Source organism: Odocoileus virginianus, chromosome 10 (genome assembly GCF_023699985.2).
Source record: "Odocoileus virginianus isolate 20LAN1187 ecotype Illinois chromosome 10, Ovbor_1.2, whole genome shotgun sequence".
Classification (NCBI taxonomy): Eukaryota; Metazoa; Chordata; class Mammalia; order Artiodactyla; family Cervidae; genus Odocoileus; species Odocoileus virginianus.
Window position 1 is genome coordinate 4444309 of NC_069683.1, and position 64066 is coordinate 4508374.

The 64066-nt window shown below is 36.9% G+C and overlaps 5 protein-coding genes and 3 pseudogenes across 5 annotated transcripts; 6 read left to right on the forward strand and 2 right to left on the reverse strand.

Moving 5' to 3' along the window:
- Positions 1-3006, forward strand: part of LOC139037229 (olfactory receptor 10AG1-like) — a 6578-nt pseudogene extending 3572 nt beyond the window's left edge.
- A 4228-nt stretch (positions 3007-7234) lies between these two features.
- Positions 7235-8179, forward strand: LOC139036982 (olfactory receptor 5F1-like). Its single transcript, XM_070472831.1, has one exon. The coding sequence runs from the start codon at positions 7235-7237 to the stop codon at positions 8177-8179; it is 945 nt and encodes a 314-aa protein (XP_070328932.1).
- A 2287-nt stretch (positions 8180-10466) lies between these two features.
- Positions 10467-11216, forward strand: LOC110129687 (olfactory receptor 5F1-like). Its single transcript, XM_020881169.2, has one exon. It carries the CDS (start codon positions 10467-10469, stop codon positions 11214-11216), a length of 750 nt encoding a protein of 249 aa, XP_020736828.2.
- Positions 11217-18950: 7734 nt separating this feature from the next.
- LOC110129689 (olfactory receptor 10AG1-like) lies at positions 18951-19916 on the forward strand. The gene has a single exon (XM_020881170.2). It carries the CDS (start codon positions 18951-18953, stop codon positions 19914-19916), a length of 966 nt encoding a protein of 321 aa, XP_020736829.2.
- Positions 19917-26491: 6575 nt separating this feature from the next.
- Positions 26492-27490, reverse strand: LOC110129690 (olfactory receptor 5T1-like). The gene has a single exon (XM_020881171.2). It carries the CDS (start codon positions 27488-27490, stop codon positions 26492-26494), a length of 999 nt encoding a protein of 332 aa, XP_020736830.2.
- A 10620-nt stretch (positions 27491-38110) lies between these two features.
- On the reverse strand, positions 38111-39234 carry LOC110122692 (olfactory receptor 5T1-like; annotated as a pseudogene).
- Positions 39235-49613: 10379 nt separating this feature from the next.
- On the forward strand, positions 49614-51053 carry LOC110122690 (olfactory receptor 10AG1-like; annotated as a pseudogene).
- Positions 51054-58020: 6967 nt separating this feature from the next.
- On the forward strand, positions 58021-58989 carry LOC110122691 (olfactory receptor 10AG1-like). Its single transcript, XM_020870231.2, has one exon. The coding sequence runs from the start codon at positions 58039-58041 to the stop codon at positions 58987-58989; it is 951 nt and encodes a 316-aa protein (XP_020725890.2). The 5' UTR covers positions 58021-58038.
- The last annotated feature ends 5077 nt before the right edge of the window (positions 58990-64066 follow it).

Consider the following 64066-nt stretch of genomic DNA (forward strand, 5'->3'; position numbering starts at 1 on the left):
TTTGCATATTCATAATATCTATGTAGTTTCATAAGTATACATGCATATTCATATATATATGTATATATATACATATATATCTGGAGGTAGAAACATATGCAAAAGCTGACTTTGCATTTGTCTGTTGTCAGATCTGTGACTGTTATGATCAAATTTCTTTACCCATTTTTTCCCTTTTTCTTATTTAATTACTGCTAAGGACCTCAAAATTATCTAATTACCTTTCAAGGTCTAACATGTAAAATATAAGTAGAGTTGTTAAGGTTGTTAAGGGCCATAATGAGGTTGAGGACACATTACATCAAATCCTTATTTATTTCATATTCTAAACTTCATGTGAACATATGACTTGCTATGATGTTTTATTTGTACTATAAACTTCTGTGGTATATCACACGGAATTTGCATGATGATGAGAAGAACATATTATTTTTCTGATGGAAGTTTAAGCCTCTCTTTCAGAGTGGTCTGGAGAATGGTGGTGGAGGGGGAGGGTGTTGCTGAGCTGGGCCCGGCGGTGGAGCCTTACTGATCACACTGACCTTTCGTTATCTGAGATCAGCTCACAAGAGAAACAGCAAAGAAAACATGAAAACAAACACATACAAAAATTGAAAATTAAGAAGCTCAAGGCAGAAAAATACAAATCAAAAGCTAATAGAAACCAAGCTGATCAGGAAAGAGAAGCATTTTTTCAGAAGAAAGTGCCCTCCGTTACCTAGAGCAATTCTTATCCTGAAAATAGGCTACACAACATATTTTTTGTTTTTGTTGTTGTCTGTTTTACTGTTACTCATAAACTCATAATCTTTAATGTGAGTCAAAAGAAAGAGTCTAAGATTATTTTTTATTTTTACATTGTGGTATTTTCGGATGCTGGATTTGATGTATTAACAAAAGTACAAAAAAAAAAATGGGTAGCTATCATGTGAATTGATTTGAAATCATCGAATTATTTTGTCCGGTTTTGCTGCTGGACACAGTGCATCTGAGTGACTTTAAACATTTATTTAGTTATTTATTTTACTGTACAACACTTTATTGGTTTTCCATACATTGACTTGAATCCTCCACGGGTGTTCCTGTGTTCCCCATTCTGAACTCCCCTCCCACCTCCCTCCCCATCCCTTCCCTCTGGGTCATCCCAGTGCACCAGCCCAGAGCATCCTGTCTCATGCATCAAACCTGGACTGGTGATTCGTTTCACATATGATAATTTACATGTTTCAATGCCATGCTCCCGTATCATTCCACCCTCACCCTCTCCAACAGAGTCCAAATGACTATTTAATACATCTGCGTTTCTTTTGTTATCTTGCATACAGGGTTATCATTACCATCTTTTTAAATTCCATATATATGCATGAGTATACCATATTAGTGTTTTTCTTTCTGGCTTACTTCACACTGTATAATGGGCTCCAGTTTCATTCACCTCATTAGAACTGATTCAAATGTATTCTTTTTAATGGCTGAGTAATATTCCATGGTGTATATGTACCACAGCTTTCTTATCCATTCATCTGCTGATGGGCATCTAGGTTGCTTCCATGTCCTGGCTATTGTAAACAGTGCTGCGATGAACATTGGGGTACGCGTGTCTCTTTCAATTCTGGTTTCCTCAGTGTGTATGCCCAGGAGTGGGATTGCTGGGTCATATGGCAGTTCTATTTCCAGTTTTTTAAGGAGTCTCCACACTGCTCTCCATAGTGACTGTACTAGTTTGCATTCCCACCAACAGTGTAAGAGGATTTCCTTTTCTCCACACCCTCTCCAGCATTTATTGCTTGTAGGCTTTTGGATAGCAGCCATTCTGACTGGCATGAAATGGTACCTCACTGTGGTTTTGATTTGCATTTCTCTGATAATGAGTGATGTTGAGCATCTTTTCATGTATTTGTTAGCCATCTATATGTCTTCTTTGGAGAAATGTCTGCTTAGTTCTTTGGCCCACTTTTTGATTGGGTCTTTTATTCACAGATGGAATCCAGAGGGACAAAATCCACCAGAGTGGAAACAGACTACATTGGTGGAGTTCATCTTGCTTGGCTTCTCTGATATTTCTGACCTTCAAGGATTTCTTTCTGGGATGCTTTTAATCATGTATAGGATTATTCTGATGGGAAATAGTCTCATTATCATAATAACCAAGATGGATCCTTCCCTCCAGACTCCCATGTATTTTTTCCTAGGGAATTTTTCTTCCTTAGAAATATGCTATGTATCAGTCACTGTCCCTGGGTTATTGACAGATCTCAGTAGACAAATTAGAAATATATCCTCTCTAGCCTGTGCTTCTCAGATGTATTTCCTTCTGGTGTTTGGGGTCACTGAGTGCCTTCTTCTGACCTCCATGGCTTGTGACAGGTATGTCGCCATTTGCAACCCACAGCTGTACTCTCTCCTCATGAACAGTAGGCTGTGTGTCCAACTGGCCGCTGGCTGTTGGGTCAGTGGAATTACTACATGCATAGGATTTACTTGCCAGATCTCTCTACCCTTCTGTGGCTCTAACCAGCTGAATCACTTCTTCTGTGATGTACATCCAGTGCTTAACCTTGCCTGTGGGGACAATTATATGATTGAGATATTGGTTTATGTGGTCGCTGTTCTAGTTGTCACTATTCCTTTATGTTGATTCTTGGATCTTATGTGAGAATAATTGAGACCATCTTGAAGCTGCCTTCAGCCACTGGGCAAGCCAAGGCCTTCTCCACCTGCTCTTCCCATCTCATGGTTGTGACTTTATTCTTTGGATAAAGTCTCATTACATATTTAAGACCAAAGTCCAGTCATTTGATAGGAAAGGACAAATTTCTCTCTCTTTTTTACACTATTGCCACACCAATGTTTAACCCTATGGTATATTGTCTGAGAAACAAAGATGTTACGGTGGCTTTGAGAAAATTCCTACTAAAATTGGACTGTGATTTAAAAATATTAATTCATAAAATTGGTTTCTTATTCATTACAGTCTCCACTCAATTTCTGTTGTTTTCCTATTAGCTGTGACTTCATATTATAGGTAAATGATCTGTTATTTTTATATCACATAAACTCTGATGTTATTTTAAATAGAAAAATAATCTCAGACTCTATTCAGGGTATTGAAATGTTTGATATAACACATAGCATTCATTAATGGATCTTGTGAACTGTTGTTGCTTCTTAATTTTGCAGAACATTGCCTATGTTTTCTCTTTCCAATGAGATTATTCAACTTTCTTTCTCTAGTCCCCATGTGTAGCCTGAAAACTAATAGGCATCAAATTAGCTTTATCAGATGAAAAGACTAAAAGCATGGTGTAGCAGGCCTGGTATTGATGGTTCCACTAGAAGATGAGTGTTTGGGAAACAATTATACTTGAGGCATCATATTCAAGACACGAAATGTTAACTCATTAGCAGTTGTACCTCTGCCGACTGTAGAGAACAGTGGGAAGAAGCAGAGATCATTTGTTGCATTTAATTCGAGAAAGGCTTTCCAAGTTTCCATATATGCTGGTAGGGCATCTTCAGACACTGGTTTCTGGACAGTTTTCATGTCAGAACATACTACCTGCATGAGAAGAATATAGTTTTTAGGAGAACCATTATTCTGATTGATAAAGGGTGGCAAAGAGAGATTTTCCAGCCATGGCTGACTCGCCGACTTCCTGGATACAAGATCACTCCTGCAGAGATTTCCTTCAACATAACATGCAAAGAAAGCCTTCCCAAATTTGATTCTCTGGTTTTGAATACTTATTCCGGCTCAAAACTCTTATTTTTAACTGGGTGATTTGCTCTGAATATGCCTTTTAACATTCTGTCTATTATTATTATTTGCTTTGAGATATCCTTACTTTCCTCAAGGAGATGGTGACTGAAACCATGATTTTAAAAGATGCTTGCTCCTTGGAAAGAAAGCTATGGAAAACCTAGACAAAGTATTAGAAAGCAAAGACATCACTCTGCTGATAAAGGTCCATATAGTCAAAGTTATGGTTTTTCCAGTAGTCATGTATGGATGGGAGAGTTGGACCATAAAGAAGGCTAGGTGCTGAAGAACTGATGCCCTCTAATTGTGTTCAAGAAGACTCTTGGCAGTCTTTTGGCATGCAAAGAGAGCAAACCAGTCAATTCTAAAGGAAGTGAATGCTGAATATTCACTGAAAGAACTGATGATGAAGCTGAAGCCACAATACTTTGGCCACCTGATGGGAAGAGACAACTCATTGGAAAAGACCCTGATGCTGGGAGTGATCGAGTTTAGGAGGAGAAGGGGGCAAGAGGGGATGAGATGGTTGGATGGCATCATGGACTCATTGGACTTGAGTTTAAACAAACTCTGGGAGATAGTAAAGGATGGGGGAAACCCAGCATGCTGCAGTTCATGGGTCACAGAGTCAGACACAGCTGAGTGACTGGACAACAGCATAGGATATTAAATACAGCTCCTTGTGTGTATATATACACATGCATGTGAGGGCACACACTCACACACATACTCTGACCTTGCTGGTCATCTATTTTGTAAATAATAGTTTGTATCTGCTAATCCTAACTCCAAATTTGTTCCCCCTACACTTTTTTTCCTTTGGTAACTATAAATTTGTTTTCTATGTTTGTGAGTCTCTCTGTTTTGTAAATAAGTTCATTAGTATCATTTTTTTAGATTCCATGTATAAATGATATCATACCATATTTGGATATTTGCCTTTCTCTTTCTGACTTGCTTCATTTAATATGATAATCTCTAGGTCAATCCATGTTGCTGTGAATGGTATTATTTTATTCTTTTTTGTGGCTAATATTCCATTGTATATATGTACAATATTTTTATCCATTCATCTGTCAACAGACATTAAGATTGCTTTCATGCCTTAGCAATTGTAAATAGTACTACTATGAACATAAGGGAGTATATATATTTTCAAATTATAGTTTTATTAGATAGATACCCAGGATTGTGATCACTGGATCATATGGTAATTCTATTTTTGATTTTCAAGGGACTTCAATAAGTTTCCCACAGTGGCTGCACCAGTCTGCATTCCTACCAGCATTGCACTAAGAGCCCCTTTTCTCCATCAGCTCTCGAGCATCTATGATTTGTAGATCTTTTTTGTTTGTTTTTTAATGGTGGCTATTTTGACTGGTGTGAGGTGACACCTTATTGTAGTTTTGATTTACATTTCACTAATAACTCCTGTTGTTGAGCATCTTTTCACGTGCCTGTTGGCCATCTGTATGTTTTCTTTGTAAAAATGTATTCAGGTCCTGTCAATTTTTTCTTGGATTTTTTGCTGTTTTGCTGTGTTGTTGTTATTGGGTTATATGGGCTCTTTGTATACTTTGGGAATTAAGCCCTTGTCATTTGCATGGTTTGCAAAAGTTTTTACCCAGTCCTAAGTTGTCTTTGCATTTTGCTCATGGTTTTGTATGGTGGCAAAAGCTTATATGTTTCACTAGATCCTATTTATTTATTTCAATTTTTATTTCTACTACCTTGGAGATTGAGCTAAGAATATGTTGCCATGATTTATTTATTTCTCTATGCAAACAGACTCTCTTCATATGGACACACAGTGTGATCCATTTCTCTTTGTGATTTGTGTTTTTGGTGTGGAATATTTGTAGTTTAAATTCTTTGTAAGATCAGAATCACAGACAATTTCAACAAACAAATGCAATTACAGAATCTTTAAAGTATGTTTTTTTTAATATATTGTCTTATTTAATCAGAGTAGAGTATTTAAAAGGGTTTTTAAAAAGGGTTGAAGTGAGTGTCATTTTCTTATTTATTTCACTCAGTTACTGAGTTGGAACAAAGGTTAAACTCACTGAAACAAGGGGAGGGGTGAACACACACATGAACACACATAAACAGAAAAGAAAAAATAATAACTTGGTAGTGGGCTCTGCACCCTTTTGGAATATGCTAAAGCTACAAGGATGCAATTAAACAGCCAATTAAAATTAATATTTTTTAAACATTGGGGAAACATTAAGGTAACAAAGAGATCAATAATCACATGAGGATGCAGGATCCACATCCTGTTTGACTGCATCTAACTGCATGTGATCTTATTTTAACTACCTCTGAGATTAGAGTTTATGCCTTTAGAGGACTGATGCCACAATCAAAACCTGTAATCCCATCCTCATGGTTACCCAACCCTCTTCAAGGAAGACAAAATAGAAGGCAGCAATGTGTATATGCTGAGTGTCTCAGATTTTTACGAAGAGGTAATTCCAAATTTCTCTGCTTTTCATTTCATTTAGAAAATGAAAATCTTCATTTCACTTTTGTGCCTCAACTGAGTTATTTGGCTTTCTAATAAAAAAAGAAAACAATAAAGTAGACAAGTTAGCAATGGGAAGGATGCTGTTAAGTACTTGACGCTGCCATTGACTGATGGGTCAGGTACAGTGTGTGCTAATATTAATGCATGGCATTAATTGGGTAGGTGCTTGGTAATGAAATAGTTGTTTGGTTTAATTTAAAACATGACAAAATCATGTTTATGAATATGGTAAATGTCAAAATGGTGATTATTTGAAATGGACTTTTTTTACTGCATGGGGAATAGGGAAGTGATTTTCAAGTGTTGATGCACAGATTTTTAAAAATTTATTTATTTTAATTGGAGGTTAATTACTTTACATAGATTTTAGAGTTGCAGAATATACAAAGTGGTCCTGAGGAGAAAAAAATTGCATTGATTTAAACTCACATACCTGTTCAGACAATGGGAGAGACTTCAGCTAGAATAGTTTGGTGCTTTGCATTTTGGACGTAGGCTAGAAGAGAAAGTATAGAATACATATATTGCATTTGCAGAAATTGAAGTGAAATAGGTGTACTTAGCCCAATAATTTGAGAATCCTTCAACCCAGGTGTATTTTAACATGGAGAATTGTTTAGTAAATTCCAATGCTTGTTCTTGGAGAAGGAAATGGCAACCCACTCCAGTATTTTTGCTTGTGAAAATCCCATGAACAGAGGAGCCTGGTGGGCTACAGTCCATGGGGTCACAAAGACTGGGACATGACTGAGCAACTAAGAACAATGCTTATTGATTTTTTCACTAATTTTCTTCTTGCTTCACTTTTTCTATACATTATGCTCTGTTATCCTAGATTTTTTTTCATGTGTGACTAATTTTATTAGGCCTACTACTTCCTGTGACCTTTTGAGAGGAAAATATTTAGAGTGAATTCAAGTTTAAGCATAAAATGTCTGTAATAAATGGCCAGAAAAAATTATACTTTGCTCACTGAGTTCATCCTGTTGGGTTTGGCAGACTCATTGGAGTTACAGATTACCCTATTTTGCCTTTTTTCTGTGATTTATACACTTACAGTTGTGGGGAATGTTGGAATGATTCTCTTAATCAGAGCTGATTCCCGACTTCACATACCCATGTATTTCTTCCTGGCTAACCTGTCCTTTGTAGATGTTTGTTATTCATCCACCATCACTCCAAAGATGCTGGTAGATTTATTATCAGAGAAGAAGTCCATCTCCTTTGCTGGCTGCTTTCTGCAGATGTATTTCTTTATAGCCTTGGCCACAACTGAATGCATCCTTTTTGGGTTAATGGCCTATGACCGCTATGTGGCCATATGCAACCCTCTCCTTTACGCCTTGATCATGTCCAGGACGGTCTGCCTGAAAATGGCCGCAGGGGCTTTTACAGCCGGTCTGGTGAACTCCATGGTTCACACAGGTTGTATAAGCAGCTTTCCTTTCTGCAGTTCCAACATCATTCATCACTTCTTCTGTGACAGCCCCCCACTTTTTAAGCTCTCATGTTCTGACACACACCTGTATGAAAGTATCGTGTCTACTTTTGCTGGTGTGAGTATCGTTGGAAGTCTGCTGGTGATTCTCACCTCCTACTGCTGCATTCTCTTCTCCATCTTCCGCGTGCACGCAGGGGCGGGGAGGCGCAAAGCGTTCTCCACGTGTGCGTCTCACCTGACAGCCGTCATCCTCTTCTATTCCACCTCCATCTACACTTATCTCAGACCTACTTCCAGCTACTCCCTGACTCAGGACAAAGTGGCTTCCGTGTTCTACACTGTGGTGATCCCCATGTTGAATCCTCTGATCTACAGCCTCCGGAACAGTGAAGTGAAGAAGGCTTTATGGAATGTGATTACTAGGAAAAGGATTCCTTCATTTCTGTGATTGATTAATTTTCTGAACTAAATAGAGTATATAGTTTAACTTTCAGAAACTGGATCAAGCTTATCTTCATTAAAATTTAATCTGTATAATCATGTTCTGGTAATGTTCATGGACACGAGTCCTGTTAGATATAACTCATCAAACTTATGTAAGATCATGAAACTTTTTTTCTAATCAATGTATGTTTTCCTATAGGTCTCTAAAATGTGATTTATTCATAAAGCTGTCTTGGTTATAGAAATAAATGGTCAAGTATATGGAGATAACTTTTGCAATGTCACATGAATCTAGTTGTGTATTATATTTGTAATTGTCTGCTTTTTTACTGTATTTTTTCCAAATTTATGATTTGTAAAGGATTGTATATATTGCATGTGCAAAAATGCTTTCTTTTTTTTTCCATTTATTTTTATTAGTTGGAGGCTAATTACTTTACATCATTACAGTAGTTTTTGTCATACATTGAAATGAATTAGCCATGAATTTACATGTATTCCCCATCCCAGTCCCCCCTCCCACCTCCCTCTCCACCCGATCCCTCTGGGTCTTCCCAGTGCACCAGGCCCAAGCACTTGTCTTATGCACCCAACCTGGGCTGGTGATCTGTTTCACCCTAGATAATATACATGTTTCAATGCTGTTCTCTTGAAACATCCCACCCTCGCCTTCTCCCAGAGTCCACAAGTCTGTTCTATACATCTGAGTCTCTTTTTCTGTTTTGCATATAGGGTTATTGTTACCATCTTTCTAAAGTCCATATATATGTGTTAGTATACTGTAATGATCTTTATCTTTCTGGCTTATTTCGCTCTGTATAATGGGCTCCAGTTTCATCCATCTCATTAGAACTGATTCAAATGAATTCTTTTTAATGGCTGAGTAATATTCCATGGTGTATATGTACCACAGCTTCCTCATCCATTCGTCTGCTGATGGGCATCTGGGTTGCTTCCATGTCCTGGCTATTATAAACAGTGCTGCGATGAACATTGGGGTGCACGTGTCTCTTTCAGATCTGGTTTCCTCGGTGTGTATGCCCAGAAGTGGGATTGCTGGGCCATATGGCAGTTCTATTTCCAGCTTTTTAAGAAATCTCCACACTGTTTTCCATAGTGGCTGTACTAATTTGCATTCCCACCAACAGTGTAAGAGGGTTCCCTTTTCTCCACACCCTCTCCAGCATTTATTGCTTGTAGACTTTTGGATAGCAGCCATCCTGACTGGTGTATAATGGTACCTCATTGTGGTTTTGATTTGCATTTCTCTGATAATGAGTGATGTTGAGCATCTTTTCATGTGTTTGTTAGCCATCTGTATGTCTTCCTTGGAGAAATGTCTGTTGAGTTCTTTGGCCCATTTTTGGATTGGGTCATTTATTTTCCTGGAGTTGAGCTGCAGGAGTTGCTTGTATATTTTTGAGATTAATCCTTTGTCTGTTGCTTCGTTTGCTATTATTTTCTCCCAATCTGAGGGCTGTCTTTTCACCTTGCTTATACTTTCCTTTGTTGTGCAAAAGCTTTTAAGTTTCATTAGGTCCCATTTTTTTATTTTTGCTTTTATTTCTAAAATTCTGGGATGTGGGTCATAGAGGATCCTGCTGTGATTTATGTCGGAGAGTGTTTTGCCTATGTTCTCCTCTAGGAGGTTTATAGTTTCTGGTCTTACATTTAGATCTTTAATCCATTTTGAGTTTATTTTTGTGTATGGTGTTAGAAAGTGTTCTAGTTTCATTCTTTTACAGGTGGTTGACCAGTTTTCCCAGCACCACTTGTTAAAGAGGTTGTCTTTTTTCCATTGTATATCCTTGCCTCCTTTGTCAAAGATAAGGTGTCCATAGGTTCGTGGATTTATCTCTGGGCTTTCTATTCTGTTCCATTGATCTATATTTCTGTCTTTGTGCCAGTACCATACTGTCTTGATGACTGTGACTTTGTAGTATAGTCTGAAGTCAGGCAGATTGATTCCTCCAGTTCCATTCTTCTTTCTCAGGATTACTTTGGCTATTCGAGGTTTTTTGTATTTCCATACAAATTGTGAAATTATTTGTTCTAGTTTTGTGAAAAATACCGTTGGTAGTTTGATAGGGATTGCATTGAATCTATAGATTGCTTTGGGTAGTATAGCCATTTTGACAATATTGATTCTTCCAATCCATGAACACAGTATATTTCTCCATCTGTTGGTGTCCTCTTTGATTTCTTTCATCAGTGATTTATAGTTTTCTATGTATAGGTCTTTTGTTTCTTTAGGTAGATATACTCCTAAGTATTTTATTCTTTTTGTTGCAATGGTGAATGGTATTGTTTTTTTATCAGAGAAGAAAACCATCTCCTTTGCTGGCTGCTTCCTGCAGATGTACTTCTTTATGGCCTTGGCCACAATTGAATGCATCCTTTTTGGGTTAATGGCCTGTAACCGCTATGTGGCCATATGCAACCCTCTCCTCTACTCCTTGATCATGTCCAGGACGGTCTGCCTGAAAATGGCCGCAGGGGCTTTTACAGCCGGTCTGTTGAACTCCATGGTTCACACAGGTTATGTGAGCAGCTTGCCATTCTGCTGTTCCAGCACCATCCATCACTTCTTCTGTGACACTCCTCCAATTTTTAAGCTCTCCTGTTCTGACACACGCCTGCATGAAAGCATCTTGTCCACATTCGCTGGTGTGAATATGGTTGGGACTCTGCTGGTGACCCTCACCTCCTACTGCTACATTCTCTTCTCCATCTTCCGCGTGCACGCAGGGGCGGGGAGGCGCAAAGCGTTCTCCACGTGTGCGTCTCACCTGACAGCCGTCATCCTCTTCTATTCCACCTCCGCCTACACTTATCTCAGACCTTCCTCAAGCTACTCCCTCACTCAGGACAAAGTGGCTTCCGTGTTCTACACTGTGGTGATCCCCATGTTGAATCCTCTGATCTACAGCCTCCGGAACAGTGAAGTGAAGAAGGCTTTATGGAATGTGATTACTAGGAAAAGGGTCCCTTCATTTATGGGATTGTTTCGTGAATTTTCTGCATTAAATAGAGTACATTGAAATTTGAAAAGCTTGATGTAAGTTAGTTTCTCATTAGAGTATTTTCTAATTAATTAAGTCCATTCATATTCACATACATGTATCCAATTAGATATAAGCAAAGTTTTTGAAGCTATATATAAAACTATGGAAGTGTCATCTAATCATTTAATATTTCCTTTGGGTTCTCAGAAATAGGGATAACTTGTAAAGAAATTTGGGTTATGGAAATAAGCAATTCAGTGATTAGAGTCAGAAGTGACAATATCACATGAAACTAGCCATGTAGAGTATTTGCAGTGTGTCAATTTATTTTTTCCTGATGCATATTTTTTCACAGTTTATAATTTGTAATGAGTGTTATATACAACATGTATCAAACTTTTTAAACTTTAAAATAGATTCCAGTTTTATTTATGGAATTATTTCCTGCAGAGTTGCTTAAGTCTAAATTCAGGAATATCCTTTTAATAGCAACATTAAACATGCCAACTATCATTTCCTTTATCCCTGGAAAAATACACATATCTGTTAAAGAAAAAAAATATGAATTGGTGTAAAAGAGTGCTGTTTACAAAACTGCTGTCTGATTTGAATGCACAAATTTATGGTAGTTTTTCTTCTATTTCTGTTTTCTTCTCACAAGTTCCCTAGCCTTCTCTCACTTACTCTGTTCCAGATGCTATTACTGCAGAAACACAAAGACACATGCACACATACTCAGCTAATCACATTTCAAAGGAAAATAAACAGTATAATGTCAAGAAGGTAAAATGCAAATGGCTAAGTGTAGAAGAATAAAAACTCCAATATAAAATAGCTGATTTTATGTGAAAATATGTAAACTGTATTGGTTAATGTGCACATAACTTTACTGCAAATACGTAGTAGTAATGGTAATGTTAGTTGCTTAGTTGCATTCAATTCTTTGATACCCCACACTCTGTAGCCCACCAGACTCCTTTTTCCGAGGGATTCTTCAGGCAAGAATACTGGAATAGGTTGCAAATATATAACTTATTGCATTTAGATAGCTCTATTGCCAATCTGTAGCCTTATAGAAATAATTTTAAAACAAATAGCTTTATTGAAACTATATGGGATGTATGTTAAATGGAAAGTGCGACACCAGAAAACAGAAATGTGGTCATTTTTTGCTAAACTGAGATATAATTTACTGCCTTGGTTTGGAAATTGATGTGTACTTATATTAGTGTTCTCTTTAAACTTTGTGATACTAGCCCTTCTGTAGACACATTGCTATGTCAAATACTCTAAATTTGTGAATTGGGCTCAAAGTGTTAAATCTCCTGAAATTGTATTATCATGTTTCCCTTTGTTATAAAACAAATAAGATGAAAAAATATAATTTATTAGTCATGGTTGCTTTGTGTGTGTCAGTCATTAACTCATGGGTAAAGGAAAACAAAGATGAAAAATGCATACATACTTTTTATACATCTGTTTGATTGTCCTCTATCTCCCTGGTGTCTGACTTTAAATTTTCTCCAGTCAATACTGAGGAAGATATGGAAAAGAATTCCCAGTCTAAAAAAAAATACAACTATAGACAAAGAGAGATAAATACTTTCTCTTGGTTCTTATTTGAACGGCTGCAATAAATAGATTGGTTGAACCATCTTTGTATAGCAGGCACTGTGGACTCAATCACCTGTGGCCAGGTGGGTGCATTCGCATGTTAGTGCAATGGCCATGTGGAATGTGGGAGATGAGTGTGAGGAATGTTCTTAGATAATTTATGCAGAGGGAGAGCAGGAAAAAGGAGTGCATCTGCGCTAACTGGGCTAAGCTCTGATAGAGATAGGAAACGCCTGCATCTCTGAGATCCGAGTGCTCTCGAGCAGAAATTTGCGCAGAGTCGGATGCGGCCGAGTGATAAACACATAGGCATCCTACTTCAGGGGAAGCCTCGCTGCAGACAGTCCCTCCGGGGCAGATGGCTTTGACGTCCCCACCGGTGGCTTCCTTGGCTTCTGGCGTCATGTGCGGGTTTGCAGCCAAAATAGGGAGCAGCGGAATTCTAGGAGATGTCCTCTTGTCACCGAGCCCAAGTTCGCCCTGCTCTCCACATGACAGGCCAATGAATGAATCTGAGAGACAGGTGTTGAGGCAAGGAAAATGACTTTGTTCAGAAAGCAGCTGACCCTGAATAGTCCCTGGAAGGACTGATGCTGAAGCTGAAGCTCCAATACTCAGCCTGATGTGAAGAGTCAACTCATTATAAAAGACCTTGATGCTGGGAAAGATTGAGGGCAGGAAGAGGAGGGGTGACAGAGGATGAGATGGTTGGATGGCATCACTCAGCTGTCATGAGTCTGAGTAAACTCAGGGCAACAGTGAAGGACAGGGACGCCTGATGTGCTGCAGCCCATGGGGTCGCAAAGAGTCAGACATGACTGTGTCTGAACAATAATTGTCACATATGGTTGATTGTTTTCTTGAGGCCAGTTGTTTCCATGATATTTTCTTCAGCCATTTATTTTGGTCCCCTGGTCCTGGTCAAAATGCTCCTCCTTTGATAATTCTCGCTTTGCTGACTTTATGGCCTTGGGTTTCTGTGGTCAAGTCAGGAGGAAGGAGCAGGAAAGTTGCAGGAACGGGAACCCCTTCCAGAGCTCAAAAGGGTACTCTCATCTAACACTCAGAAATGAATTGTCCAAGGAGACGCACTTGCTGACAAAGTAAGAGACTTTATTGGGAAGGAATGCCCAGGCAGAGGCCAGAATGGTGAGGGAACCCAGGAGGACTGCTCTGCCTCATGACTCACGATATAGGGTTTTATGCTGATGGAATTGATTGCCAGGTTGTCCTTGGCTGGTCATTCTGACTCGGGATCCTTCCTGGTGGTGCACGCATTGTTCAGCCAAGGTGGATGTCAACGAGAATGCTTCTGGAACGTGGTAGAACACATGGAGTCTCCATTTGACTTTCCCCAGATTGTGGAAAATCTGACTTTTCCCAGATTGTTGATGGTGTCTTGTTAGTTCCTTACCAGGACTTCCTGTGGTAAAGTAATTCATGCGAATATGTACTAAGATTTCTAGCCAGGGTGGGGAGTTTCAGTCAGTGTGTTTCCCCCAACAGAAGCAATGAGAATGCCATGCACATGAATCAGCAACAAAAATGCATATTAACAAAGAATACAGATTTTAGTTCTCAGCAATGACAGGAATGTAGCCCACCAGGCTCCTCAGTACATGGAATTTCCCAGGCAAGAGTACTGGAGTGGGTTGCCATTTCCTCCTCCAGGGGATCTTCCAGACCCAAGGATCAAACCCGGTTCCCCGCATTGTAGTCAGATGTTTTACCATCTGAATCACCAGGGAAGCGAGGTATAACAAAAATGTATATATGTTAGATATTAAAGAGGTCATCATGCAAGTATGTTCAGCATGGGTGTGTGTGTAGGGGGCCTGAATTGTTTCAGTAGCATCGGATTCTTTGCCACCCTATGGATTATAGCTGGCCAGGCTCCTACATCAGAGATTTCCCAGGCAAGAAAGCTGGAGTGGGTTTCCATGCCCTCCTCCAGGGGATCTTCCCAACCCAGGGATTGAACCCTGTGTCTCCTATGTCTCCTGCATTGGCAGGTGGAATCTTTAGCACCAGCGCCACTTAGAGTATGTTCTGAAGTGAAGTCGCTCAGTGGCGTCCGACTCTGTGACCCCGTGGACTGTACCCTACAAGGCTCCTCTGTCCATGGGATTTTCCAGGCACGAGTACTGGAGTGGGTTGACATTTCCTTCTCCAGGGGATCTTCCCGACCCAGGGATCAACCCCCGGTCTCCCGCATTGCAGGCAGACGCTTTACCGTCTGAGCTACCAGAGAGTATGTTCTGAGTATAAAGCAAATCTGTCAAAATCAGAAGCAAAGACAGCTCTAAAGAACACTTTTGAAACAGGAAAGCATTTTTTAAGCAGCAGTAAGATGGGAAAAATATATCAGACATTTGCGTGTACCATATGTAGTTTATCTCATTTCCCTGCTTCATCCATAAAGTTCCATAAACAGATACAGCTTTTGTTGGTAATAAGAATATTTTCAAGCTTCAGCAAGGAGGTTTTTGTAAGAATTCCTCCCAGCGGTGAGTGTTGTGTGTGTGTACTCGGGGCGAGGGGGGCGGGATAGAAGACGCATCTTCCTTTTCTGGCTACAGGGAGCTCATGTCGGAGCCTAGTCATGACCATCAGTTTCTCACTGTGTGCACACTGGGCGTTTAGGGATCCTTTTCCAGGAATAACGTGGTTTGAGTCCCAGGGTTCCTGGTCCAAATTCTGTGTATAACACAGTCGTGAGGTTCCTGCTGGCACATGCTGCGTGGTAAGTGCCTGCCCTAAAACCTGTGGGGATGGTAGGGGCACATGATTTAGAGTCAGAAAACACAGTCTTTATTGTTTTGCTGCCGCTGCTAAGTCGCCTTAGTCGCGACCCCAATAGACAGCAGCCCACCAGGCTCCCCCGTCCCTGGGATTCTCCAGGCAAGAACACTGGAGTGGGTTGCCATTTCCTTCTCCCATGCACGAAAGTGAAAAGTGAAAGTGAAGTCGCTCAGTCGTGTCGACTCTTACATTCCTTTAGAGTCGAATCCTACATTTTTGGCAGAGAAAGTGGGATCCAGCCGGTAGACGCCTGTGTTAGGGACTATTTGAAATTACCCAACTTCCCCTAAGAGAAGTATGGTAAAATAACTGCAAGGGAGTAAAACCTCCAGACTAAGGAAAAATGCTGAGACTCAAAATTCGAAGAAATAGTCTCCTAATACAGTGTAGATGAGCAGAAACTCAGGCGTGGAAAATAACTCTGTTACAGGGACAATAGCAAAGCTTAGTCTGTAAATATTAGATTCATGCTTAAAGTGCTTCTCTCCACAAAATACATGCATGTGGGTTGAACAAGAGAAGTGTAAACTACTAAATGTTCAAAAAGAAAGAGGAGTTTTTAATTTAGAAAATGTTATAAGCAATGGTTGTTCTTGGGACTTCCCTGGCAGTCCAGTGGTTAAGACTTCACCTTCAAGTGCAGGGGACGCGGGTTCAATTCCTGGTCAAAAAACCAAAAAACATGAAACAGAAGCAATATTGAAACACATTTAATAAAGACTTTAAAAATGATCCATATTAAAAAAAAAAAACTTCAAATGATATAGTTGTTCTTAATCTTTGTTTATAGATGTCATTAATGAGCTGTATGTGTCTATTCAGGGATTCCCAGGGTGTCTGAGAGATAATCATACTTTGAATAAAATAATCTTAGTTTCACTTAAAGGTGAGAATAAGTAGAGAATGTTCAGATGATAATGATGTTTGGTTTTCGAAAAAAGACTATCCAGAGGAATTATAGAGAATAAAATAACACAGGTAAGAAACCAGTTGATAAAGAATTTGAACATTTTCCTACAGATACTGTTGGACCATTCAAAGTGTTTCTTCTTCTAGGACATCTTTGTCCACTGACTGCATTTAGAAAATGGAGAAGGCATGAAATTATATTCTGTGGGAGACCTGAAGGAAAGTTTGGTCTGCCATGGAAGAATTGTTTGCAAAAACACAGCAACTTAATTGCCAACATGAGCATTTAACTAGCAATTTGCATTTAACTAGCAATTTAGATGTATAGAGGGAAAAGAAATATTCCCTTGAGGAAGAAGTGAGGATTTCCTCTATAAAAAGCCTTGCTTTATAAAAGCAAGTTAAGTTCTTGTTTAAAAATCTTATAGATCTTAAACAATGTAATAGATTGAAATATATTTAAAAATTCATCAACAGGAGTAAAGTAACCAGACAAATTTGAAAAAGGTAAATATAAACTATTCTGTATTAATATTCTATTTTAATTCAACATAGTTTCTAAATTTCAGGATCAAGATTTAATAAACAATATCAAACAAATATGGACTTTCCCTTGTGGCTCAGATAGTAAAGAATCTGTCTGCAATGCAGGAGTCCCAGATTTGATCCCTGGATTGGGAAGATCCCCTGGAAAAGGGAATGACTACCCATTCCAGCGTTCTTCCCTGGAAAATTTCAGAGTAGGTAGGCTACTCTCCAAGGTGTCACAAAGAGTCTGACATGACTGAACGACTAACACACATGTCAAACATCTGAAATCATGAGTATAGATGGGTTGAACACCTGTTTATTCTTTAAGGTAGCCTTATTTAAGCTAAATTTCTTACTTCCTGCATTAAAAAGTTAAATGATGTGCTTGAAGCATTTGAAATATATGTTTCTAATGTGTCTATTGTTAACATAATAATAACATATTATTCATTTCTAGAAATAATCTATTAAGAAAAATGTAATCAAAGAATGCTATATTGCATTCAAATTAATCAAACATATTTTGCTAAATTGTCAATAAAGTAAATGTTGCCATTACAACTAAAATAATTTTAATGAGAAAGAATCACCTTTTATTAGTGAATTTCCTTCTATAGAGCTTCCTGAGTGGCACTAGTGGTAAACAATCTGCCTGCCAGTGCAGGAGACATAAGAGACATGGGTTCGATCCCTGGGTCAGGAAGATCCTTTGCATGAGGGCATGGCAACCCCCTCCAGTATTCTTGCCTGGAGAATCCCATGAACAGAGGAGCCTGGCAGGCTACAAGGTCGCAAAGAGTTGAACACATCTGAACATATGAGCACTTCCCTCTATAGGGAAATATATGAAGCATTTATGCTTTTTTTTTTTCACATCCAAATTATAATTTCCTGAAAAATAATATTTAACTTAACCTATTTGGTTGATTTTTATTATTGTTTATGTTAATCAAATCAGACCACAAACAGGGAAGGAATTGGACATAATATCTGACTACATTTGTGAAACTTTTATATATATTGATATTTCTTTTCCCTAGGAACATTTAATTTTGGCAAAAAAGTATTTAAATGTCCCAAATTACTGCTGCTCTTGCTAAGTTACTTCTGTCATGTCCAACTCTGTGCGACCCCATACAAGGCAGCCCACCAGGCTCCTCCGTCCCTGAGATTCTCCAGACAAGAACAGTGGAGTGGGTTGCTATTTCCTTCTCCAGCAAAATTACTAGGATTAAAAATGGTTAAATGTCAAAAAGTTGTGTTTCTAAGCAATGAGATGTATTTTAATACAGTAATTTGGAATTCTAATCCTTGGAACGTTATGAACTTGAATATAAAAGCTTTGTCTCTTACATTCTTAAGAGTTTTAACTTTCTCACTCTTTAGAAAATAACCATTTCTAATAATGATTTCTACTTTTAAGTTAATTCAGAAGCATTTATGAAACAGTAAATTAGGGCAGAGCCTTATGCCATATCTTTATAGAATGAGTTATTAGACATAATGTTAAGGGTAAAAAGGATACATAAATAGCCAATAGAATATTGTGTTAGATGTTTTAGACCAGACATAGATGAGATTGATTGGGGAATAAAAATCATGGAAGTCAGACAATTAATAGTTAGTTGACGGTTTGACTATAAATAGTAGTTTATCTGCTTTCTCCATTCTCCATTTAGCCATAATTTAAATTAAAATGATGAGACATATGGATTTTATTAGAATGTAGATGTAACATTATAAATCATTTAAGATTTTTTTTCTGCAGATGAGTTTATAGCTCCTGACTTCAAATCAAATCTCCCCAAATCACAGAACACAAGTGTGTAAGAAAGTACCTGAGAAAGTAAGTGTGTAAGAAAGTACCTGATTAAGACTAAAGCCCATGTCCTAGTCCAATTGTGCAAAAAGAAAATGCAGTCAAGAAATGTAAATTTAGAGAGAGAAGATCATTTGAAAATTACAGAAACAAATCTCACTATCATGATGGAATTTGTCCTCTTGGGTTTCACTGATATTCCCCAATTTCAATGGTTTCTTTTTGGAATATTCTTAGTCATCTATGTGACTATCCTGTTGGGGAATGGCGTCATAATTCTAATAACCAGAGTAGATGCCACTCTTCAGACGCCCATGTATTTTTTCCTCGGCAATTTTTCCTTCCTAGAAATCTGTTATGTATCGGTCACTCTTCCCAGGATGCTCATGGACCTTTGGACCCAGAGAGGAACCATTTCTTTTTTCACTTGTGCTACACAAATGTGCTTCTTCTTCATCCTTGGAGCCACCGAGTGCTTCCTCCTGGCCGTGATGGCCTATGACCGCTGTGTGGCCATCTGCGACCCTCTGCACTATCCCCTGGTCATGCACCCCAAGGTCTGCGTCGGGCTGGTGCTTGCCTCCTGGCTCAGCGGCACTCCGGTCCAAATAGGCCAAACATGCCAGATTTTCTCTCTGCCTTTCTGTGGCTCCAACACAATCAATCATTTCTTCTGTGACATTCCGGCATTGTTAAAACTGGCTTGTGGAGACATCTTTGTGAATGAGATGGTGGTCTATATATTCGGTATATTGTTTGTCACTGTTCCCTTTTTGCTGATACTTGGATTCTATATCAGAATTATCTCCACCATCCTGAAGTTGCCAGCAAACACAGGGCGGACCAAAGCTTTCTCCACTTGCTCTTCCCACATCACCGTTGTACTTTTATTCTATGGATCAGCCACTGTCACCTACTTAAAGCCTAAATCAAATGAGCATGAAGGACTAGACAAGCTGATATCTCTCTTCTACACCATTTTGACTCCAATGTTCAATCCTATCATATATAGTCTGCGGAACAAAGACGTCAGAAAGGCAATGAGAAAATTTCTTCCCTAATTATCAGGATTACGAGACATTTGAAATAATACAGAAATTATGCTGCATTTATGTATGTAATTTGCTCACAGACTTAATTGAAATTTGCTGTTCAGTATTGTCCTAAATGTTTAAATGCAGCTCATGCTGTAACTTCCTTTTAGTATAGAGTTATGTCCTCAAGTTTATGGCAATTGTGTTCATTTACTTAGCAATGGTTTACTCTTCAAGATCAGTTTTCTCCTTACTGTAAACTAGTAAGTAGAGATGTCTAAGTAAACAAGAAGGTGTGATATTCAGGATGTGCTATAATTGAAATTATGCCATTTTCCCTTTTTTTTATGCCTTTCTATACTCTACTTTTATATACTCTATTAAATAAATAAAACACCCTCAGATGCTACAGAATCATTACTAAGTGATTTCCTCATAGGAAAGAAAAAAGCCTAAACATGTAAGGCTATAAGTATGAGAAGTACTTATAAAAACAATAATGTGGAGTGTAATGTTTATTGCAGCACTATTTTTCTAAGCAGTAAAAAAAGGAAAACAATGCTCATATTGAGAAAGTTTTAATAAATATTGTGCATAAATATAATAGAAAAATATGGAGTCGTTAATAAAACACATTACATCTATATGGTAAGGGCCCCCAGTAAATCATTTATTCTTATATCCATGTTTTTTTGTCATTCCTTCCTAGACTGACCCTTTGTTTAGCTATATGATTACCTTTGGCAAGGAAATTTTAGTAAATATGAATAGCACTTTGGCATTAGAATTTGTCCTCTCTAACAATGGAAATCTTTTCATCACTGTGTTAAAAAGCTCACTCTAGACTCCTGGACAATTAAAGAGCACATACAAAGAAGCTACAGCTATGTATAAATGATATAAAGATGGAATCAATCTCAACAGACTTGCAATCTGCTACTTTAAGGGTTTTTGAATCAATTACACAACATTCTTTACATGTTCCTTAAAGTGTATATTTTTCATGGATGTTAAAAATTTCTCAATCTCTTTCTATACTAAAATGTGCATTTTAATTGTTGTTTTGGAATACTCATATATGGTAAATTTTTCTAAGTACTTTGATGTCTGAAAATTTCCTTCACAAAGTTAATATCTTTGGTCTAAAATAAAATATTAAAAAGCAGAGACATTACTTTGCCAACAAAGGTCCGTCTAGTCAAGGCTATGGTTTTTCCAGTGGTGATGTATGGATGTGAGAGTTGGATGTGAAGAAAGCTGAGCACCAAAAATTAAATGCTTTTGAACTGTGGTGTTGGAGAAGACTCTTGAGAGTCCCTTGGACTGCAAGGAGATCCAACCAGTCCACCCTAAAGGAGATCAGTCCTGGGTGTTCATTGGAAGGACTGATGCTGAAGCTGAAACTCCAATACTTCGGCCACCTGATGTGAAGAGTTGACTCATTGGAAAAGACCCTGATGCTGGGAGGGATTGGGGGCAGGAGAAGAAGGGGATGACAGAGGATGAGACGGCTGGATGGCATCACCAACTCGATGGACATGAGTTTGAGTAAACTCCGGGAGTTGGTGATGGACAGGGAGGCCTGGGGTTCTGTGATTCATGGGGTCGCAAAGAGTTGGACACGTCTGAGCAACTGAACTGAACTGAAAATAAAAGTCTCTCTGCTGAGTATTGTAAATCAAAATTTGAATGACCTTCAGTATTACTACAAAGGAGTAAGACACACACACTGTTAGATACTGGGAGTGAGGATAAAAATTTATGACCTTATTTTTTTAAGTCTACAGTTGTCAACACAATGGTACATGCATCTTTATTTTTTTAAGGAAAAAAATTACCAAAAAATACCAAAAATGTAAAACTAAACAAATAAACAAAACGCAAACAGACAAGTCAGATTATGAACATATGTGACACAATGACATTAAATTTAAATAGTATTTTGTGAGTTGTGGAAAATGGTGAAAGGAGGGAGCATGAGAAAATATCTACATATGATAGACATGTTCCTTATCTTGGTTGAAACAGTGGTTTCACTGGTGTACACATGTGCAGCATATATCTAATTATAAGCTTTCAACATTCACTGTTTATTGCATTTCATGCACTAGGGCTTCCCAGGCAGCTCAGCTGGTAAAAATCCACCTGCAGTACAGAAGACGCCAGGTCGATTTCTGGATGGGGAAGATCCACTGGAAAAGGGACAGGCTGCCCACTTCAGTATTCTTGGGCTTCCCTTGTGGCTCAGCTGGTGAAGAATCCACCTGAAATTGGGAGACCCGAAATTGATCCCTGGGTTAGGAAGATCCCCTGGAGAAGGGAACACCTACCCACCCCAGTGTTCTGGCCTGGAGAATTCCATGGACTGTATGGTCTATAGGGTCCTAAAGAGTTGGACACGACTGAGCGGCTTTCACTTTACACATTAGCAAAATGTTAAAAGGAAATTTTAAAAAGATTTGAATTAAAAGTAGAAACTTTCAGTAAAAGAAAACAAAGCAGAATTGTTACTATCAGTCTTGATCTATCAGCAATGTCAAAAATATTTAGCCTGTAGTAACATAAACTGTTGGTAATTTCATATCAGAAATATACAAAAAAATTATGGTAAATACAGGAATAAGCATCACATATTACATTTCTATTTTATTTTTAATACATATGTGTCTTTAAAACAAACATTTTAATATTATAATTATATAACACTATTTCATAAAAGATATCATAGGTCTTACAGTAATTTGGTAGGAAATGATCAAGTATTCGGTTTCTACTAATGCCCAGTAGCAAGTCAAGAGCTCAGTATTAAAAAGAAGAGCACTTTGAAGAGAATGAAAGAGTCTTACTCAAAACTCCTAAAGGTTTGAGCTGTAATTCCCTTTGGGGACCTGTCAAAGTCTTCCAGAAGCATCCCTATCTGCCATGGACACTTCAGACACCATTGGATCTACTGAAACATATGGACCAAGTGATAGAGAGGCTTAGATAATAGCTTGGACCTGTTGCAGAGCCTTCTGTTGTCCTAGGCTTCACTCAAAACTAGCAGCTTTTGGGTCACCTGGGAAATGGGCCATAGGAACACACTTAAGAAAGCAATATGTTGCCTCCCAAATCTGAAAAGGCCCAGGATATCTGACCCTACTTTCTTTGCTCTGGGAGACAACAGATGCAGCAATGACTATTCATCTGAGAAGAGCCATCTCAGCGTGCTCCACTTGGCCCTCTAGAAACTTCACTGAGTCAGAAGACCCTTGAAACTTAGACATGTTTATTTCTTACCCAGTGATAGGAAAGTCCTTCACCAACAAGCCAGAGCATTTGCTGCTTCTCGTTCCCTTGGTCCAGTCAGCATCATTCCATCAGTATCAGGACCAGTGTTATGTTCTTTGGAAGAGAAAAATGATGAAGAGTTCTACAAGCTAAACTATGACAGAGAGATGGAGAGCTTCAGTTCAATTCAGTCACTCAGTCGTGTCTGACTCTTTGTGGCCCAATGGACTGCAGCACACCAGGCCTCCCTGTCTGTCACCAACTCCTGGAGTTTACTCAAACTCATGCCCACTGAGTCGGTCATGCAAGCCAACCATCTCATCTTCTGCTATCCCCTTCTCCTCCTGCCTTTAATCTTTTCCAACATCAGGGTCTTTATAAATAAGTCAGTTCTTCACATCAGGTGGCCAAAGTATTGGAGTTTCAGCTTCAGTATCAGCCCTTCCAATGAATATTCAGGGCTGATTTCCTTTAGGATGGACTGGTTGGAACTCCTTGCTGTCCAATGGACTCTCAAAAGTCTTCTCCAACACCACAGTTCAAATGCATCAATTCTTCGACGCTCAGCTTTCTTTACAGTCCAACTCTCATATCCATACATGACTACTGGAAAAACCATATCTTTGACTAGATGGACCTTTGTTGGCAAAGTTATGTCTTTGCTTTTTAGCATGCTGTCTAGGTTTGTCATGGTTTTCTTCCAAGGAGCAAGTGTCTTAATTTCATGGCTGCAGTCACCATCTGTAGTGATTTTGGAGCCCAAAAAATAAAGTGTTCAGTAGTTACAGAAAATTATTATTATTTCCTTTTCCCCAGTGCATTTACCTTCACAAAATATTTGAGTCCCTTCGGGGAGGGTAGGATAAATATTAAAAAATAAAAATTCTGGCTATTGTAGCAAGTCCTTCTTTAGAGGACCCAGACTCCCCTTCATTGAATGGTTCTTGGGGCTGTAAAGTGGCTCAATTCTGAGAATTAATGAGGAGCCATGACTATCTATTTTAATAATTTTAGTTAGATGTTTGTTCCCTTGAATTAAATCTTTTCTGCTTACAGAGATCAAGTAAGAATTTAATAAGCATCTATTTTACTTCTAAGGAAACTATGATTACCTAGCTAATGCCATAGGTCTATATGAATCATACTATTCTGATGCTGCTGTCCATTGCAGTAACTAGGACCACTGTACCTTTGGTGGTTGATTTTTGCCAGTTGGCACCTGCCACCCTGGGATCCAATAAATATCACTGTATTTTTTCAATTTAGTGGCTGTAGTTCCCTTTGTAAGATTTGGTCTTAGAGAAGACCACATATGGAGATCTTCAAGAGCTAGAGCTCCCTTCACAAATGTTTCTCATTTTGTTGGTGAAAAGGATGCCTTTTGCACAGTCCCAGTGTGAATTAATAGATCTTAAGTGACAAATCCACTTAAATATTCCAACCCCACCTTAAGGCTGTGAGTCTCTTTCCCTACATCAAACAAAGCAGATTGATCATTACTATATATCTCACTGTTGGCCACCTTTTTCTCCATGTTTTAGCCAACTCACCTATCAAACCTGTTACAGTCCTTTTTAACTCCTGAAACTGTGGCCTAAAATAAGAATCTCTGCTAAGTTGGTCTATACCAATGTTTGGCCTAATCTAATATTATGTTCCTTCCACCATTACTCCTCACTCTTAATATCCATACATGCTCCCCATATGACTACCTCTAAAAATCAGAGACTCCGTTAGTACTGACAGAGTATGGTATACCTACACATGGGTCACAGTTCGTGGGTCCCTCCACGTGGGTCTCACCTTTTGGGGCCTTCTGGGACCCATGCATACAGGTCTAGAAGCAAAGAGAGGCAGTTAGGGTGGGTCCTGATGAGCATCTGCAGCGAAGCGGACAATGGCAGCCTCAGAAGAGGCCACAACCCTTCCCTCAGGCAATGCCGGGTTATCTGCATTGTCTGCATGGTCATCTCCAGTGGGAGGATCAGAGCGGTAACACCACTGCTCTTGGCCATATAGATTTACTGTTTTAATTTTTAGGTGCCTTTTAAAAATTTTTCCCCAGTCAATTCCCTCTCTTTTAACAGTAGGTACTGTACAAGGTCAGCTGATATCAGTTGTGTTTTTAGCAAACTCATCTCTGTAGGCATAGGAGATAAGGTCAGGCACAGAAAATCTGAAATCATTTATACAGCACTTAGGTTGGGAATTTGAATCCTTTATTAGTAGAAGGTAGGGGTGTCAAGGGGAAACTGAGCCAAAGCTGAGTCAGAACCAGGAACGGAGAGAAACCCATATAGATGCTCTGCTGCTTAGTGGGGTAAGGGCAAATATTTAGCAGGTACTTGTATCTTATTCTGGAGTTGTGCTTGTTGTTTTTTTCTTTTTTCTTTTGATTCTTTAGTTCATGAACATTATTGATAAATGCTAACACCAAGACTAAAAGAGAACAGTCCTGGGTGTTCATTAGAAGGACTGATGTTGAAGCTGAAACTTCAATACTTTGGCCACCTGCTGTGAAGAGCTGACTCATTTGAAAAGACCCTGATGCTGGGAAAGATTGAGGGCAGGAGGAGAAGGGGACGACAGAGGATGAGATGGTTGGATGGCATCACTGACTCGATGGACATGGGTTTGAGTGCACTCTGGGAGTTGGTGATGGACAGGGAGGCCTGGCGTGCTGCGGTTCATGGGGTCACAAAGAGTTGGACATGTCTGAGTGACTGAACTGAACTGAACACCAAGACTCTGTATTTTGTGAGAAAATAATGGTTTATACATGCTTGCATGTGTATATGTGTGGGTATAAGTAAATTCATTATTTGCCTGTTGAAGTCCTAAACTCCTTACCTCTGTCTGTTACTGAATTTAGAAATAGGGTCTTGAGGGGCAATTATAGGGTGGGGCCTTAATTCAAGATGATTGTGGATGTTGATGAGAGAGGCCTCAGAAGAAAACAACCTTGGATACACCTTGATTTCAAACACAAAGCATCCAGGACAGTGAGAAAATACATTTGTGCTGTTCAGTCACACAATGTTATACAGTTTGTTATTGCAGCCTTGGCAAAAATATATCACCAGTTATCAGCAGGTGTATGTATATGTTAGTGTATATGTGAATATTGAGGTGTGCATATATTTATAAACTCATTAAGAAACCAATGATGATCATTATCTACATCTGAAAAACCTACACAGTTGGTTGCTGATGATAATCTTCATTTATGAAATATCCAAAAGAAATAAAAGACATAAAATTAAATTAAAAAAAAAACTTGTACCATGACATTCCTATCTGGAGACAATAACATAAGTCTTAATTTCTTCAACTCAGTGTTTACTGTGAAAATGTACTTTATGAACAAACCAATTTTTTCCCAAAACTCTTTTGATTGCCTCTTTGACATCTTTGTTCCTTAAACTGTAGATGACAGGATTTAGCATGGGAATCACAATGCTATAAAACAGTGACACAATCATGTCATGGTCTAAAGCATAGCTGGAACTTGGTCTCAGGTACATGAAGAGGATAGTTCCGTGGTAAATGGACACTCCAGTTAGATGAGAGCCACATGTTGAAAAGACTTTCCTTCTCCCTTCTGCAGAACACATCCTCAGAATGGCCAACAGGATGAAACCATAGGAGATCAGGACAATCAGGACAGTGACTATCTCAATGGAACCCACGAAGTAGAAGAGCAGAAGCTGGTTAGTGTGGGTGTCAGAGCAAGAAATAGCGAGGAGGGGAGGGATGTCACAGAAGACATGTCTGATTTCATTGGAGGCACAGAAGGAGAGGCTGAAAGTAGCCACTGTGTGTACAGAAGCATGCAGGATGCCACCAACATAGGAAGCAATGATGAGTGACACATAGACTCTGGGCGCCATGCTGACTGGATACCGGAGGGGGTTGTAGATGGCCACATAGCGATCATATGCCATTGCAGCCAAGAGAAAGCATTCTGTGGTCCCAAAAGTAACTAAAAGAAATGTCTGTGTTACACACGCAAGGTATGGAATAGTTTTACTTTCCACCAAGAAATTAGCTATCATTTTTGGAGTGACAACTGAAGAATAGCAGGCATCCAAGAGTGATAACACACTTAGAAAATAGTACATAGGATTGTGGAGCCTGGAATCCACAATGACCAAGAAAACCAATCCCAAATTCCCCATCAGTGTAAAAAGATAGATTGCTAGAAATAGTAAAAATAGAAAAACTTGAGCCTCAAAGTCATCTGTAAACCCCATCAATATAAACATGGTGATTTCAGTCACATTTTTCACCTGAACCCTGTATAAATCTAAATCTGACAGTGACCCTGACATTTCAGTTTTTATTTTTTTGTCTAAAGGCAGTATATGGTGAATATAGAGTCCATGCAATTATACCCTCCTATTTGTTTCTTAGAAGGGTATATTGAAATCCTAAAATTCTTTGCAGTGAGGGAATGAGAAGGGGTTAAACATTGAGTTCAAGTGGATGTATTACCCTGTAAAAATAAATAAATAAATTATTGCTGGTTAACTTTGTCCCATTAAAAAATTGGCTAATTTAGTTTACTTTTTGTTAAATTGCTTACTATTTTAACATTACATCATTTTAAAAATCACAAATGCAAATAAATATAGGAATTTTTAAATTAGCAAATATTGGAAAGTACACATCTGAGTGCTAGTCTTAGATTTTCATCAGTGATTATACCTTTCCTTAATGTTGCAACTTATAAAATGGGAGCAAACACACATCATAAGATTGTGTTGAATTTAAATGACAAAAATCAATGTGAAAATTATTAAGCTTTAAAGAATGCCAAGATGACTAAATGGGATAAGTTAGACTTACTTTACAACTAGCGTACGAGGCAGCTTTTCCAAGCCAAGTCATTTTACGTCCTCTTTCCTGACTACTTTCCCTGTTTAACTAGTACTGCTGGATCAGTGGTGAACAGAACAGATTACACCATTCTGCGGGTAAATGCAGTATGCCAACGAAAACAACAAGTTGTTGTTTTGTGGTTTTGCATTTCAGCTTTCATTCTTTGAAAAACATAATATTCAGTTTGTTCATTTTCTCCCCCACAATTTATTATACTGCTCATGTTTTCTTGGCTACCAACTAAAATTTTTCTATACATGCACTCTATCTCTGCAAAGTCCTTGCATGTGTGTTTGAGACATATTCTTGGCAAAAATAAACTATGGGACATTCATTCCATATATTATAGTAGCATATGGAGTTTCTATAAATACTATAAAATAAATGTCACCTGATGATATATAATAAATTCTTTCTATAATGTATTGATAAAAGCATAATATCCTGATTAAATCACAATGTAGTGTTTTATCACTGCTATATTTCCCTATGCTGGCAGTGTTGCTTATTCAAAGGAATATGAAAACAAGGAAAATGTATAATACATAATCAAAATGTTAATGAGTCACCAGGATCTGGACCTACAGCTTCTATCTTTGAAACATAATTAAGTATTGCATCTGTAATGTAGGAGCAAGATTTCAGCCTGTTGACTTTTTTCTTCCTCGGCGTTCCATAGACCAATGTGCATTTAGGGTGTGCAAAATCTGTAGTGTGGAGGACTGCATTGAATTCAATGACTTACAAATATTTATATTCTTAACATGAAACATTATATTTTTGTTTTGTTAAGACTTTCGTATATCAAGAGGAGAAGCAAATGATTATCAGAAAAAAAAAAAAAAAAGTTATATGTCTTTGTTTTCCCAGAAACTTCCTTCTATATTCATGTGTATGACTTTTCTAACACACATAACAAGTAGTAGTAATCATAATAATAATAATAGCATAATGCATGTGCTAAGTTATTTCAGTCTTGTCCAACTTTGCAGCCCTATGGGCCTTAGCCCACCAGGCTCCTCTGTGGATTATCCAGGCAAGAATACTGGAGTGTATCTCCAAGCCCTCCCTCAGGGAATCTTCCTGACCCAGGCTGTTCTATCCTGACCACTGCAGGAACCCACGGCTCTTATGTCTGCAGTGTTGGTAGGTGGGTTTTTTACCACTTGTACCACCTGGGAAGCCCCAATAATAGCATAATACATGAAAGTATTAGAATGAACTAGTTTAGTTTGAAAGATACATTAATAAAATAACTTATAAAACCATAATAATAATATGAAATAGATTAATGTATAGCTTGAGTATCACAAAAATATATTTATATTTTAAAATTTTTTCGTTTTCTCTCTTTTACCCTCATCTATTTCTCTCTGTCTCTCTCTCTCTCATCTCTCTTTTCTCTCTTTCAAGAAAGGAAGTATAGTTGTACAAAAGTATTTACTAGAGAGTGCCAGATACAAAACAGGAATTAGGCAAATAAAAAAAAACACAGTGAAAAGAAAAAAAAATTATGCAAGCAAAATATGAAAAATGCACCAATAGTTCTCTACCAATCCTTGACCAACAGGAGTTGAACTGTGTAGATCCAAATTTGGAGATTTGCAACAATTTGAAAAAAAATTTGTAGAACTATGTAGCCTAAAAATATTGAAAAAAATTACAGATTATTTAAGTATGTCATGAATGCATAAAACACATATAAATACCAGTCCATCTTTACATAGGCATTAATATAAAATTAATCTGTTAGTTTACTCACTGTTTTACAATTTTACTTTAAAGGAATTACTTGACCTTACAGAATGCTTCTCTCATATTGGCCTATCATTATAGGTATTCTTTTTAAGGTAATGATGTTTCCAGTAACTGTTTTATGAATAAGACTGTAATATCATATTCCATAAAATGTATGGAGTTTATCTCCTGCATCCAAGGTGCTCCAGCACAGGCACTTCTATCAACTAATATTTAAGGAAATTAGAACTGATTATATCCAGCAAATACTACTTTAAAAGATAGAGCCAGAAAACCAAAAATATAGATTCCAAATTTTTAACAAAATAGCCACATTCTGGAAAACGAAAATCAAATAATCTTCTCAACTCTCATATACTGAGAAAACATGCAGCACTTAACATCTGTGAAAAAATACTACAAACACTAGTCTTGAAGGAAACATATATAGCAGTTACCAAGTGTTATTAAGTGGCTACTAGGTGTTAGAAATTTTGCGTACTTCATCTTATGTGATCTGCATAGCAACCTGCAGTTAAATAATCCAGCATCTTATACATGAGAAACCTAAGGACCAGCTAGACCCAATAGGTTAACCAAGTTTACATAATAAGTTACTAGCAGAGTCAGGATTCAAATTCAGGAGTTTCTGTTTGCGCATGTTAAGCTATTTCCACTTGACCATATTGCATACTCTTTGTGATATGCCATATTTCTGGAAATGACATACCCCAGAAATAATGTCAAATAATATCGTCACATATTTGAATTCATTTATACAGCCCTTAGTTTAGGGATCAGGACATGAAATTAAAACAAAACAAAAACTAGAAGTAGCTTTTAGAGCAATTAACTGACTAGCAAAATAGATTTCAAATTTATTTCTATCCCTGCATGAGAAAAACATCTTAATCTCCAAATGGCACTTACCCAGTTGCTGGTTGATAGTTAACTATCTCTCCATTTAATACTTTTTCTTGTTTAAATCAACCTTTTATTTTTACCATCCTCCTTCTGTTATCTTCCATTGAGGAAATTAATGTTCTAATCTATAGTTCTATATACCTAAGTATAGTAAGAGTGGGTTCTACTTCTCTACAATGTTCCCTGGAGTTCTTAAAGCTTCTAAAATGTTTTATAAGTGATGAAAAACCTTTCCTCTTACCTGTGGAAATTAATTGCTCAGTTAAGGTATATATGAATACTAGGCATTAGGATTCTTACATCAGATTGCCAAGCTCTTCTTGAAATCCACAAGGAAACTCGAAGGGGTAAATACACTAATTCTCTTCTGGGACAGAAAGTAACAACCTGATTTCGTTATTTCCCCCCATAGTAAATGAGTGGCTGGTTCTGTAGCAATGAACTCTTATTATAGATAAAATTAAATAAGTGCAGTAGGCCTCTGAATAAAATGATCCCTCAGTGGAAAAAAGATATTCATAGAATTGGAAATTAAATCTAATGATATAGGACATAGTCCTCATTCTGACACTAAATACCTATGTACCAGGAAATATAACCTTTGTCTCCCAGAAGTATATGGCATTACTTCTCTCAAAATTCTTTATACATACACATAATGAATTTTTGGAAAGCATAAGATATGACAGAATTCATAATCATTTAGTGATGATTATTATAGTTACTTAAACTTAAAAGTGCTACATTTCTGAGTATTATGAGAGACAAATTGTTTAAATAAACAGTTTAGATGTATTAAATTTTAGTGTGTAGTTTAATGGAAGAGGTAAGATATAAATATATGAATAGGTAGTTTGACAGGAGACATGGTACTGTATACAGATAACTTTAATATTCTGTGTAGTAGAACCTTTTAAATTAGAGATTTGGCAGATAAATTCCAAGCTTTCTGAGTTGCATGGAGACTTGTGTTTTGGAGTGTGCCATATATCATTCCATAAATTAGTACCTAGCAATGCATTTAAATTGTTTTCAAACAATTGTGAAACAATACATACATGCTTCCAGTCCACATCTAGAGATTCTAAATCAGTAATTAAGAAGTGCTGGTGATAAAGTCTGAGTACTAAACCAAAGAGAGAAAAAGGAAGAGAATAGCAAAGAAAAGAATGAAAAGAAACAGGAAGGAAAAAAAGGAGGGAAGAAAGGAGAAAAGGAAGGAAGAAAGAAGGGAGGAATTTTGTAAACAGTCCAACTGTGAACACAGGCTCTATTAATTAAATGCAATCCCCAAAGATCTCTATATTCAGTGGAGCCCTACTTAAAATTAAACAGGTGTTTTTAAAGAAAATACAAGGTAATAAAATATAATTTTTATTAAAATGTAAAGGAGCTAAGGTATTCAAAACATTTTTGAAAGTGTTGGAGGCCTCACATAATTTCGAGATTTAACACAAACCTAAAATAACCAAGATATTGTGGCATTAGTGAGAGGATAGACATGTAAGTCTGCAACAAAATAGACTTTTCAGAAATAAATTTATACAGTATAGTCAACTGATTTTTGACAAAGCTGTTACGGAAAATACATAGAAGAAGAATAGCCCTTTTTCAAAATAATGATGCTGAATATGGATAATAGCTTAAAAGACTTAAATCTTAATAATAGGAAAATAAAATGATTAAAAGTACAGCATGGATATAAAGTACAGATACTTTATCACAGAAGATACACAGATGGAAGCTTAAATTAAAAAAAAAAAACAAATGTTCAACATCATTTGCAATTAGGGAAATATAATTTAAAATCACCATGTTGAAAGTAAAATAAAATCACTGTGTTATCCCATATACATATTAGAATGACTAGAATGTAATAGTAAATGGCAATGCGAAGTGCTCCCAAGGATCCTGTGTAACTGGGGATCTCATCCATTGCTGACAGGAAGCAAAGTGGAGCAGTCACTTCAAGTAATAATCAGACAGTATCTTGCGAAATGAAACAGACACTTACCGTATGACCCAGCAATCAACTCTGGAAATCCTACAGGCGGGAGACGGGGGAGGGCCTGGTGGACTACAGTCCATGGAGTTGCAACGAGCTGGACATGACTGAAGTGACCTCACATGCATGGCAATCAATGCAGGAGCATACCACATTCTGTTTTGAAATAAACAACAATTTTTAAAAAACAGTTCCTGAAGCTATTTTATTTAAGCATTGAAAAATAAATTAAAAAGTAAACCCTAATCCAAAGACAAAGAAAGAAAAGAAAATACAGAAATATTGGTATTGATAGAAAGTTCTGCTTTACTAAATCATGTGGGATGCACTGACATGGTGTTCATTGAAAACTCCATATTCAAATCAAGAAATTAGAAATTAACAGCAAAATAAACTAATAGAATCATAAAAATTAAAAAGCAAAACATAAACTAGAACTTTTTAAAGATGTGCGTGCATGAGTGCCAAGTCACTTCAGTCCCGTCCAACTCTGTGCGACCCCATGGACTGTAGCCCGCCAGGCTCCTCTGTCCCTGGGATTCTCCAGGCAAGGATACTGGAGTGGGTTGCCATGCCCTCCTCCAGGGACTCTCCCGACCCAGGGATCGAAACGTCATCTCTGTCTCCTGCATTGGCAGGCGGGTTCTTGACCACTAGTGCTACCTGGGAAGCCCTTTGTAAAGATAATGAATACGAAAGAAATAACAGTGTTATTCTATTTTATATGTTTTTAAATTGAATTAAATAACTATTTTTGACAGCTGTGTCCCTAATATATCCCCTCATGAAGGAATATTTATTAAGCAACAATATGTATTGAAAATTATTCTGGACTGTAAAAGTAGAGTCAACAATAAATTGAATTTAAAGGACATATTATATAAAATAGCAAAAAATGTAAAAATGCATTTTAAGAGAGATGGAATAGGAGGACTACATGGAGGTAAATTGTATTATCATAAAGTTGTCAAGGGCTTCCCTGGTGGCTCAGAAGTAAATAATCAATCCGCCTGCAGTGGAGGAGATGTGGAAGGTCCGGGTTCGATCCCTGGGTCAGGAAGATCCCCTGGAGGAGATAATGGCAACCCATATTCTTGCCTGGGAAATTTCATGGACAGAGGAGCCTGGCAGGCTACAGTCCGTAGGGTTGCAATAAGTCAAACATGACTGAGCTGCTGAGCATGAGCCCAGTCAAAGTCAAAGAGATCCTTACTAAGAAGTGACATTTAAAGGAAGGAATCATGTGAATAACTTTGTGGAGAGCCTTCCAAACAGGGGGAAAGAAATACAGAAGAAAATGTGTGGAGAATATATTGTGGTAAGAGATGCTCTATATTTTTATTGTTGAGGTAGTATTTAAGTTCATTAATTCCACTTCAGGGAAATATCCTTGGGTTGCACTCTGTTGGGTTGAGATTGTGCTGTTGGGTTGAGATTGTACTGTTGTGTTGAGATTGTGCTGTTGGAAGTAGAGATTTCACACCCATGCATGCACGTGCACAACACAAAATATACACAATAATTACGATGATGGAGGGAAGGAAGAAAGGAAGAGAGAGAAACAGGAAAAACACTTCCACTTTCAATTGACTTTGAAGGACTCTATCTTTTCAATGCAAATGAGATCTGTCAAAACAGTTTTAAACACAAAGAGACTCTCTTCTGTACCTTGGTTCTTGGGTCTAGGGGTGAAAGTGAGGCTTCTGCCAAAGCATCCTGGAGGAGGCCATGGCACCCCACTCCAGCATCATTGCCTGGAGAATAGCTGGACAGAGGAGCTTGGCGGGCTGCAGTCACGGGGTCTCAGAGAGTCTGGCACGACTGCGTGGCTAAACACACACTCATGCCGAAGCATCCCAGGGTGGCAAAGGTCACTGAAAAAGGGACCCAAAGCTGGGTCAGGACCAGGTCAGCAGAGAAACCCTTATCGACGGGCTGGAGAGAGCCGCATGCCAGTCAGGTGGCCATTAACTCTGGATTGTGCTTATCTTCTATCATTCGTGAGTTTAAGTATAATCCTGATAAAAGCTAACATCAAAGTATGCGCTTCACAGGTGGCACTAGTAGTAAAGCCTGCCTGCCAGTGCGGAGACATGAGAGACACGGGTTCAATCCCTGGGTCAGGAAGATCCCCTGGAGGAGGGCTTGGCCACCCACTCCAGTATTTTTGCCTGGATAAATCCATGGACAGAGGAGCCTGGTGGGCTAGAGTCCATGGGGTCGCAAACAGTAGGACACGCCTGAAGCGACTTAGCAAGTGTGCACACAGTCTCTGTATACTGTGAAAAAATAAAGTGTGGGTTTAGTGTCCATGCTTTGGATGAAAAGAAAAAAAAAGGAAAAGCAAAAGAAATGTACCCTCTTAAACAGCATGTAGTGACAACAGGAATTTGCTCCATCATCTGTGCTCTCAGAATTAAAGGCTGGGTTTAGTTTCCCGGGTTTAGTTTGCTGCATATCTGTAGATAAAGCAGAGTTCTTTAATTTGAAGTTAGTTGCCATTGACTCCATGGAAAGTGGATTGGAATATGTGAGGTATGGTTTTGCTCTACATGAGTTGGTATTTGTTCAAGCTAGTCAGATCACTTATAATTATAATGGGAATCTATCCATTATATGGAGACAGAAGGTGACAATATACATTTAATGTGAAGATTGCATGTGTATGTGTTTCTGTGTGTGTATGCAAATAAATCCAATATTTGTGTGTTGAAATCCTAGGCCCTGGGATATCAGAATGTAACTGTTTTGGAGACAGTCTTTGAGGAGGCAATTAGCTGAAAATGATGCCTTTATGGCACATCTTATCCTATATAATTGTTGACCCTTTAAGAAGAGATTATGGACAAGGGAATGGAAACCCACTCCAGTATTCTTGCCTGGAGAATCCCGTGGTAGAGAAGCCTGTTGGGCTACAATCCATGTGATCATAAAGTATTGGAACAACCCAGAGACTAAGCAAGCAAAAAGAGATAGGGCACTGAAATTCAGAGAAACAAATAACTTGAAGACAGAGGTTAAATGCTGCCATCTACAAATGAAGAAGAGAGGAATCAGAAAATAATCAACCCTGCTATTACATTGATTTCAGACATCTAGACTCCAGATAGTGAGAAAATATTTTTTTAAAAATATTTATTGCAGTGTAGTTGATTTACAATGTTCTGTTAGTTTCAGCTATACAGCAAAGTGAATCTATTATCAGTTCAGTTCAGTTCAGTGGCTCAGTCGTGTCCTACTCCTTGCGACCCCATGAATCGCAGCACACCAGGCATCCCTGTCCATCACCAACTCCCGGAGTCTAACCAAACCCATGTCCTTTGAGCCGGTGATGCCATCCAGCCATCTCATCCTCTGTTGTCCCCTTCTCCTCCTGCCCTCAATCTTTCCTAGCATCAGGGTCTTTTCAAATGAGTCAGCTGTTCGCATCAGGTGGCCAAAGTAATGGAGTTTCAGCTTCAACATCAGTCCTACCAATGAACACCCAGAACTGATCTCCTCTAGGATTGACTGGTTCAATCTCCTTGCAGTCCAAGGGACTCTCAAGAGTCATCTCCAACACCACAGTTCAAAAGCATCAATTCTTCAGCACTCAGTTTTCTCTATAGTCCAACTCTCACGTCCATACATGACCACTGGAAAAACCATAGCCTTGACTAGACGTACCTTTGTTGACAAAGTAATGTCTCTGCTTTTCAATATGCTGTCTAGGTTGTCATAGCATTCCTTCCAAGGAGTAAGAGTCTTTTTAATTTCATGGCTGCAATCACCATCTGCAGTGATTTGGGAGCCCAGAAAAATAAAGTCAGCCACTGTTTCCAATGTTTCCCCATCTATTTGTCATGAAGTTATGGGACCGGATGCCATGATCTTAGTTTTCTGAATATTGAGCTTTAAGCCAACTTTTCACTCTCCTCTTTCACCTTCATCAAGAGGCTCTTGAGTTATTCTTCACTTTCAGCCATAAGGGTGGTGCCATCTGCATATCTGAGGTTATTGATATTTCTCCAGGCAATCTTGATTCCAGCCTGTGCTTCCTCCAGCCCAGCATTTCTCATCATTTACTCTGCATATAAGTTAAATAAGCAGGGTGACAATATACAGCTTTGACGTACTCTTTTTCCTATTTGGAACCAGTCTGTTGTTCCATGTCCAGTTCTAACTGTTGCTTCCTGACCTGCATAGAGGTTTCTCAAGAGGCAGGTCAGGTGGTCTGGTATTCCCATGCCTTTCAGAATTTTCCACAGTTTATTGTGATCCACACAGTCAAAGGCTTTGGCATAGTCAATGAAGCAGAAATAGATGTTCTATTGTGAAAAGAAGGGAAGCAAAAAGCAAAATAGAAAAAGAAAAATAAACCCATTTGAATGCAGAGTTCCAACAAATAGCAAGGAGAGATAAGAAAGCCTCCCTCAGCAATCAATGCAAAGAAATAGAGGAAACAACAGAATGAGAAAACTAGAGATCTCTTCAAGAAAATTAGAGATACCAAGGGAACATTTCATGCAAAGATGGGCTCGATAAAGGACAGAAATGGTAGGGACCCAACAGAAGCAAAAGATATTAAGAAGAAGTGGCAAGAATACACAGAGGAACTGTACAAAAAAGATCTTCACAACCCAGATAATCACGATAGTGTGACCACTCACCTAGAGCCAGACATTCTGGAATGTTAAGTCAAATGGGCCTTAGGAAGCATCATTAGGAACAAAGCTAGTGGAGATGATGGAATTCCAGTTGAGTTGTTTCAAATCCTGAAAGATGATGCTGTGAAAGTGCTGAACTCACTATGTCAGCAAATGTGGAAAACTCAGCAGTGGCCACAGGGCTGGAAAGGGTCAGTTTTCATCCCAATCCCAAAGAAAGGCAATGCCAAAGGATGCTCAAACTACTGCACAATTGCACTCATCTCACACATGCTTAAAATTCTCCAAGCCAGGCTTTGGCAATACGTGAACCATGAACTTCCAGATGTTCAAGCTGGTTTTAGAAAAGGCAGAGGAACCAGAGATCAAATTGTCAACATCTGATGGATCATCGAAAAAGCAAGAGAGCTCCAGAAATTAACAACCAGCATCTATATATGCATATGTGTGTATGTGTGTATACATGTGTATGTGTTTATCTGTAGACACATATATGTATATATATATATATAAAGTCTTCATATGAATATGATAATAAAATACATACTACATACCCATGTTATGTGGAGACAGATGTATATAGATGTCACAGTTTCCTGTATGTGCAAAAACTGCATATGTGATGGGTTGACTATAATCTTTATTTTGAACATCTAAGAATAGCAGGTAGATGCAAATAAACTAATAGAAAATATTTTAATTACAATTTTTGATTTGAAAACAATAAACATCAGTCTTAATTTATTTCAATTTAATGTTTAGTGTGAAAAATATACTTTGTTAATAAACCAATTTTTCCCAGACACTTTCTTCATTGCCTCTTTGACATCTTTGTTCCTCAAACTATATATGATGGGATTCAACATGGGAATTATGATGGTGTAAAATACAGACACAATCATGTCATGATCCAAGGCATAGCTGGAAGTGGGTCTCACATACATAAAGAGAACCGTACCATGAATAATGGACACTCCATTTAGGTGAGAGCCACATGTAGAAAAGACTTTCTTTCTCCCTTCAGCAGAACGCATCCTCAGAATGGCCAACAGGATGAAACCATAGGAGATCAGAACAATCAACATGGTGGATATCTCAATAGAGCCTGCAAAATAGAAAACTAGAAGCTGGCTCATGCGAGTATCAGAGCAAGAAATGGCGAGGAGAGGAGGGATGTCACAGGAGACGTGTCTGATTTCATTGGAGGCACAGAAGGAGAGGCTGAAAGTAGCCACTGTGTGTAAAGTAGCCTGCAAGATGCCCCCAACATAGCAGGAAATTATAAGTGGCACATAGACTCTGGGTGACATTTTAACTAAATACAGGAGAGGATTGCAGATGGCTACATTGCGATGATAGGCCATCGCGGCCAAGATGAAGCACTCTGTGGCCCCACAAGTAAGAAAGAGAAACATCTGTGTGGCACAGCCCAGAAAGGAAATGGTTTTATTCTCTGATAGGAAACTGATCAGCATTTTGGGGGTGATAACAGAAGACTAGCAGGCATCCAAGAATGATAATGCTGTCAGAAAATAGTATATGGGGTTGTGGAGCCGGGAATCCATCATGACCAAGAAAACCAACCCCAAATTCCCTATCATTGTAAAAAGATAGATTGCTAGAAATAGTAAAAATAGAAAGATTTGCATCTCAAAATCATCTGTAAAGCCCATCAGTATGAACATGGTGACCTCAGTCCTATTTTTCATCTGAATCCTGTATAAATCTAAATCTGATGGTGACCCTGACATCTCAGTTTTCATTTTTAAGTTCCAAAAGCAATATATGGCAAAAATAGAGTCCACCAATTATATTCTCACGTCTGTTTCTTAGAAATCCTTTTCAGTGAGGGAATAGTCTAGTGATTAAAAGTTGAGTCCAAGTAGATGCTTCCTCTGTAAAAATAATTAAAAATAAATAATTTTTAAAAATTAATAATTTTTCATGTTAAAAATAATGCCAGTTTATATGTTTTAACTTCCAATCCATTTTCTGTTAAATTTATGACTGCTCACTTTCATATTATGTCATCTAAAAATTCACAAAGACAAATGAATATAGGAGTTTTTAATCCCAAAATTATTATAGTAGAAAATACACATCTGAGTGCTAATCCCAGAGTTTCAACAGCATGCATGACGTTTACAGTTTGTAAAATGTGAGCAAATACATTGACAGCAGAAGATAGTACTAAATTTAAATGTTAAAAACCAACGAGAAAAATTACTTAACTTTATCATGTCCCCAGGTTACTAGGAAATGGGATTATTATTATTGTTGTGATATCACTTGGTCACGTCCAACTCTCTGCAGCCTCATGGACTGCAGCCGCCAGGCTCCTCCGTCTAGGCAGGAAGACTGGGGTGCGTGTTGGCCATTCCCTTCAGGGAATCTTCCTGGCCCAGTGGTAGAAACTGGATTTCCTGCATTGCAGGCAGATTCTTTATACTCTGAGTCACCAGGGAAGCCCAAGCAGATCCACTTGTACCAGAAGTGAGGTTCAAAACCACAAGGATATAAATCCATTAGATCTTAAGTCCAACACCTTAACCACTTATGCATTCTGGTACCTGAATATTTTATAATTACTGTAAGATACAGTCATCCCTAGGTGGGGGGCATGTAGTTCCAGTATTCCCCTCCCCCATACCAAAATGAAAGAGGCACAAGTTCTTTATATAAAATGGGGAGATATTTACAATATAAGCAACACACCTCTTCTCACATACTTGAACCCATCTATAGATTACTTATAAAACCTAATATAATGTGCATGTTATCTAAAAGGTAGTAAATGCAATTTAAATGCTTTTAAAATAGTTGTTGATGTGCTGCAAATTTGTTTTACTTTTTGAACTCTGCAAATTTTTATTTTCACAATACTTTGGATCTGCAGTTGATTGAATCCAGGGAAGAAGAACCCTTGGATATAAATAGCACTAACTGTAAATATCTCCTGATGACAAATAATAAAACTCTTTAGAAAAGGTATTGCTAAGAGAAGCACATGACTGTATAAATCACAATGTAGTATTTTATTATGGCTCATATTTCCCTATGATGTCAGACTGTTGCTTATTCAGTGGAGTATGAAGAAAGAGAAAGCAAAGTGCATAACAAACAAGCAAAATGTTAAAAGGTCATCAGTATCTGTACCTAAAGTCTCCAGCATTGAAGCAATTAGATATTTCATTTACCGTGTATAGGACCAAGATTTCAGTATCATGACTCTTGTTTTTCTTCAGTGTGCTATATAGATCAACATTTATTTGAAAGATTGAAAAATCTGCTGTGGGTGGAAATGAGCTGAATTCCGTGACCTACTAATAGCTTATATTACTAACATGAAATTACTAACATGAAACTATATCTTTGTTATAATGAGACATACATACATCAAATAGAGAATGAGCAAATCAGCTTAAAATCACTTTTAGAAGGAAAACAGTCTCATATCTTCGTTTTCCCAGAGAGTTCCACCATTCACTTGAAAATTTTTCTTACATAATTTTTCAACTATGGAGTTGTAAAATCAAAAAGGAAAATATTACTTAATCCTTAGAGAAATATATATGGTACAAATATAATATATAATTAAATCAAATATTTATCTCTTTTTTAATTCAAAGAACTCACATATTACTCTTGAAAGCACATATACACACAAAAATGTATTATAAAAATTCCAATTTAGTTTGAATGGTTATATTAATAAGGTATCTTATAAAACCATCAAATTTATTTTAACATTAAAGGTATTAAGGGTACTAAATGTATTATTTGAGTATTGACAATATAGTCATTTTTAATTCATTATTATCAATCTTTCTCCTTCAAGAATCCATATATTACACACAAAAATATTGGCCGACAAGAATCAGTTTCAAAATAGGAATTAGACAGATAAGAAATACAGTAAAGATAATAAAAATATGAGGCAAATTTTGAAAACTACATCGAGATTGTCTAATAAAGAATTCTTAATACATGTTCACTAACCTTCACAAGGGAAACTTTAGCTTTATTTTATTCTAATTTTTATTTAACTGGTGTGTTTGAGACAACACAGTTGTGGAAGACAAAAAATATTGTATCTAACTCTAGAACCTTAATATTGATCGCAGATATAGCCCCTAATGTGATTTAGCCAAAGTAACTCAAGCCTTCAAATGAAAGAATAAAATTGATCAAAATTTTGGTGCATATTTTGTTTGACTACATGAACATGGTCTGAGAACAGATTTCTTATTTATGAGATGCATTAAAATGTTTTATTAAAGTATCAATTATATGTGAGGATGCATACATGTTAAATATGACTATAATTTTGTTTCAAATTTTTTTTTCATTTAATTAGTTGGAGGCTAATTACAATATTGTAGTGGATTTTGTCATACATTGACATGAATCAGCCATGGATTTACATGTGTTCCCCATCCCAATCCCCCCTCCCGCCTCCCTCTCCATCCCATCCCTCTGGGTCTTCCCAGTGCACCAGCCCTGAGCACCCATCTCATGCATCCAGCCTGGGCTGGTGATCTGTTTCACCCTTGATAGTATACTTGTTTCAATGCTATTCTCTCAGAACATCCCACCCTCGCCTTCTCCCACAGAGTCCCAAAGTCTGTTCTATACATCTGTGTCTCTTTTTCTGTCCTGCATATAGGGTTATCAAATTTTTTTCTTGACGGGACAGTTATAAATAAATAGGGAGCTAGGAAATCAAATTTTTTGTAAAGCATTGGATAATAAATGGACTCCAAAGCAAAATCTAAGTAGCTCTTCTTTTAGTTAAGCTTATGTGTTACATGACACTTAATATAAATTAAAAATATCATTCCCATGCAATTAAAGGAACTGAATTCCAGTACTGAATCCTATCAATCATCTTAAAAATTCTCTTTCATTACATTTTGATGTGGGGCATATCAATAAAATAATAGTATGTTTACTTAAATATCCTGATAATTTTGTACTTTACAACTTTCTCATAAATCTTTATATCTCTGATCTATTTTTTTTTTTTGGACTCCATTTTTTTCTTTTTTTAAAATTAATTTATTCTTTAGTTGAAGGATAATTGCTTTGCTGATTTTGTTGTTTTCTATCAAACGTCAACATGAATCAGCCATAGGTACAAAAGGTGGATTATGAATGAAGGCATATATTATTCTTAATCATGCTTCATTAGAGCAATTACCTATTTCATTGTAGAAAAATGAGGAATGATAAACAAAAAGTGTTTCCCAGGTGGTGCTAGTGGTAAAGAATCCACCTGCCAATGCAGGAGATGTGGGTTTGATCCCTGGATCAGGAAGATCCCCTGGAGAGGGAAATGGCAATCTAATCCAGTACTCTTGCCTGGAAAATTCCATGGACAGAGGAGCCTAGTGGGCCAGACCATGGGGTGGCAAAGAGTCAGACATGACTTAGCACACACAGACAAAAAGTACGGGGTGATTTACTTCATCCAGGATGCTCATCAAGCAGGCGATTCTGTCCACTAATTAAGGAAATCAGAACTAATTGTTTTTGCATCTAGCTGATTTCACTTTGAGAGAAAGAGTCTACTAGCAACCTGCAACAAAATAAATGGGAATTCTTTTATAGATTAGAAAACTGAAGGACCAGCTAGACCTATGAACTGAGTAAGCTCACACAGTGAATTACTAGAGGCGCCAAGGCTGAAGTACAAATTTTTCTGTTGCCAGACTCCATGCTATTACCATCAACATATCACAAGCTAATTGTAACATGCCACAATTCTGTAATTACTATGCTCCTAGAAGTACAAATTAATATTCTTATGTGCCTGAATCTTTTTTAAATCAAGCTTAAGAAGACTATGAAAATAAAATGAAACAAAAATCTTCCTGTAGCGTCTAGATTAATCAACTAACTAGTGAAATAAATTTAAAATTAATTTATATCCCCCCATGAGAAAAAAATAATGATCTTCAAAAGACATATACAAATGGCTATTTAATAAATAATTTTCTTTCCATTTAATAATTTTCCTAAAGTATAAATATAGCCATTTATTTATGCCTTATTCTGACTGCTGTCTTCCATCTAGAAAATTAAAAATTTTTCTAATTTATAGCCACATTGGGCTAAAAATTCAGGGAGTCTTTTTTGTTTCCCCTACTATGTTCTAATAAATTTCCTCACTCAATCCTTAATTCAGTTCTGAATTAACTAGAAAAATTTATCTAAGACTTAAATATTAAGGCATAGAATTTGAGATCTAAGGTTATCGCTTCTAAAATATCTTGTAATCAATGAAAATCCTTTCATATTACCTGTGAAAATGAACTGCGTGCTCAGTTAAAATATGCTATGAGTATTAAGCGTTGAACTCTTATACCAGAATCTCTGGCTCTTGAAATCTTTAGGGATATCTCAGGACAAAAAACACTAATTCTCTTCTGGGATAGAAAAGTAACAAGATTTTTTTTTTTCCCCTTCTTAGTGATGAAAAAAAAAATGCTTGATTTCAGGAGCAATGAACAACAAAGTTAAATGGTTATGTGAATGCACTCTTGCCTCTGGTGTAAAATGATCTCTCAGTGGAAGAGAAATATGTGCAGAATTTGAATGACATCTAATTATATAGGACATGGAACAAGCTCTGATGCTCAGTAGCTATGCCATTGGGTTGACGATTTAGTTACTCTGAAATCCAATTTCCTCTACTTGGCAATATAACTTGCTACTACTCTCAAAATTTTGTAAATGATTAGATAACAAAATAATATGAAAGTACCTATAATAGACTTCATTCTCATTAAATGAAGATTACTGTAGATATTTAAATTTTAAAGTGCTACACTATGAAGGGATAAAGGGGTAAAGAGATAAAGTTCACTGGCAGTATATAGAGGAGATATATTAGTAAATGAATAAGATTATTGAAGGAAGGATTATAAAGTACACAAAAGCAATATTTTATGTAGTAAAATCAAGTTGAATATAATTCAGTTCAGTTCAGTTCAGTCTCTCAGTCGTGTCCTACTCTTTGCGACCCCATGAATCGCAGCACACCAGGCCTCCCTGTCGATCACCAACTCCCAGAGTTTACCCAAACTCATGCCCATCGAGTCGGTGATGCCATCCAGCCATCTCATCCTCTGTCGTCCCCTTCTCCTCCTGCCTCTAATCCCTCCCAGCATCAGGGTCTTTTCCAATGAGTCAATTCTTCGCATGAGGTGGCCAAAGTACTGGAGTTTCAGCTTCAGCATCAGTCTTTCCAATGAACACCCAGGACTGATCTCCTTTAGGATGGGCTGGTTGGATCTCCTTGCATGATTAGGAACATTTAAACAATGAAGAAGTAATTTTCATTTCTGATTGGACATATAGGGTCACAGCAAGATATTCTTCCTACTGAAAACACTAGACAAATTTGGATAAAAAATTACAAAACTCCTATTTTGAAGGAAACAGATAGCTATGGAAAAAGTAAAAAGTCAATGACAACATCAAAATGAAGGCTCATTACGTCAGAGAGAGACAGTCCACCTGATCATTCACAATTGGGTAGCTGATCATCTTTTACAAACAATGCTGAAAAATGCAAAATGGCATAAAATCATACTTAACGCATGTTTATTGATTCAAAGAGTAATTGAAGGTGCCCAGTTCTCCTCCACAGGTTTAGGCATTTGCATTCTCAGGAGTGTAAAAAGTATATTTTTCCAAGAGATTGGTTGGGTCAATATCTTAGACTGCTTTATGTGCTAAATCTACACAATATATGTTTTTCATTCCTTTTTCTTGAATGCCATTGAGATTTTGTCCCTATTTTTAAATGATGATTTTCCTCCCTTTTCTGTGAACTGTTACTTCAACTATTTGGTTCATTTTTCTACTTTTGTTTTATTTTGACTTCCTGATATCTAAGTGGAGGTTATTAATAAAAGCAAATAGCACTTTAGGTGAGGAATTACATTTTGTCATCTTTATCAAAACATTTCAGTTTTACTTTTAATGTAAGGTTGTACCAAGTAGAATCATTTATTTTTGTGTAGATTTTTCGGTTTTTGTGTTCTGCATTCTAATTCTGAATCAGTCGAGAAAAACTTTCTTCGCTTTAACAGTATAGAAACATGTGCTTACAACTCTTTCGCTATTTAACTTTCAAAATATGTAAATGTGTTAAACCCTAGTCCAATAGCAGGTTTTTATTTTTTAATGCTCATATTTTGCCAATTTGGTATGCTATTTTTATTATAGGATAAATTTTAATTTCTATCAGAGTTTTTCTCAATATTATTAGTGCATTAATGTGCTTTCCCAGAAAACTACATAGAAAAATATCAGATTATTTTTCACAACTAAATCTCTGTAGAGTTAAATTTTATTTCTTGTTCATTAACAAGTTGAGTATCTTCCCATTTTTAAACAATTGTTTCCCTCTGTTTTCTGTAAACTGTTCCTTAAACTATTTGTGTATCATTTTCTAATTTCATTTTAGACTTTTCCTTGATAACTAAAAAAAATATCTTTTTCTGTAATGGAAAGTAAAAGTCTATCTGAGATATGACATATTTTTTCCAAAACTTGACCCAAACTAGTTTAACTTTACTTTTGGTGCATGCTCATTTCCATCAAGTAGAATTACCTACATTTATGTAGTTAATTTTTTTCAGGTTTTGTGTCCTGAATTTTAATTTTGAGCCAGAGTTAAAGTTTTCTTGCTTCAAGATTATACAAATTTTAATTTAGAATGCTTTCATTGTTTCACTTACTTTGTACACTATTTAAACCTACACATCATTTAAAGCTTTCCTATTTTAAAGCTACTGTGCTATTCCAATAACATTAATTTAAAAGTCTATATTTGCAGAGGTGTTATGGTATTTTGGTATGGAATGATAAATTTGTGGGGTTTTTTCTGAATTTTATTTCCTATGGCATCAGAAATTCTCTCTCTGCATGCATAATTCTACACTGAGCTAATTATGAGGCTTTAGAACTCCTCCCAGCTCTGTGGCTTTTTGGTTATGCGCCTGCAGTAGCGTGGTTCAGGCTGGCTTCTCACATCACCCACTCCTCGCTCACCTTCCGTGGTGCCTTCCACATGCTCCCTGATTCTCTGTGATTACCTTCGCAGTCGGTCTCTGTTATGACACTATCATCAGAGCTCCCTCTCCGGGATATTTCTGTTTGTAATCATAAACCCTTAGAAGCCACTGCTTCACTAATAAGTAGCATGACTGGGTACAAATCAACATTTTTGAAACAATCTAGGTGTTGGGAATAATTCTTTTTTTCCCCAGAATTGAAGCCCAGAAGACACAGGCTGTGTCTTTCCACACTATCTCAGTTGGAGAATTCAAGTTATTTTATCCGATACAAAGTTTTGGTATTATTTTCTCTTACAACTGCATTCACACTAGAAATTTTAAACTGAGAAAATAAAACCTCTATTATCCGTGGTTCTGATTTTTTTTTTTTTTTAATTATTCTAGGAATGATAATACAGCATCTATCTCTTAGGTCTCCCCAGTGCCTGGGGAAGAATCAATAACATATAAGATTAAAATAGTATTTATCATCTGGGCAATGTGCAGGACCCTAAATATCAATTAAGAATATAATATAGGAGGATATAAGAAAAACATGTTCAGGAAACTGTGCTGCAAGCTCAGTGTTAATAGAAAGAGGCTCACAGTAGAGTGATCTTGACAGCGTTTGAACTGGGTGTGTGTCAGTTTTAGATGGTCTCCAGGTATGCTGCTCAGCACCTTATTCAATTTTAAGAAATAAAAAATGTGTGCACTCTAGTCCATGGAGAAGCTGAAGAGAAAGTATTTTGGATGGAGTGAGAACTACCTGGGAAAAATAAAAGAAATCATAGAGTGTCAAATGGTGCTTTTAATTGGAAATGTAACATGACTGGTCGAAGAGATCTCATGGAGTAGAGAAACTTTATTAAAGAGCCCTTTATTTTGGAAAGAATGGAATATTTTAAAGCTAAGTTGAATGTCTGATTAAATTGTGATTTCACATAAACTAATATAATTATTTACATCTTCTACAGTGAGATAAAATCAGCATCATCTTATATAAGAATGGTAAATATGAGCTATTTTATATTCTTGTAAGCTTTAGTTTATAACTTTTATTTTAAAATCTAATACTAATATATAATAGCAAGAGTGATATGTTAAAGGAACTTCCATGTATTTCTAACTAAGTAAAATATAGTTTACAGTGAAAATATTTAATAATAATATTAAATTATTTGAAATGCTAAAGACTTGAATAACTGATATAATTTATATAACGTGGGGAGATAAACTTGGTTTTGAGCCAGTATATTTTAATGGGCATTTTTAAGTTAATTAGATTCCTGATGATATTTTAAGAAGAGATTTAGTATAAAACAAAGATTGATACTGAAGCCTAAGCTCCGATACTTTGGTCACCAATGTGAAGAATCGACTTATTAGAAAAGACCCTGATGCTGGGAAAGACTGAAGGCAGGAGCAGAAGGGAAGCACGGAGGATGAGATGGTTGGATGGCGTCACCGACTGAGTGGACACGAGTTTGAGTAACTCGGGGAGTTGGTGATGGACAGGGAGGCCTCGAGTGCTGCGGTCCATGGAGTTCCAAAGTGTCGGACACGACTGAGCGACTGAACTGAAATGAATATAAAACAATCTAGTTCATACAATTGCAAGTTCTGGGGAATTCAAGGAGCATCTATTTTAAGAAAAAAATAAATGCTTTTAAATTAAAATAATGAAGTGATTTTGAGTTCAATTCTGATTATAAATCACTTACATGATTTAGCTTGCTAATTAATATTACATATACAGACCTAACTGAAGTAGATAGGGTAGAGATGGTGATATGACCAATGACAAACTGATATGGAATATTATCATACATCTTCTTAATAATTTGAATTCTTCAAAGTAATGGAGACTTGAGTTCAAAGATGGCAGTAGTAAAGCATTAATATTTATTTCCCTTAATAATAAACACTTAAACATTTACAAGAAAGAGGTATAGTATAGATAATTTAGAAACAGCACACAGTAGTTGTTTTTTCTAAATTGCTCACTGTTGAGAATAACATGCAAAAATTTCATCTGACCATGAATCTTGTTCATGGTATATGCTGAAAATTTAACTATCATAATGCTGAGCTTGTACAATTAGAAATTATAATTTATTTAGCACTGAAGAACAAGAAATGTTGGGGATGAAGGAGTAAAAGCAATTGCTAAATCTTCTTTTTCTATAGAGAAAACACAAAAAAGAGGGGAAAAAAAGAACAGCAATGAAAAAATAAAAACAAGAAGAAATATACCAGAGTAAAGTCTAACTAAATTAAAGGAATTTCTTCTCTTGCTCTTTGCTTATGTTCACCATCTCCAGTGGCTTCTGTTTGGGTTGCTTTTAGTTAGGTATATCATTATCCTGATGGGCAATAGAACCATAATTCTAATAACAAAAGTAGGTCTTGACCGCTACATTTCTATGTATTCTTTCTCTGGCAATTCTTTCCTTTTGGAAATAGCTATGGATCTGTTACCCTTCTCACATGCTCATGAATCCTGGAAGTCAAAGAGAACACCTTTTTTTTTTTTTTTCCTAGTTTAAGCATGTAAACCTTTGAGCCCTAGTTTCTTCATCTATAATATCAATATAACCTGGTGTTAACACAATTCAATAAGCTGCTATTGAAAGTAGCTTACTAACACAAGAGTAGCACAATGGAATTTGTGTTTTCCAATTTCCTAGATATTATTTGAACTACAGTTTACTAATCACCTTTCTTATAAAATTCTTATATTTTCTAAGTATATCTCAACACAGGAGAACTTTGAGTGTCTGTAGGTCTCACTAGTTACTCACTAAACTATATTTGCTCACCTACCTACTAGCTAAAATATATTCTCTGCTTTTGATATTGTTGACAACTGTATATTAGCCATATTTTAAATAATTTATAGTTTTCAGTTTTGATTTTCATGTGCTGCATCTTATATATATTATTAGCATGATAATTTTTAAATGAAAGTGGCCTCTGGCACATCGTAAGAGATTTTAGAATAGATTTACCAGGCAGAGTTTCAGAAATTATATCATCAATGTAATTCCTTCAAGTTTGTCATTATTAAATAACTGAGAAGTCAAAAACACTGTCAAACATAAGCTGCATCCCTGTAAAAGATAAATAAATGTTCCTGCTTTATAATTCCTGATGGCTATGTTGTTTATTTAAGTAGATAAAGGCAGTCAGAATGGTCTTAAATAAAGTGCACGCACAAGAAGTATGCGCTATCATTGAAGAATATGAAAGGAATGGCATGCTTTATTCTTGAAAAAGTTCTAATGGAAGAGTTGGGAAATTCCTGAAAAATGCGTTACAGAATTTGGTGGTGCCCTACCACTGAGAAAGTGGGATGTCAATATTTCTGCTTCAGAATTTTGCTTCCTTAATAAAAGTAAAATGGATAGATTTTGCTCTGCACACAACCAGATTCAAAATGAAAGTGCATAATTTTTAAACATATCACTTTTATTTAAAGTTAAACCTTGAATTGCAACTTAAGCTTTTATATTTAGAATTTAGCATACATATTCTCCATTAAGCTTCAGTTATGTTTAGTCCAGGATATAAAATACTAGACATTAAAAGAAAATAGAAATCTTATGTAATATTAATGATTCCCCATAAATCCCTTTAATTTATAGAATTACAAAGCAAAAAAAGATAAATGTCTAATTGTATTATTTTCACAGTTGGAACCTCAAAAATATCTAGTGAATGTGAATCTCACTTCAATAACGGAATTTGTTCTTTTGGGATTTTCTGACATTCCCAATCTCCAAATGGTTCTTTTTGTGATGCTTCTGTTTATCTATGTGATAATTCTGATGGGAAATGGCATGATTATCCTCATAACCAGGACATACCAGACTCTCCAGACCCCCATGTACTTTTTCCTCGGTAATTTTTCCTTCTTGGAAATCTGTTATGTGTCTGCCACTCTTCCTAGAATGCTCAAAAACCTTTGGACTCAGAAAAGACATATTTCTTTGCTTGCTTGTGCAACACAGATGAGTTTTTTCCTTGTATTTGCAAACGTAGAGTGCCTGCTTCTTACAGTGATGGCCTCTGACCTCTACGTGGCCATGTGTAGCCCCCTGCACTATCCTCTGGTCATGAGCCACAAGGTCTGTGTCCAGCTGGTAGCTTCCTGCGGGGTCACTGGAGTTCCAGCTGAGATGGGGCAGACGTGCCAGGTTTTCTCTCTGTCCTTTTGTAGATCCAACCAAATGAGTCACTACTTCTGTGACATCCGCCCAGTACTGAAGCTGGCCTGCGGGACCCGTTTCTGAACAAGATGCAGGTCTTCACAGTTGCTGTGCTTTTCGCCGTGGCCCCTATCCTGCTGACACTTGGCTCCTGCTGTAGAATCACCTCCAGCATCCTGAAGTTGCCATTGGCAACAGGAAGCGCAAAGGCGTTCTCCACCTGCTCATCTCATGTCCTGGTGGTGACTTTATTCTCTGCATCTGCGATTGCTACATATTTATGACCTAAATCCAAAAATTCTTCCAGGACAGACACATTTCTCTGACTTTTCTATACCGTTATCGCCCCGATGTTTAACCCCCTGATATACACTCTGAGAAATAAGGATGTCTTGACAGCCTTGAGAAAACTGCTCCCTTAATGTAAAGCATTAGTTGCTTGATTTAAGTTCATTTTCTGTTTTCCTATTTAATTTCGTCATTGTATAATCAGAAATAGTTTGCTTTTTCCATGTGATTAATATATTTATTATATTTATTCATTCCTGACCTTATTGTTTTATGCTGGATTTTCTAATATCAGGATTATATTATGGTGCCTTGCTGATAAGAAACTATGTATTTAGGCAATCTTATATTCAGTCCACAAATTTACTGGTGAGTTGCAATTTTATGAGAAAATATAGTATTACTTACCTACCTTTTCCCCTAAAACCATAGATATTTTTGTACTTTCCTGTTCATATAACTATCATGCACTTTATTTTTTCCTTTTCATGATGTTTTTAGATAATACAGATGGGAAAAGTTTGGAGAACAATCGTTAAATATCTATGTGCTTTTGACTTTAGACATTTTACCTTTCAGTAACTTCGATTTGATCCATCTGTAAAGATTAAAAATAAAATTCTGCATAATGACCCTTAAAATTTTGTAGTGTGGCAATAGATTTTTACTCTCTGCTTCTGTCTGAATTTTTCTTTGTAGATATGCTTTTTTTATGTAGCCAAATCATGCTACTAGCATCTTGATAATTTGCTATCTTAATTTTTACTAATGCAAAAAATATGAATGCATGTTTGCTGTTCAGAGATATAAGATGTATGGGATTCAATAATTTCTCACCCATATAGTGTTATCCATTCTCTAAGATCTCTTGCTTTTTTTTTTTTTAATTCTTTTGGTGAAGTATATAATTGAAATTAAAATAAAAATACTTGGGATATTTGGTACATTATTTCCCCAAGTTTTCCTGGTTGTAAAGGATGATACTTGATAAGACAGAATCACTAGATTAAACTAAAAAGAAATTACTATTAAAAAGATCTTGTATTTCTTCAGATAGAAAGTGTTGAACTATGGACAGTACACTGGATCATTTTCAGTCAAACTGATTGGGAAATGATGCAATCTGAGGAAGGTTTTTTCTTGTATATTTTCTTTTTAAATCTGTCTTTCTCTTATTATACTATGTGTTTAACTTATTTTTCATAAGACCATAATTCATCTATCAGCTAGTTCTCTTCTTTGAGCAGGTATCATGTCATCAAAAAAGACATCTAAAAAGCACACAAAAATTACAGCGATCATTTCAGAGGAGATAATGTGCAGATGACAGTAACAGATGACAACCGTGGCTATTACAAATTACCCATTGAAAGGACTGAAGGAAGCAAAATATTAAACTTGGTTTCAAAGCCATTTTGAAGTCCTTTGTTTCAATATTCTGTTGCTGCACAGCAAATTATATCCGAAATGTATGGTTTAGAATAATATCATTTGATTGTATCACATACTTTATCCAGTATTGAGGCAGGGGTCAGCTGCATGGTCGTCCTCTTCCATAGGCACTGACTGTCATCACTAAAGAGAATTCATATGCTGACTGATTTGGTTTCCATGCTTAAAAAAGCTCCACATAACTATATAGTGTAGTTATAATGATGCATTACAGAGAAGAAAAATCCAGTTTTCACTTAAATTTCATACTCTAGGGGAATAAACTGTTACTAGATAAATAATAATTTAGCATAAAAGCATAAAATAAATCATACAGTAAAATGATCCACATTGAACTTGTAATAATAGAATGGTGTTTAACTTAAGTTTGGGAAATAAGAAGTTAAAGAATGCTTTCAGTAAAGGATGACACTAAAGTAATTTTTTTTTGTTTTTTTGTTTTTTAATCTCAGCAATAGGGTTAACAAAACAATTAAATTAAAAATATTGAAACATGTCTTTCTGTAATTTGAACCAAGGAAAGGAACTTTTCTATTACAGATTTTTTTTTTCAACATTTTACTAGAGATACTAGCCTATACAGTAGAAAAAAAAGAAAGAGAGAGAGAGAGAGAGAATAAATGTATATGTGAACATTGTAAAGTGTTAGTCACTCAGTCATGTCTGACTCTTTGCAACCCAGTGGACCGTATCCTGACAGGCTCCTCTGTCCATGGAATTCTCCAGGCAAGAATACTGGAGTGGGTAGCCATTTCCTTCTCCAGGGGATCTTCCCAAGCCAGGGATCAAGCCTGGTTCTCCCACATTGGCCCCCCTTCCATGGAATTCTACAGGCAAGAATGCTGGAGTGGGCTGCCCTGCCCTCGTCCAGGGGACCCTCCTGATCTAGGAATGGAACCCACATCTCTTATGTCTCCTGCATTGGCAGGCAGGTTCATTACCACTAGCGCCGCCTGTGAAGCCGTTATTTCCACATCGAAAAGCAAAATAAGTAGACATTGAAAATACTATTTAAATAGGAACAAAGATATGAACATTTAAAAAGCAATGGAAATGAAAACCCTGCAGGAAGGTTATTAGTAAACTAGAAAATAATTGAGAGAAACTTAAGATAAGGAACTAAATGGAGAGTTGTTGATAGACAGGGAAGCCTGGCGTGCTGCAGTTCATTGGGTCTCAGAGTCGGACACAACTGAGTGACTGAACTGAACTGAACTGAATAGAAATTTTAAAAAATTCACATCACAAGAAAAAAAATCCATAACTTTGGGTGGTGATGCATATTAACAAGACATTGTGATGATCATTTAAAGTATATTTATGTTGTACAGCAGAATTTAATATAATGCTATAAGTCAAGTATATCTCAACTAATCACTGATTGAATTTTAAAGGTCATGCTTTATGTTATGTAAATTATGCCTCAATACTATTGCTAATTTAAACATCAAAACCTAATGAAAATAATAATGACATTGTATTGTTAGGTTCAAATATATATACAAAACAAATTAATATGCATAAATATGTACCATAAATACTTATTCCATTATGTGTCATGCTAAGTCTTCAGTCTAAAGGTATACATGTTGCAGCATGCTATAACACCTTTTTTTTTAGTGACCAAAAGTGAGGACTACAGCAGAGTCTGGCTTTATGCTTTTCAAATACATCTGTTTCATTGACATACAATGAATATCATTCCCTAAACCTTCTCAGAACTACATTGGACCAGGAGATTAGTTTCTACAATGACATAAGGGTAGAAGTGTTGTGTTTATTATGTATAGAGTCTCTGAATAGTGTATTTGTTTCCTTATGTCTGTCTGGCATCTCAGGTTTCTGCAAGCTGAAGATCCAGTAGGAAACTACAAAGAAGAAGCAGGAATAGTGGGACCCTTGGATGAAAGCAACCAGAGATTCTTCATCACTGACTGCAAACTTGCACTGTAATATGATTGTAAGATGATTCTTTATTTTGTTACACTGATATATTGGAGGTATTGTCTCAGATTGTAGATTTGTTTTCGAGTGATGGTGATACTGAATTGAACAAAGAAATATTCAATTCACTATCCTAACAATAGAATTAGGAATTAGATCAGTTTACTCACATGGGTGATGGACATTCAATTTGTTCCATCTTGTAAGTAAAACTTAGCTGAAACAAATAATGAGTGCAATTCTCCTTTGTAAATAAGCATGACACTAAATGACGTGGATATCTCATCAATCCTAAAAAAGAATACATAGGTCCAATTTACTAGGACCATGCTGTAATAAAGAGAAGCAAATTTAAAAAGCAAAAAGAAATGCAATTTTTGAAACACTCATAGTGTTTTAAATTGTCAAAGAATCTCTAAACAGAAAGAAAAATAAATGTGCTTATGAGCAGAAGTTGATATTGGTCTTGTAACTTCATTCCTGACAATTTTACCTACATACCTGCCTGGAAGTAGCTGAAATAGAAAAAGCATTTTGTAGGAGAGTTTATTTTTTGTTTTGTTTTTTGCTTTTTCTTTTTTTCTGTTTTAAATAATTGAGTTTAAATGTTTATTCTTTTAAAAAAATATTAATTGGAGGATAATTGCTTTACAATGTTGTATTGGTTCTGCCATAAAACAAAGTAAATCAGTCATAAGTGCACACATGTCCCCTCTGTCTTTAACCTGTCTTCCACACCTCACCCCATTCCCGCCTCTAGTTTGTCAGACAGCATCAGGTTGAGCTACCTATGTTTTATGCACATAGCAACTTCCCACTAGCTCTCTGTTTTACATGTGGTGGTGTGTATGTCTCAACGTTGGTCTCTCAATTTACCCCACCCTCTACTTCCTTGCTGGGTCCACAAGTCTGTTCACTATGTCTGTGTCCATATTCCTACCTTGCCAATAGGTTTTTCAGTGTCATTTTCCTCAAGCATATATATATATATATATATTTATGTGTGTGTGTGTTAACATATGATATCTTTCTCTTTCTGACTTACTTCACTCTGCATAACAGGCTCTAGGCTACTTTTAAGGTGCATTTCATTTTGAATCTGTTAGATACCTATGCTGATAACCGACTAGATATCCTAACATGAATAAGCATATCCAGATTTTTGTCAGCAGATAAAACATACCTTAATTTTCACAAAAATTAGTCTAGGAATAGGATGTTCCACTTCTGAAAAAGGATCTAACCCTACCTAAAATGGGTTGGAAAGAACAAACATACCATGTTCATGTATTAGTAAGGGGCACATTTTTCTAAAGATGTGAAAGATGAGATCTGGATGAATTATGGGATTAAAATTAAGGAAAACAAATTTACAGCAATTACTAATGGCCTGAAATGCAATAAATTGAAAGTTTTAATTTTCTTTTCCAGAAAGGACTGTTGATACTAGAGTGCCATTCCTCTACCAAGTTTCTACCCCCACAGAGGGGAACCTTTGTGCCAAGACGGAGCTGCGGAGGACAAGTCATCTACAGAGAAAGCAGTTTTGAAACTTCAACCCAGATAATCAGCAAACAGAAGCAGCCTTCTAGAAATTAAGCTGATGCTCAAGGGAAAACGCCCCCAGGGCGAGCGTGATGGCTTCCTGCTGAACAGCGACTGATGTTTGAAGAATAGTCCAGAAGGACAGTGACTTCCTGACTCAAAAGAATTATAAAAGCTTACAGGGTCAAAAACATCTACATGCTCACAGGTAGCTTCGTGTAAATCCATGAAGGTAGGATGTCAGATGGTTTTATTTAAAAGTGGTTCTGAATTTGAGGTTTAAGATACAAAGGATAAAACAGAAAAATATGAAATTCTGAGATCTTTATCTGAAAATTAGTTAGTAACTTAAATTAACCAATGTGTTTTTTTAACTTTTTTAATGATAAAATAAAATTAGATATAAGTGAAATTACAATAACAATAATAATAGTATTTATAATAAAACTTACACTTAGGGCAATTTTGAAACTTAATTCTAGTGGAACTAGAGAAATATGAGAGAATATTTGCTGACTCAATTTTATTTATCAAAGTATTAATGCAAAAACAATAGTTTGTGAGGCTGGAAGATAGGAACAGATATAGTAGATTTAATGAAATATGAAAACACAGTTAGAAGAATAAACATTAATGAACTGTTATGAGAATTGTCAAAGTGTTGACCGCCTGATATCTGATTACATGAACTTGAAGTGAAGCAAGATAACAGGCCTTTGTGTGTGTGTTATTCCCACTCATATGCTTTTGCCATTTGCATTTCTAAAATATGTAATCAAAGGGTTTAAATAAAGTTACATTTATTAGATAAAATTATAACAGAATTATATAGGACATATTTTATTTGGTTGTAAGAGAAGTAGATGACAATGGATCAGAGAATCACATATGTTAAGAAGAAACTATATTAAAATATCATGAAACTGAAAGTCACTCAGTTGTGTCTGACTCTTTGTGACCCCATGGACTATACAGTCCATAGAATTCTCCAGGCCAGAATATTGGAGTGGGTAGCCTTTCACTTCTCCAGGTGATCTTTGCAACCCAAGGATCAAACCCAGGTCTCCCACCTTGCAGGCAGATTCTTTACCAGCTGAGTCACAAAAGAAGCCTGGGAATACAGGAGTGGGTAGCCTTTCCCTTCTCCAGTGGATCTTCCTGACCTGGGAATCAAACCGGGGTCTCCTGCATTGCAGGTAGATTGTTTACCGACTGAGTTATCAGGGAACCCCAAATATCATGAAGAATGGGTCATATTTATGGACTGAGTTAAAGATTAATTGGTATTTGTAATGCAATGTACAATGGGTATTAATAGGGCATGTTATTGGACCCCATGATGTAACTAATGCTTTCCACGTGTAGCATAACTGATGGGTGAGGTACACAGAGAAGAACAATATGATTACACATATCTGTTCCCCCAGTAACAAGGAATAAGTTTAAGAAAGTCAGTTCTCATTGAAGTAGAAATGGGAGGGCTTAAAATATTTTGAATAAGAATTAGGCAAAATTTTTAAGTGAAAATCTTTGAATTGAAAGGAGATGGAATAAGTCAATAGGTACAGAAAATGAAATTGATGAACTCAAAGAAAAACAATAGGAAGCCTGTGTCATATATAATTTCACCCTTAAAGGGGTTGAAATAATTTAATATTATTGCTGCACAATAAGCTCTAAATAAAAATGCATGCATCTTATTGTTTCTGCTATATTACTGCTGCTGCTCAGTCACCTCCATCGTGTCTGACTCTTTGTGATCCCATGGACCATAATCCGCCAGGCTCCTGTGTCCATGGAATTCTCTAGGCAAGGATACTGGAGTGGGTTGCCGTCCCCTGCTCCAAGGAATCTTCCTTACCCGTGGATCAAACCTACATCTCCTGTAACCCCTGAATTTCAGGCAAATTCTTTTACTGCTGAGATACCAGGAAAGCCTCTGGTATCACTACATCCAAGTGTAAAAAATGAAGATTTTATTTCTCTAATTGATTTTAACTGTACATCAGTTGATTGCTGAGGTTTCAAATCTCATTTCTTAGAAACTGAGCAAGGCAAAGGCAACAATACTTGCATGGATTATGTAAATAAGTTCATACATCTAATTCAGTTAACAGAAGGGAAATGCTGCTCAAAAGCATTAATGAATTAACCATCGTGAATTGACCATATCTACAGATGGAGTACAAATTAAGAACAGAAAAATCAAACATCACTACAATGATGGAATTTATCCTCTTGGGGTTTTCTGATATTCCCAATTTCCAATGGATTCTTTTTGGGATATTTTTAGTCCTCTATCTGACCATCCTGATGTGCAATAGTGTCATTGTACTGATAACAAGAATTGACCCCACTCTCCAGACCCCGATGTACTTTTTCCTCAACCACTTTTCCATTTTAGAAATCTGTTATGTAACTGTCACTATCCCAAGAATGCTCACAGACCTCCTGAGCCAGAAAGGGCACATTTCTGTCATTGCCTGTGCTACACAAATGTGTTTGGTCCTTCTGTTTGGAGGTTTAGAGTGTCTCCTCCTGGCCGTGATGGCCTACGACCGCTACGTGGCCATCTGTAACCCTCTTCACTATGGTCTGATCATGAGCCCCCAGGCCTGCGTCCAGCTGGTCACAGCCTCCTGGGTCAGTGGAGTTCCCGTTGTTATTGGGCAAACATGGCAGGTTTTCTCTCTGCCCTTTTGTGGGTCTACCACAATTAATCACTTTTTCTGTGACCTCCCCCCAGTATTCAAGCTTGCTTGTGGGGACACATTTGTGAACGAGATAGCAGTCTATGTAGTTGCAGTGGTGTTCATCATGGTTCCATTTCTGTTGATTGTTGTCTCCTATGGCAAAATCATCTCCAACATTCTGAAATTGCGATCCGCCAGAGGGAGGGCTAAAGCCTTCTCCACTTGCTCGTCTCACCTCACAGTGGTGGTCTTATTCTACGGCACAGCCTCTACCACCTATTTACAACCCAAACCGAATCAATCTGAAGAAACTGGGAAGCTGATCTCTCTTTTCTACACAGTTTTGATCCCAACGTTGAATCCCATTATATATACGCTGAGGAACAAAGATATCACCGTGGCGCTGAGAAAACTACTAAGAAAATTGTCAACTTGACTCAAAGGCTTGAAATTACAGAAGCAATTTGTTTCTACGTTTCTCATGAAATACATCAGAAAATATCATCTGGTATTATTTCTATGTTCCTATGAAATGATAGCTAATATCATCACTGCCATCTCACATTATGTAAAAGGACCCTAGTTTCAAAGAGTTAAGGGTTTCTGGGTTATCAAAACACACTTTATCTCCAGGGCAATGATCTATTCTGAAGACCTATCTTTCCTCTCACTGGGAAAGAGTGAGTTAAGAGATTTCCTGAGCAATAAAATGATAGTTAACTGCTATAAAACTAATGATCAGTGTCATGTCTTGAAAGAAATTTGCTTGAAACTTCCCATTCCTTCAGACATATTCACTGTCCTTTTCTGTACTCAGATTTGGATTTAGACGATGAGAAAAGAACAACCACATCCAAGTTGGTGGGAGTAGCGGAATCTTAGAATTTTCTAGCATTTTTTCCTTCTTTCTCTGTTTTGCAAGAGTACAAACCCTGAAAGGATCCTTTGTTACCTCAATGCTGAGTCTTCTCTAGTGACACCATTTCCTCTGACTTGTAGCTTCATGTTTTGCTTTGGTAGTGTCTCCTTAGTATTAGGAATATTGGGAATTTAAAGTATAAGGGGCATTGGGTTGAATGTAGATCCCTCTAAATATATGTCAGGTTATAACCTGCAAACCTGAACTTAATAGGAAAATAAAAGCTTTTGCAGATATAATTCAGTTAAGGACTTTCAAACAAGATTATCTTAATTTAAGGGAAGGGCACTATATCCTGAGATCAGTGTTCTTAGTTCTTATAAGGGGGGAAGAGAGATTAAGTGAAGGCTAGAGATGCAGCGACACACAGAATAATATCACGTGAAGATGGAGGCGGCAACTGGGAGTGACACAGCCATGAAGCAAAGGAGGTCAAGGACCACGAAAGCTGAAAGAAGCGAGGAGTGACTATCCCTTCAGAGCCTGCGGAGGGAAACCTTGCCAGCACTGTGATTTGGGACACTGGCTTTTAAAGATGTGAGAAAGTCAACTTCTGTTGCTTAAACCACCCAATTTGTGATAATTTGTTAAAATAGAGCTACAAAAGATCTAGTATACAAATACACTATGTAAGCAGTCTTTTTATTAAGGTGTTTTTATGCTAATCATCCTGAATAAATTCTTTAGTTTTAGGAACAGTGATTTTTTTTAAAATGTAGGATTTTTTTTTAACTTTAAGAACTGTATCAATGAAACCTCATAAAAATATTTGCCCAAGAATGACGGCTACCTGTGCTTGTCCAAGATGTTTGTTAAAAGCTTTTTTAATACTGCAAAAGACAACACTAGCAAAGCAAAGGGAAGCTGCTTTCAGTTGGAACGTATTAGACACGGGCGTCCGTTTACCATGTGATGCTGCATAGTCTCTCAAAACAATGTTTTAGGGACACTCCAGTGAAGAAATCCCAAGCTTTTGAGACATGTAATAAGTACATAAATGTATGTATAAAATGTAACTCTATTTTTGTAAAACAAAGGGAGATAGCATCCATATATTCATATAACATTTCACATGTGCATCTTTGTAGTTGGTGTGTATATATGTCAGCGGTATCTGGATGTGTATTAGAAGAGAGAATGAGCTTCTTTACAGTGAAGGGAATTCAGATAATGTCTGACTTATTTATTTATACTTTTTGGAGTATTGATTTATTACAAAGAGAATAATGTGCACATCACAAAAATATTCAGACAATAAAAAATACATGTGGAAGAAAATTACTGCATATCTTCTTTTCTTATTGCCTCCCAACATTTTACAGAATATTTAGTAGCTAACAGGGTAATTTTAATATCAGCCAAATAATCTTTGATATTTGAAATAAATAACATTTTTTTTGAACTAAACAAAATCAAACTATATAATATTTGATCATTTCTTTTAAAAAAGGACTATGATAGTTTTAATAATAGTTACAAATAGAAATACAATTATGAAATGGATATATATGTACATAGGCACTCTTCCATATGTATAATATATATTTTATATAATATAAACATATGTATTTCAATATTCATTGGAAGGACTGATGCTGAAGCTGAAGCTCCAATACTTTGGCCACCCGATATAAACAGCTGACACATTAGAAAAGACCCTGATGCTGGGAAAGATTGAAGGTAGAAAAGGGCATCAGGTGAGATGGCTGAATGGCATCACGGATGCATGGACATGAACTTGGGCAAACTCCGGCAGATGGTGAGCTAGAGGGTGGCCTGGAGTGCTGCAGTCCATAGGGTCATGAAGAGTTGGACACGACTGGAAGACTGAACAACAACAGCAAATATATATTTATATATAGCTATACAAAAATTAAAATGACTGATTTCACTCTTTTCACAGAGAGAACATCAAACACACACACACATACAAAACCCAGGAGCACATCTCACTTCAGTGATCACATTGGTTATTTGGGATTTTTCTGTGTTCCCAATCTGGGTGTTTCTTCATGTAACATTTTTCTTTTATATGTGATTATCCTGGTGAGAAGCAATATCAATACTCTCCTAATGAGTTGACCAGGCTCTCAAATTCCCATGTATTTTTTCCTCAGTAACTTTTCCTTCCTGGAAATCTGTTATGTACCTATCACTCTTTCTAGAATATTCATAAATTTTCCCAGTCAGAAAATATATATATACATATATATATATTTGCCTGCACTACAAAGATATATTTCATTTTATTTATTTTATTTCTGTTCTTGGGAATGTAGAATACTTGGTCTTCACAGTTATGGCCCATGACTGCTATGTGGCCAACTGTAACTTTCCGTAACTTCTTCTGGTTATAAACCAGGAGCTCTGTATTCAACCAATGATTCTTGGGTCTTGAATCAGTGGTATCACAGTCAGGATAAGGCAAACATGCCAGATTTTCTCTCTGTCATTTTTTGGTTCTAACTGCAAGCTGACCTGTGGCGATGTTTTCTAGAGTGAGACGTCAATCTCTCCAGTTGTGCCATTAGTGTGCTGTTTGTCATGATCCCCTTTCAGTTGAAACTTGGCTTCTACAGTAAAATCACTTCTCGTTCCTATGTTTGCCATCAGCAATGGAATGAGCCAAAGTTTTCTCCACCTGCTCAGTTCATATCACACGTGTGAACTAAGTTGCTTCGGTTGTGTCCGACTCTCTGCAGCTTTGTAGACCGTAGCCCACCAGGCTCCTCTGTCCATGGGATTCTCCAGGCAAGAACACTGGAATGGGTCACTGTGCCCCTCTCCAGGGGATCTTCCCTACCCAAGGATCGAACCTGTGTCTTTTATGTCTCCTGCATTGGCAGGTAAGTTCTTTACCATTAGCACCACCTGGGAAGCCCCATAGTTGTGCCTTTATTTTGTGGACCCAGAAACATTACATACTTATGACATGATTCCAAACATTTTTACAGGAAAGACTTTTTTCTTTCTGCTTTCTATACCGTGTTACCCTGATGTTTAATCCCATGATATATACTCTGAGGAATAAGGCTGTCATGATAGCCTTGAGAAAATGACTGCTTTAATGTTTAACATCTTATCCACTGCCTTGAGCTAGTGCTCTTTTTCCCCACTTAGTTCTGCTATTGTTTTAATCAGACATTATTTGGAATTTTGCTTCCTGCATTAATATAAATTGGTTATCCTCATGATCTTGCCATTTTATGCTTGACTTTCTGATGTCAGGATTATCTCCCTAGTGTTTCTATTTATAAGAAATTCATTTTTTTGCTGATCTCATATTTAATGGACTAGTCTCTGTCAGCAAAAATTTGCTGCTTACTTGATTTGTAGTTGTTCAGTTGGTAATTCATGTCCGACTCTGTCTTCATGGACCGTAGCGCGCCAGGCTCCTCAGTCCTCCACTGTGTCTCGGAATTTGCTCAGATTCATGTCTATTGAGTCAGTGACACTATTAATATCCAGCCATCTCATCTCTGCTGTCTCCTTCTCCTTTTTGCCGTTATCTTTACTAACATCAGGGCCTTTTACATTGAGTTGGCTCTCTGCATCAGGTGGCCAAAGTGCTAAAACAATATAGTATATGTTATCTAGCAATTGGCCTCCTAATATTTTTATCCAAAATTCATAATGTATATTCTAGTTTGTCTCCCTCTATATTGTTATAATTTACTTAAAACCAAAAGATTTCAGCTAGGAAAGATTACTGCATATGGAAAGCTTTAGAGAATACTTGTTGAATGACTATAGAACATGGGCACACTTGAATAAGCAAAAGTTCATACTGCAGAAAAAAAAAAAAGATGGTCTTTTAATAAACTCTATTAATTTAAATATATATAATGGTACAAAAAAAGAGAGCTTGACCCTCACTTCACAAAATTTATTTTAAAATGTAATCTCAGATAATTTGTAAACTTAAGTAAAAATGCATAACAATGAATCTTTTCCAAGATAATGTTTATTAACTTCATGATGTTGGTGCAAGAAAAGTGTTTTTGATAAAGTTATGAGTCATAATGTAAACATTAATCAGTTGAACTTCCTGGACTAAGAAATACTGATATTCAGAGTGAAATTTTTCAACATAGAATGTTTAAATACACTGTTGTTAAAAGAGTGCTCTAAATCAAAAGCATCAAAAATTCAGGAGAAAAATTGACAATAGACTTAAAGATGCATTTCAAAAGAGACTAATCTAAATGCCCAGAAAAAAAGAAGAAAATAACTCATTAGCAACCAGTAAATGCAAATTAAAACCACATTAAAACCAAATGAACTCTATGACACATTCATTACAAGGATAAAATAAACAAAAAGACTCACCCCATCACATACGTAAAGGGTGTGGAGTAATGAAAGCTCTCACCTGATGCTGGGGTGTGAATTGTACAGCGTATTGGCCAAAGCCTGCCTTCATCAAGAAAATCTTACCCTTAGCCACGCACCAGAAGAAATGTGTGCACATGTGTGTCAAGGGACGCATCCGAGAATGCTCATTTTGAATCATTCGTAATGTTAAATCTTTATCAAACTAGAATCAAATGTAATTGTGACAATTTCACACAGAGGAAAACCAAAGAGTTATAGA

What these genes read in the sequence shown, in the direction of transcription:
- LOC139036982 (XM_070472831.1), top strand. Translation starts at nt 7,235, where the DNA reads ATGGCCAGAAAAAATTATACTTTGCTCACTGAGTTCATCCTGTTGGGT.
- LOC110129687 (XM_020881169.2), top strand. Translation starts at nt 10,467, where the DNA reads ATGGTGAATGGTATTGTTTTTTTATCAGAGAAGAAAACCATCTCCTTT.
- LOC110129689 (XM_020881170.2), top strand. Translation starts at nt 18,951, where the DNA reads ATGCAGTCAAGAAATGTAAATTTAGAGAGAGAAGATCATTTGAAAATT.
- LOC110129690 (XM_020881171.2), bottom strand. Translation starts at nt 27,490, where the DNA reads ATGTCAGGGTCACTGTCAGATTTAGATTTATACAGGGTTCAGGTGAAA.
- LOC110122691 (XM_020870231.2), top strand. Translation starts at nt 58,039, where the DNA reads ATGGAGTACAAATTAAGAACAGAAAAATCAAACATCACTACAATGATG.